General features: G+C 37.1%; 1 protein-coding gene and 1 long non-coding RNA gene across 2 annotated transcripts; one reads left to right on the top strand and one right to left on the bottom strand.

The window, feature by feature from the left end:
- Positions 1-29,426: 29,426 nt before the first annotated feature.
- LOC149185796 (vacuolar-processing enzyme-like) lies at positions 29,427-45,072 on the bottom strand. The gene is made up of 9 exons (XM_089410804.1): positions 44,747-45,072; positions 44,444-44,608; positions 44,002-44,158; positions 40,140-40,225; positions 39,699-39,898; positions 39,564-39,612; positions 31,208-31,429; positions 30,649-30,855; positions 29,427-29,932 (listed from the first exon to the last, which is right to left on the bottom strand). Exons 1-9 carry the CDS (start codon positions 44,981-44,983, stop codon positions 29,750-29,752), a joined length of 1,506 nt encoding a protein of 501 aa, XP_089266930.1. The 5' UTR covers positions 44,984-45,072; the 3' UTR covers positions 29,427-29,749.
- LOC149185797 (uncharacterized) lies at positions 31,436-37,029 on the top strand. The gene is made up of 2 exons (XR_016255660.1): positions 31,436-34,506; positions 34,617-37,029. It is a non-coding gene; the product is annotated as an uncharacterized LOC149185797 (long non-coding RNA).
- Positions 45,073-72,089: the final 27,017 nt, after the last annotated feature.

The following is a 72,089-nucleotide window of genomic DNA, read 5'->3' as shown; positions in this document are numbered from 1 at the left end:
ATACAGGGAACATAACAGCAGCGCTGATCAATTATCCAAGGAGGCCACGATACTACCCAGAGGCGAATGGATAATACTGGAACAGCAAGGATCTGAAGAATACAGATATTACCACAGGCCTTACATAGATCAGCGATACCAAAGGAACAATAGTCTTTGAACCGCTAAATGATTAGAAAAACTAATGTTTTTAGAGCTATTATTATTTCCATGATTTATAGAATGAATACTATGGACCCTGCGCGGTAATATCAGCTAGATGTTTAACTGACTATACATATGCTTCTAGTACAAAAACAGATCACCCTGCGTGGCGTATCTGATTTAAAGGCTCTGATAGTGCATATGCTTTTTGCGTCTACTACATGTAATTTTCTCTCTTAATGAAAATTACAGATTTTTCCAGTGGAAAAAAAAAAAAAAAAAAAAAAAAAAAAAAAAAAAAAAAAAAAAAAAAAAAAAAATCCTCACCATGTGATCCCAGAATAAACCTTTGCATGTCAGTATTTTCTTCCAACACATGAAAAATAGGGTATGGAATGTATGATTTCTTAATACATTCAACTAATGATGGAAGACTCCCTCCTCAATGTTACTGAAAAATGACTAAACATCTAATCAATATGGTCATGAGTGTACCCAAAAAGAAGGAAACCAATCTTTACCTTCTAAAAAAATCCCAATTCAACAAGCATGTTTAGATATCCAAAAATAATTTGATTTTGTTTTCACGACAAGTGTTTTCCAATTGCAGATACAAAACTTCATGAAGATTTCCATACCAATGAGAAAGCACGTCATGAATTATGGTTATGGTCAGATTTACATCATTATGAATATTTGGAGTTGTGAAGTAAACCTTCGGTGACATTTTCCCATTAAAGACCATACAACCGACCAAGTGAAACTGAATAAAATTTTCCTCCTATAAATTTTTTGGTGTGTGAACAAAATGTGGTAGAAGTGTTTTCTTCTAGTCCATACCATCAATTATCAAACCCAAATATTTATTTGGATTATCATAACACTTCTTTCAATGCTTATACAACTTTTTCCTTTCACTTGTTTTCTAATTGTGATGCTCTTGAAGTGCTTTGACAATGGAATATGCACATAACATAAAATAAACCTATTAATAAATACATTTTCATAGTTGATAACTATACAAATTTTTAAAATAATTTTATGAATGCATGCCTCTTTCTACCCCTCGACATTTATCCATTTTTTATTTAAGCGAAGCACATGCACTGCAAACCCCCATCCTTGTCTTCATAGGAATACGGACATTGTTTAATTCTTTCCTCCATATCTTCAAAAAATATTGATATGTAATAATATTACCATCTCCTTCAACACCTTCTGCATATTCTTTGTACAAGTTGTAGATTTCTCATCTTGAGAGATTATCTGGAATATGTATTGTGTATTTATTTGAAATACACTCTCCATGCTTTGAAGAAAAAAAATTGCATCCATGACATTGCAGTATTTTCTAATGGCCCAAACTCTCGTCTATGATGTATTTCTGAATAAAATGTGGGATCTTTTTCCCATTTTTCTTGGATTCTTGACCGACGAAAATTACCAATTGAATGAAACATTTTGAAATCCTTTCTATAGAGAAATAAAGTCCCAATATGATAATCATAACCTGCCAATGTAGATTGCATGCTCCCGACTAAATATGAATTTTGCATGTTTTTATTCATTAACTATCTCTTCCTTGTCTTTGATCCAAACTTGAAATCCATATGTTTCAAACAACCCTTTTGACAACATTCACTTGAAATCAGATCATTGATAGAACTTCTTCTCATGAGATATTTTTCCACCTACCCCTTGTATAACTGGAATATCTTGGATTGATATGAAAAGGTCTACTCCTACTCCTAGATACAATATTTGTTGGCAACATCTCCATCATTTCATCATCCTCTCTATAAGCATTTTCATCATCATTAGGAGGAATATTATCCTCACTATGATCATTATGAACATAGTTAGGAAGTTCATCACCGTCGTTGTTTGGAAAATATTCATTACCATCCTCACTTGCAGGAAAATCTTCACTACCATCATCTGTGCTTTTGAAATACTGACTCGGAGGATATTCTTCACCATCTTCATCTGTGCTTTTGAAATCCTTGCTTGGAGGAATCTCATCATCATTGTTTCTGCCTTTCAAATCATTGCTTGGAGGAAATTCTTCACCATCCTCATCTCTACTTTTGAAATCCTCGCTTGGAGGAAATTCATCATCAACATGAGCACCTTTGAAATCTTGACTCAGAGAAAATGCATTATTCACATCTATGCCTCTAAAATTATCATTTGGAAGAAATTCTTCATCCTCCCCTTCGTCAGTGATACTCTCATAATCCTTAGGATTAGGACTAAGTGGGATATTTGACTATATATTCATAGTAGAGTTATCATTTGCAGATAATTCTTGAACCTCCCCTTCGTCAGTGTTGCTTTCATAATCCTTAGGATTAGGACTAAGTGGAAAATGTGACTCTCTATTTACTGGAAATTCTCCATCCTCCCCTTCATCAGTGGTGCTCTCATAATCCTTAGGATTAGGACTAAGTGAAAAATTTGACTCTTTATTTACTAAAAATTCTTCATCCTGCTATTCATTAGTGTTGCTCTCATAGTCCTAAGTGTTATCGGGAAATCTAGTGTCTATGCAGAGCTGCTAGTCCCACTAAGGCTGGTAGCTACCTTAGAAACAAACAAACTAAAACCACTTTCGTTTTCCTTTATGAGAAGTAGATAAGATGGGAATAAAGGAGACCAACCTCTGTCTTGCGCTTGGTTCCTTTCTTGATTCCTCTCCCTTCTGATAGATCTTTGCCACTTGCTTCCTCATCTACCCAGCTTCAAAGAGCACCTGTAGAACCAAAGCAGCATAACACTATCCAATAATAGAGATCTACTATCATAAACAATATAGGACCAGATATATATTGACCACACAAATGCATAAATCATCAATTATACAAGAATGTGGAGGAAAACTTGAATAGATTTATTAATAATCAAGAATAGCAAAGAGGATTACAACCAATTGTTCTGACCCAGCGTCACCCTCTCAGCAAGAAAGCCCTTCTTCACCTCATGAAAAGCTTATATCACCCAACACTATGATGTTACACCAAAAACCAGCAGCACTTCCTTACAAGATACAAAATTCCAGCCTCTGGATCTCTGGGATGAGGGATCCATATATAGATGTTTGCAAGGGGGGTGAGTCAGATTTTGAGATTTGATTAGTGTCCTCTCTCTGATAGTTCTTGAATCCACTTGGAGATTGATGATCTCTTACTCATCCCTGGGCGAATGTAGAGAGGCAAGTGTCACAGGAGAAGTTTCTGGAAGATTCCATGATCCTCCACCTTGCAGATTGACCCTGCCATTTGTCCATTCTCGCCCATCGCACCCCATAGAATGGATTTTCAAGATGCATCGCACCTCCTGTGTGTATTTAGGTGGGATGCAGCGCACTTTGACCATGGAGCAGGTGAACGGTCCAGTTTTGACTAGTTTTGAGCAGTTTTTCATGGAGAACTTCTGGGAGAAGATGTAATCAGTTGACCTTACTCTTTTAGAGTTTGGAACAACACTTTTAGGGACTTAAGAGCCCTTGGTTTATGGACATTTATGATTGGGGTTGCAATGCCCAAAAATGTCTATAACAATTGCCCCCTAAAGCATGAGGTCGTTAATCTGTTGATGTCGAGTGAAATGCTTTATCATGAGGATCTGAAGTTCTTTCAAGCTGGAAGGCGACCTGTAATAAGATACAATACAATACATTATCTTCATAATATTTTCATGATCTAGCTGAGGCGGGCATTCCCATGCTCAGCTTTATAAATTCATTTTCATGTACATAAGACAGACAATCGTCTGAGTGTAGACTGATGATTCTGGTAGAGCCATCATCCCTTAGGTTGGATGATTATCTGTGCAGTAATGATGTACATTTGATGTCTTTATTTTCCTGAATATATATCGCAGCCCGGATGGATGAAACTAGATCTGGGGTCTTCAATCTCGTTCGATCTTCACTCAAAGTACAAGTCGATCCATGTGAGAGATGTTCTGGAGTCGAACATGGAAAGACATCGCCTGATTACCAGCCAATGATGTAAGTTGTTAACAGGCACGAGAGGAATCACCGATAATGATGATGACCCTCAAGGTACTACAGTACAATTCACGTGGTGTGAATAAGGGACTTGGCATCGAACACCACGCAAAATCTTTCAGTCGAAGGCCATTGATGTAAACCTGTCGCCGGAAGTGAGAAACTTGCCATTGAGGCATGCAAGCTTCAAAGTACTGAAAGGGTTGTTCCTAGATCGACTTCTTGGATAATGAGCTGATGTCGACAAGAAGCGATCTGTCATAGGAGGGCCTTAGTGAATCCCACATCAATGACATGGAACTGAGAAAATGATTTTAATGAAGGTGAAAACGATCTGGTGATATAAGGTTCAGGGTGGCGGTCATGAAAGAATGGAGCGTAAATTTATTGCAGTGGGTGAGACACAGGCGAATTCTCTGAGTGACTTCTCTTGAACATATCGGCAACACTAACATGATAGATTGGTAGCGTTAACCCCAAATATGGATGGTGTGATGGACCAATGGTGATACGACCAGTGAACGGAACAACCCAACCCGACTCGAATGCGGAGTGAAAGTGTCATGTTCAAGAGCGACTTGCTACCAACAAAGTTTCTTCAAGTTTTCTTCCCAATTTTTCCCCAATCATTGTTGACCAGTACCTATTTATTTTTGTCAAGCTTGAGGAGGACAACATATGCTTGTTCTATAATTTTCCCTTCAGGCAAACCTATCGCTATGTTTTAACGAGCCTAGCGATAGTGAAACTCGTTCTTGTCTATATGGACAAGTTTGTCGCTATTCGGTCTTAACGAGTTTAACGACAAAGATAACTCGGTCCTTTTCAATTTTAGAGAGTCTGAAAAGGGACGTAAAGAAGACTCCAACAATCATTTTTCGTCATATAATCCCTTAAGTCCGCAAAAAGTATAAAATAATACAAAAGGGATGAATTTTCGGTAATTTTAACGAGCCAAACAAAACAAGCGCTCGATCTTTTTGTGTAATAATCCCTCAAGTCCAATTAAAATCTAAAGGAGGGATAGCACTTCCAGTCACTTTAATGAGCTGGAGAGGCCAATTTCTCGGCAATCTTTTCATATTTTACGAGTCAGTTGAAAAGAGCTTAAAGGAGACTTGTTTTTTGAGGAACGAGTGATAAATTTGGGTAGCAGCTAATTCCAGGTAAGGTTTGGAATTTTCCAATCACGGCAGTGTCACAAGGATGGCTAACAGGATCACTCTTTGCAGTTGTTCCTAAAAAAGGGTAAACAATAAAATGGAGGTGAATGATCGGCCAATACAGAGTGGAGGTGATGATGAGAACACGACCAAGGCTTCAAAGGCTGATGATAATACATTCACGATGGTTATTTACCAGAAATTGGTTCATTTTTTAATGAGCTTAAACTCTGGAGGAACATTTTCTCATTGCTTATGTTTATTTTTTAACGAGCTTGAATTCCGCATTAAAACTGCTCGATCCAGTCGTATAAAAAGGATGTCTCATTTAAGATGGCATTTTTTCAAAGCTTTGCCCCGCATCCTTTCTTTATGCAAGTTAGGAAACGACCAATCCTACGAGTTTAAAGGGTTAGAGGTCCTACAAATTTAAAAAAAATAAATGGTCGCTCTTCACTTGCATGCCAAAAGGTTTGCATGCCCCCAGGTATAGCGAAGTAGAGTTTCCAGGTTACCCCTCAATTTGCAGACAAAACATTTGTTTTATCGGGAAAGGCCTACCTTCTAACAGAGGTATCTTATTCCGGTCTAACCCCATTTTCCTAAATGGACGGGTGTGTCAACCAGTCATATATCCTTCGCGGAAACCTACCCTATACCTGAAGTTTTCCTGCCGAAGCAGACCAGGGTGCATGCCCCCTAGGTTTCAGTCAAGTCCTCCGAATCACTCGCGCTCATCAGGTGGACCCACTAGGGATTGATGAGACATTCCTTGCATGAAAAGACCATTCAGGGATGGTATATGACTATTTCTATGTGTGAACCGGGGAATGAAAGCTGGTCTACGAGCTTGACCACTCTTTCTTCATGCGGAAAACACATTACTCTAAAGAGTGAGGAGACAATGGCTCCCATGCAATAAATATAGTCACGTCCAAGGATTAGATTATAATCCAGGGGTCCTTGGACTACCATTACGTCCATGTGAACGGTTTTCCTTCTCAATGTTATTGGCACATTGGGAAGGATCCCTAACGGTCGACTGGTTCCTTTGTCAAAGCCTATTAGATTTTTCATTTTAGGCAAAAGCGATGGCAAACCAAGCACTTTCCAAGCTGTTGAGGAAATGATACTCACAGAAGCCCCTTCATCTATGATGGTACCGGCCATTACCATTCTATATATTTGAGCAATGATTCAAAATGGTACACTAGCCGATAAACGGGGTCTGCCTAGTAGATTCCAGTCGAAGGAAACAACTAGGTTGCTTGGAGGTGGGACCGAATAGACGGCCGGATATGACTTTGAAGAAATTTCTTCCTGTGGTAAAGGAACGGGTAGACTGCCCCCATGTTCGTCAGAGTCTGTGCTTATGAAGAGAATTTGAACGGTGTCATTCTGGTTCTCTCCGGTGACTGTATCTTCTGAAGATGGACCTTCTGAAGGCAAGACTGGGTCAACTTCCGCCTCGACCTTTTGACTTTCGTCTGGTGTGGATTTAGATGGTTTATCCTCAATGATAGACGCTTCAGCTGACCACAACGGCGTGTCAGCCGTATTTTCAACTAGTGACGGACTTGGCAAGAGTTTCTTATATCTAGGAGGAAGTCGTAACGGTGAAACCGGACGGTCGTCCAAAACTCTTTTAGCTTCGTCTAAGAAGGGACAATGGTGGACGGTGTGATCGCCTTCACACAATTTACAAGGAAATTTATATTTTCCTTTTTGTCCAGGGGCTTCACTTTCACTAGTTGACGGTGTATGCTCAACATGATCGTCAGAGGTTGATGACACCGGATTGTGCAAACGAGGAGACCAGTCCCTTAAGATCCGGGGGATGCAAGGACAATCTCGATGATAGTGGTATCCTTTGCAAATGACACATGGAGATTTAGGCCTGGACGGTGCAGTGTTTGGATTTTTGCTAGATGATGCCTAGTCGCCCTTTTCGCCTTTGGCTCTTTCTTCTTCTTCTCTTTCTTCTTCCTCTCCTTCTTCTTCTCAGTTACTTGATTTTCGGCTTTACCAGCTTCATCAAGCGAAGAGGAAGGAGGAGAGGGAGAATTGGACGAAGTAGAAGGTTTGGGGGTGACTTTGGTAACATTTAGTTGCTGACTCGATTGTTCAGGAATCACGGTGTTCTGGACGACAGAGGTTGAGAAGAGCCATACAGGCAAGCCAATTTTCAATCCTGGAAGAGACAATGTGGCCATATGGGGTGCACCAACATCTCCCCAAGAGGAGAAGGGACTAGGATTTCCTCCAAGGGGCACTCCTTGGTTGGTGGACTCCATTTTTCTCACCCTAAGACCAACGTAGGAAAGGTGATGTTTATTCCGATTAAAATCAATTTTAGACGCTTTGACACAACTTGTTTTTTCAATTTTTAAGAGTCGAGAAAAAACAAAAGATGACTCTAGTCGCCTTCGATTTTTAATGAGCTTGAAGTGACAAGTGCTCAGATGGACCTTTTCCTTTAAGGAGTCTGAAAAGGAACGAAAGAGACTACTCTGGAAATCTAGACAGAGGGATTACCAAACCAATTGCAAAACTGCAGAATACTTTTTATGGTACGGCAGTCAATCTTCCTGAATGCTGTGTTCAGTGCATTGCGATCGATAGGGCGGCAGACATGGCTTCCTATGGATAAAGGATATAGCCTATTGTGGTCTCCCAAAATATACTCGACGGTACGTGGGAGCACAAGTTCGTACTGGCACTTGTCGTCTCAAAGTGAAGGAATCACCCAACCAACAGTGAAAACAACAGTTACCAGGCTTTACGACGCCGGAATACGTCTCTAGCCTAGACTTCTAGATGTTGTGCGTTAGGTTCCAAAGCATTTTTAGATTCATTAAATTTATTTTATAGTTGATCTTGCTTAAGAAATTTTCCTTTCAGGTTCACCGCGTGATGTAGATGTACAATTCCTAAAATGCAATCTAAGATGATAAACAATCGTTTAATCTTCTTTTGCAATGAAAATCCTAGCTACTAAGGAAAGAGAGACGATATTCTTTCAACATAGAGCAGAGAGCACACACTATATGCACTGTCCTAAATCAAACCAACAAACAGTCTAAATGCAAATGCACATGCATGTATTTGTTTTCAGCCTTCTTAATGTGTGAATGATAAAAAGAAAGCTAAGCGCAAATCTGAATTATTTTTCAAAGCGACAATTACTAACAAGCTTCTTTTCAAAACAAAAATGAAGACAATGATGACACTTTGTTATTTGGAATTGAAAACTTGCTTTCGACACTTGAAAAACTACCAATTCAAATCAAATACAAGAGTAGCAGTGTAATCGAATATCAAGAACGATTGGATTCTCTTCTATGACTAAAAACAACACTTGCGACACTTCCAAATCAAGAAACGACAGTTCAATTACGCTACTTCTTTGTAAAAGAGAACTGACAATGGCTCAAAATACATAAAAACATTTACAGTTCTTTGCACAATGGAGGTGGAATAATGGAAAGGAAGGGGGTTTCCAACAGAGGTATACAGACTACAGATAGCAAAACTCCTGAATAGAGCTTAAAGGAGTAAACACAGAAACCAAAATCTAAGAGCAGAAGAGGCCTTGTCTGATCAGCGCACCTACTACACTCGGGAAGTGCGATGCATTCAGGTTCCAATGAAGAGATAGTGCGATGGTCCAGGGACGAGACTTCAGCTGGGTTCTGGGTCACAGTTTTCAACTCAGTTCAGGGATTTAGGCCAAGCAAGTGGTAATCAGTAAATGAATCACAGGGGTAGATCTAAGGAGGTTACTAGAGCCACCACAAGGGCAATTAGAGAGCTTGTAAATCAATTGTTCAATTCATAAACAAAACCCGGAGATAGACTGAAGTAGCATTGATCTACTTTGCACTTGCATAGAAAATGCAGTTCGAAGGCTAGCTGGCTTGACTTCAGGCTCCGTTTGTAAGTTTATAAAGTAAACAAATATAGACAAACAAACAATCTATTCGCTCCCCAGTGGAGTCGCCATTTTTTTATCAGGAAATCTAGTGTCTATGCAGAGCTGCTAGTCCCACTAAGGCTGGTAGCTACCTTAGAAACATACAAACTAAAACCACTTTCGTTTTCCTTTATGAGAAGTAGATAAGAGGGGAATAAAGGAGACCAACCTCTGTCTTGCGCTTGGTTCCTTTCTTGATTCCTCTCCCTTCTGATAGATCTTTTCCACTCGCTTCCTCTTCTACCCAGCTTCAAAGAGCACCTATAGAATCAAAGCAGCATAACACTATCCAAGAATAGAGATCTACTATCATAAACAATATAGGACCAGATATATATTGACCACACAAATGATATCAATCATACAAGAATGTGGAGGAAAACTTGAATAGCTTTATTAATAATCAAGAATAGCAAAGATGATTACAACCAATTGTTCTGACCCAGCGTCATCCTCTCAGCAATAAATCCCTTCTTCACCTCATGAAAAGCTTAGATCACCCAACACTATGATGTTACACCAAAAACCAGTAGCACTTCCTTACAAGATACAAAATTCCAGCCTCTGGATCTCTGGGATGAGGGATCCATATATAGATGTTTGCAAGGGGGGTGAGTCAGCTTTTGAGATTTAATTAGTGTCCTCTCTATGATAGTTCTTGAATCCACTTGGAGATTGATGATCTCTTATTCATCCATGGGCGAATGCAAAGAGGCAAGTGTCACAGGAGAAGTTTCTAGAAGATTCCATGATCCTCCACCTTGCAGATTGACCCTGCCATTTGTCCATTCTCGCCCATCGCACCCCATATAATGGCTTTTCAAGATGCATCGCACCTCCTATGTGTATTTAGGTGGTATGCAGCGCACTTTGACCATGGAGCAGGTGAGATGGTCCAGTTTTGACCAGTTCTGAGCAGTTTTTCATGGAGAACTTCTGGGAGAAGATGTAATCAGTTGACCTTGTTCTTTTAGAGGTTGTAACAACACTTTTAGGGACTTAAGAGCCCTTGGTTTATGGACATTTATGATTGAGGTTGCAGTGCCCAAAAATGTCTATAACACTAAGGATTAGGACTAAGTGGAAATTTTGGCTTCTATTTATGGGAAATTCTTCATCCTACCCTTCATCAGTGTTGCAATCATATTCCTTAGGATTAGGACTAAGTGAAAAATATGACTCTCTATTTACTAGAAACTCTTCATCCTAGCCTTCTTCAGTGCTATCATAGTCCTCAGGATTAAAACTAAGTGGAAAATTTGAATCTCTATTTACTAGAAATTCTTCATCCTGCTCTTTGCTATTGTTGCTCTCATAGTCCTTAGGATTAGGACTAAGTGGAAAATTTGACTCTCTATTTACTGGAAATTATTTACCCTACCCTTCATCAGTGTTGCTCTCATAGTCCTTAGGATTAGGACTAAGTGGAAAAATTTACTCCCTATTTATAAGAAATTATTCATCCCGCCCTTCGTCAATGCTACTCTCATAGTCCTTAGGATTAGGACTAAGTAGAAAAATTGACTCTCTATTCATAGTGAAATAATTATTGTTATATTCATCAAAATGAATACATTTGTTACGTGACGAAGATGTTGATGCTCTAAAAAGAAAAACTTCATTATCAGGAGAACCTATGACTTTCAAACAGAAGATGTTGAATGATACAAATGCACTCTCTCCCAATGACAATTTATAACTTAGAGAATGAAAATTTCCCTCCAAAGTTTCCCAAAAAAAAAATTCACCAAAAAATTTTCCTCCAAAAATTTCATTTGAAATATTTCCCTCCAAAATTTCCTTCTAAAATTTATTTGAAAACATTCTACTAAAACTTTGTCTTAAAAATTTTGACCCTAATTTCTATTCAAATTTTTCACACAAATTTTATTTTAATACATTCCTTCGAAATTAAAATAAACCTTTTACTTAAATTATTTAACATTAACTAGATAATTAAGTTAATTTTTATAATTTGTATTTTATTTTTTATCCCACACTTAACAAAAGTTAGTGTAAACCTATAATATTTACTATATATTATTTTTCTTAATTTTAATTTTAATCCCACATTCAAGAAGCGATAAAGTAATACCATAATCTATGTTATATAATAACTTTCATTGTTACTATTCCTTACATCACATCAAGTCTTCTAGAGATTTCATTAAAAAACTTGGAGCGATTTTGCGAATGAGCTATATTGGCATTGACAAGACATTCAACGGGAGATTTTCGAATTTCAAAGGTTATTTTCTCTCATTTAAAGAGGAATTTGGGGAAAATAGCTTGTTTTATGCTGAAAAAACAATTTTTTTTTATTTTTTTTTTATTTGTCTTAGGGGACAGCTCAATTCATTAATTCGAAATTTAGGAAATTGTTGAAAATAGGCAGGCCTGAATTAAATCCCCTTGAGGTGACTGGTTTACGACAAGGAGGACAGGTCATAAACCCCCAGAGGTTTACTAGTAGTTACATGTTAGGCGGGCTGCTAGGTTCCTTCGGGATACCAAAAAACACCTATCCTTCAAAAAAAATACATTTATTAAAAGAAACAGATATTTTTTCAAAATAAAAAATTTTAAAAAAATTTCGCTTGGGCCAAGCTCACCCGCTTCCTGTCGGCCCCCCATTGGGCGAGGGGGCCGATTGTCAATTGTACTTTCCTGATTTTTTATTTCCTTTGCCCGTGGGCGTGCCCCCCACTTGTCAGGCAGCCACATTGGTAGGCGAGGGGGTCGATTTTGGGAATCGTCCCCACACATGTTAGGAGGTTGCAATGTCCCAAACACCCTGGCCGCGGGCGTGCCCGCAGCACTGCGCCCCTTGGCAGGTGGGGGGTTGATTCTAAGAATCAGCCCCTGCCTGCTAGGGAGCCATAAGGCCACGAGCACACGTGCCAGTCACAATTTTTTAAAACAAATTTGTTATTTTTTTTTTTACTTTTTTATTTTTTTATTTTGTAAATTTCCATTTTAAAAGTTTAAAATTAAATTTTAATATTTTTTATTATTAAAATTAAATTTAAATTGTTTTTAAATAAAATTGTTTCAAATGTTAGATTTGATTCTGTTGTTTTTTTGTACATTTGGAGTTTTTTTATTCTTTTTCTTAATTAAATTATAATTAATATATTTAGTTTTAATCTTTTTTATTTTATTTGTTTCTTAAGTGTGTGTGTGTGTGCGCGCGCGGAAAAATGGCATCAAAGAATGTCTTTCTGAATGTTTCTAGAACAAGGGCAATAATTACATCATCTAAACTTGTAGTTGGAACCTCAAAGAATATTGTTGAACGAAACCAAATTGAGACACGTACTAAAAGTAAAGCAACTACCTCCTTAGATGAATTGAAGATTATTTTAGAATGGAAGACGGCACGAGAAATAAATAAAACAAAATTGATGTGCCATGTTAAAGATAGAGAAAACGACAAAAGTGTGCACATATATCTATAAGTTGGTATGATTTACAAAGGTGGGAGTTATGAGGTGTTGGGAAGAGTACGAGACATATGTTTGGTGTTGAATACAGAAGTTGTTTATGTACTTACAAAACCACCCAAGTCACATGAGAATGTTAGATATTGTTTTGCATTGAGGAAGTAAGACATTGATGAATATTCTACAAAGATGTGTGAACAAATCGTAAACCACATTGCACGAAACACTGTCGCCGAGATATGGGAATCCCATGGACAGATCGAATCTTTTGTCCTTTCAAGTCATTCGCCCGTCCTTTAAGTATAGTATGAGATGTATGCTAAAGTCAACCATAAAGGAAATGGATCTAATTTGTTCTCCGTCTTTCTTTCGATCTGACTATTTTCATTAGGAAATTTTCTAAGTGAGATTAACATTTAAGAATGTTAGATATTGTTTTGCATTGAGGAAGTAAAACATTGATGAATATTCTACAAAGATGTGTGAACAAATCGTAAACCACATTGCACGAAACACTGTGATTTTGCTTATTTTTATTAATGTGTTTTCTATTATTGTAAGTATCATTATATTTTTTATCTTATTTATTTTTGACATATTATATTTTGTTTGATAGGATTTCACTGAGGGTCTTTCAATTATGTTGGACAAAATTTAATATATAGAGTGAGATATTATGAATGTGGTCATTATTTCTACAGAAAAGACAGAAGAAGATAGGAGAAAGAAGCAAAAAACAATACTTCATGAAGCTACAAGAGTACATATAGGGGATCAGCAAAGAATGTCTATAGTGGATCAATCTAGTAAAGCTAGACATGTTACTTTTGAAGATGTGGAAGTTGAAGCTGAAGAAAATGTTTCCATTACTGAGAATGAGATTACTACTATTGTTCTAAGGAGAAAAACCATAAAAGACCAAAAACCAAAATGCCCAAGAATGTCTCTCTTCTAGTTGATGATGAGGAGATTTCTTATCTAGAATAAAATATGATAACCCATAGGAGGAAGAAATCAAAAGTTGGTCATTCAGAAAAAATCATGGGCAGCAGTGAATATCATAGTGAAAGCTCAAAAGGTAGCAGGGAAATCATAACATCATGTGTTGATTTAGAGGATTAAATTATTTAAATAAAACAAAATGCCATTCAAAATCGGTTGATGAAGACAAACTTAATTGAGGGCGGTCGTACATTTCAACTTAATGTCAACCAATTCTATAATCCAAATGAATGAAAATCTAAATATCAAATTAGAAATCCACACCACATGCATGTTCATAACTTGGAAACATTGATCAGGTACAATCCATATGCACATGTGGTTGATTATGTGCTTCTTGTTGATCCAATTCAAGTTCCCAACAAAGAGGCATTTGATAATTCAATATGTTTTTAATACAAATATCATGTAATTGGGGGGAACCATCCTGTGGAGGCTAGAAGACAATTGATGGAGGAATATCCCAACAACTCGATTTTTGAAACAGTGAAATATATCATTTATACTCGTTTAACATATACAAAAGAAAATTTATTGGCATGGGATCATAATACAGATAATGAATATTGGATGTCTATAACTTTCATCCAAAGGGTCGGATTTATTCATAGTGAATTTGAAGAAAAATGTGGTGGGGATAAGACAAATGTTAGTCTAAGATTTCGGAAGGAATGTTGTATGGAAATTGGTTATCAAATTGACGAAAAAATCAACTCAAAAGGTGGAAAAGTAAATTCAGATATATTCAAAGGTATGGATAACATTTTCCAGCTGGCATTTAGAACTAGAGAGATATAGTTATTGATTAATGATATTTTCGACATGTGGGAGAACATTGCCATAAAAAAATAGAATGTTAAAGGTATAAACCATTGATATGTACCAGCAGTAAATCAGGTCCTAAAACCAAGCACCTTCCAGATGATATGACTATCACACCTTGGAGAACAATGCAAGGAGTGAAGGATGGCATGTTGAAATATGTAACTAGGTTCAGTCTTCATAATGACATGTGTAATCATGATTTTATGTAATTAATGTAAAGAAGAAAAATAAAATTATTTTATGCTTGAGACATGGGTTTCATGCTCAAGAGATTTTATTTTATAGATGAAGCTCCCATTGTGAGCTATTAGGTTTGGTCATTAAGACATAAAGTCAATTGAGTCAATGTCATGTATGAAAGACCCTTCTTGGGTATGTTACATATGTATTTGAGTCATTGCAAGATCCAAAAGACCCTCCAAGACCAAGACCAAGCTCAAGCTATTCTAGTAAGTCGGCTTTAAAATAGATGACATGTCAACCTAGGATCCAGTCAATTTGGCTTATTTACATGGGCAGATCACTATATAAAGGAGAACTCGACTTCATTCTAGACATACAGCACTATCACACAAGGAATTTGAGCACAAGGATAATAGAAGAGGTCTCACATCAATCGAAGAAGTAGAAGACAAAGAAGAAGGAAGAGTGAAGTAATTTTGAACTATTTTGGGCTAATTATGTTCACACATGCGAGGAGGCTAGGGTTTGTCCCACTGCAGCAAATCCAAGGAACAGTCATCTCAAGGAGGTTGAAACATAACAAGGAAATAATCTATCTTGTAGGTTGAAGTCACAAATAGTCTAGCACAAGCCAAGCGAAGAAGGAATAGGGCTAAATTTGCCCTAATTCTATCACACGTGTGGAATTATAGTCAACTTTAGGAGGCCAAGAATTGCAAGAAGAGAGGCTGAATATTTCAGGCAAGGGTTGCAGGATCGAGCGCTAAAGAACATGGAATAAATTGCAGTAGCATCAAGAAGAAATTGTTGTGATTGAAGCAAGTTTTGACTTGGTATTAGAGAGGTTGTTAGTTCAAGGGTCTTGGTCTTGGAGAGATTGTTAGGTCAAGGTTCTTGGTCTTGGAATTCATCAATCAGAAATTTTATAAGAAGAAGAATTTGTTTGGGTTTTCCTCTCAAGTTGGAGAGGTTTTGGCCTTGGCTAATTTCCTACATTTTTTGTCCTTTGTCTCAAGATATTTATGATTTGGTAGTTGTTTGATGATAGAAAACATTAATATAGTCAAGTGGAAGAGAGAAGTTAATCAAGTAAAGTAAAAATTACATCACAAACAGTTATTATTGCTAGATAAATCTCTTATATTACTGGCCCTAGATTTCTCAACATGGTATCAGAGCTAAGGTGACAAGTTGAGAAAGGGCAGCTCCATAAGGGACACGCAAGCACTCAAAGACCAAAGTTCTAGAATCAAGGACATGAAGGACATCAAATAATCAAGAAGATCCTCTCATCTCCAAGAAGACAGGGGCTACATCATCATCTTGAAGAAAAGTGTCAAAACCCTAGATCAATCAAAGAAAATGCCTACACTAGAAGCGTTCTTTGGATCTTCGCTCAAAACATCATCTCAAGGAAGGAGACCTCAAAAGGCCCTTTTATCTAATCAAATAGAATATCAAATCATATCGAAGTGTACTCATCCAAAGGAAGCAAGGAAGGAGTTGTTGGCATCATCAAAAGGATTCAAGGTGACATCCCTCTCTTTGGAGTCAAGGATCACTTATGAAGAAAACCATATACATCAAGAAGAATTTTTCTATTATCTATATCATCATCAAATTCAAGAAGGCAACAGGTTGAAGAAGCATCTTCACAAGTAAGTACATTTATGTCTACATTTAAATCTATCAAAATGTCTTTTTGCAAGGAAAGCAACAAGTTGGTTGGGGCTTCAAATTTTCTTGAATGGAAGATAATGACAGATCTAAACCTCATAGAAAATGAGTTCATGGAACATGTTAAGGGCTCAATCACCAAACCTCCAAAGGAAGATTCTCAATAAATTTCAAGGTATATGAAAGGGGAAGTATGAGCTCAAAGTATTCTCATAGGATCCCCTCATTCCCTATGTATCTAAACTTGAAACATCAAAAGAAATATATGACAAGCTTATAGAGTTGTTTTCAGTAAGCACTACAGGATAAGTAATATCATTAATACAATAACTCTACAAGATGAAGATATCAAAAGAAGAAGGAATAGCCTCATACTTTATGAGGACATCTGAAATAAGGAAACAACTACAAGATCTGGGAGAAATAATGCCTGAAAAAGAGATGACTACCATAGTACTAAATTCACTACCAGAGGAATGGGGTAACTTTACATCAAGCATTTATGGGAAGAAGGAAGCTACTCCATTCAAATATCTATGATCACTATGTAAATTTGAAGAAACCAGGTTGAAGGAAAAATCTGATGTAGAATCAAATGAGCAAACTCAAGCATATGTTGTTATGGCAAAGAGAAAAGAAAAGTTTGGGAAATTTGGTCCTCATAAATGAAAGAAGAATATGGCAATGGTTCAACGCTATGGATGTCAAGAATATAGGCACTACAAGAGAGATTGTCCTAAGCTCAAGAAGGACAACAACAAAAGAGGAAGGGAAGAATCCCATATCACTGAAGAAGTGGAAGACGCTGAAAAGAAGAAATCCGAGGAAGTAAAAGATCTCTACTATGATTGAGATAGTCTTCCTCGCCTAGTTTTTTTCAAGTTTTTGTTTGAAAAAATATGTTCTAAAGTATAACTATCATGGTAGGAATCATTAGAATCATGATAGGGTGCATCATGTTAGGAGATGGCCTCATAGAAGCATACAATTGAAAGCAAGAGCTCGTAACATCATCATAAAGAAGCATGAAATATAGTTGAAATAGAAGTTTGTGAATGTCACCTATAGAAGGACGTATCTCTTGGTAACCTCATTAGAAGCATAAGGAGTACTTATGGGAAAAATAAAGTCATCCAATATAGAGCTCATCATACATCATTCAAAAGGATAATTTGCGAGATGAGGATAATCAAGATCCTTCATTGGAATATTCATTGGAAGGTTCACCTACTGGAAGAAGAAAGTGTCTTGCAGTAAATGCCAACTTGGATGGGATTCATGGGATGATGGTATGAAGACAAAAGAAGTGAAGAAGTTCAAGGGATTGAAAGAGGTCAAGGGATTGAATTTCTTTCAATCAAGGAAGGTACCAAAGGAAGACTATATGAGCAAAATAAAGAGATGAGATATATATGTTTGTACTTGATAAAATAGAGTCATGTCATATGGTTGCAGATATCATGAGTGATCTACCTCAAGAGCATGATCAAAAGAAAGGATTTTCTCCTGTGAAAGGATGCATGAAGGCATGGTTCACATATTGATTAGATGAAACCAACATGATATGTCCTAATATGAAATATGAGGTGGTTGAGAAAGTTTAAGGAACTGTGATTGGAAGTTCTTAGGAGGAAATTTGTAAATCAAGAAAGGAAGAGATCATCAAAAATGAAACTATGGAGAAGGCAATCAACATCCAAGGACTGGAAGATTTGACTATGATATCTCCATGGGAAAGATATGAACATCCTGACAGACTCTGAAAAAGAAAGAGACCCTTGACGTTGTATATCTTTTTGGAGATATGTCAGTATATATAAAGGATGCTTATGCAAACAAGGTGATGTCACGATGAAATACCATCACGTAGGTATTTTTGATTTAATGTTCATTTTTTGGTTTTGAATAATATCTAGATGGGCTTATGCAGGGCTACCAAAGGAAGAGTTGTAAATGTCATCTACAACTGATGTTCATGTGAAAGGATAAATATCCTAAGAGAAACATGACATGAAGAAGGTAGCAAGGCATAAATAAAAGGGCAGATATTAATTAATGGATCACTTTCCGATGAAAAGAAATATGACATGACTAACATGATTCATGGATAAAAGTGATGGATGGTATGTTCCCTACGAAGAATTCCCAAAAGGATGTAGGTTCCATAACAAAGAGGGAGCTTGGGCACATTCCTTTTATAGGAATGGGTACATTCCTTTATTGGAATGGGAATATCCTCCCTAATTGAGAGGGAGAGATAGACAGATCACTCTTGTCTTCACCTAGGAAGATGGAATGGAGGATTGGGTAAGCATCTAGCATCTGATACTCTTTAAGGATCTGATAGGGCATCCAAGATGAGAGTATTCATTGAGGACCGATATTATTTGAGGACTGGGAATCCAAGATAAGAATAGTCATGGTGGAACATACTCTGAGAGAACACGGGCGCGGTATGTTCTAAGAGAGACAATGATGAGGGTGTCTATAAATCATTGGTCTCGCCAGCATTGTGCTTTGATCTTGTGGAGAGATTGAGTTGTTAGTCAAGGCCTTTCTATGTGATAATTTTGGATAATATGATGCTATACAGATGGGTTACCAATCTGACTCTTCTTATGAGAATTCTTCATATTGAGAATGTCCAAGTACCTTGTATGGATTATGAAAAATTTAACTAGGTTAGCTCTTCATAATGACATGTGTAATCATGATTTTATGTAATTAATGTAAAGAAGAAAAATAAAATTATTTTATGTTTGAGACATGGGTTTCACGCTCAAGAGATTCTAATTTATAGATGAAACTCCCATTATGAGTTATTAGGTTTGGTCATTAAGTCATAACTTCAATTGATTCAATGTCATGTATGAAAGACCCTTTTTGGGCATGTTACATATGTATTTAAGTCATTGTGAGAGTCAAAAGACCCTCCAAGACCAAGCTCAAGCTATTCTAGTAAGTCAGCCTTAAAATGGAGCAATGAGCCTATGCCAAGATGACATGTCAGCCTAGGATCCATTCAAGTCAGCTTATTTACAAGGGTAGATCACTATATAAAGGAGCACTCAACTTCATTCTAGACATACAACACTATCACACAAGGAATTCAAGCACAAGGACAATAAAGAGGTATCACATCAAGTGCAGAAGTAGAAGACAAAGAAGAAGGAAGAGCGAACTAATTTGAAATGTTTTGGGCTAAATTTGTTCACATGTACGAGGAGGCTAGGGCTTGTCCCATTGCAACGAATCCAAGGAACAGTCATCTCAAGAAGGCTAAAACATAACAAGGAAATAATATATCTTGTAGGTTGAAGTCACAAATAGTATAGCACAAGCCAAGCAAAGAAGGAATGGGGCTAAAGTTTCCCTAATTCTATCACACATGTGGAATTACAACCAACTTCAGGAGTACAAGGATTACAAAAAGACAGGCCGAAGATTTCTGGCAAGGGTTGTAGGACCAAGGGCTAAAGAAGAAGGAAGAAATTACAATAGCATCAAGAAAAAATTGTTGTGCCTTGAAGTAAGGTTTGACTTGGTCTTGGAGAGGTTGTTAGGTCAAGGGTCTTGGTCTTGGAATTCATCAATTGGAGATTCTATAAGAAGAAGAATTCATTTGGGTTTTCCTCTCAAATTGGAGAGGCTTTGGCCCTGGTTGATCGCCTACATTTTGTGTCCTTTGTATCATGATGATTTATGATTTGGTAGTTGTTTGATGATAGAAAACATTAATATATTTGAATTCAAGCTTTTGTGATCCATATCATAATGTATAAATAATTTTTTCGGAAGAAATCACATTGAAGATTTGGGTTGACGCATTTCGAACCAACAAGTGTGGTTCATCTTCATCTTTAGTCGAACATGCAGAGAAGACCAAACGTCATATATGCATTGAGGAGGCTAGAGTTATCGCTAAGATTCCCCATTTTCATCATCGGAAGTTTAGGGAAGCCATTGAAATTGAGAAGTCATCTAGTAATATTAATAGGGACGACAGTTGGAAAATTAGTAGCTGTTGGATTTCCGCCCTCTCTTTTTAATTTTCTCTGCCTCCTTTTTTATATAAATAATAATTGTTAACTCTCTGCTAGAATTTGTTCTTGCAGTATAAATAATTTTATGGTAATATTAATAAAAATATTAATAATTCTAATATTAATATTTATACATAGTGATTTATATAAATTGTTTATAAACAATTTAACATTATTTTTAATTTATTAATATGAATAGGTGCTTTCTATATATTTAATTGTTACTATTATTAAAAATATATATATATATAACCCTAATATACAATTTTATATTAATTTTTATTCATAGTGAACAATTTATATATTATTAATATATATATATATATTCACAATTTAACATTTATATTATTTTTTAAGAATCCTTTGTATCATATATATATATATATATATATATATATATATATATTATCAGATATAATCGTTATGATAAATATAAATAAATAAATAAATATGAATTGAATATTATCATATATAACCGTTATTATTAAAAATTACAAATTTGTTCCCTTTCCCTCCCATGGTCAAACATAGCCGTTTTCTTCTAGCTGTTAGGTTGCTCTGTCTTCCTATTTAACCCTCTTCCTGAATCTGTTTCTTTATCGTGTCCTGAAGATGAACCACACTTGCTAGTTCGAAATGCGTCGACCCAAATCTTCAATGTGATTTCTTCCGAAAAATTCTTTAAACATTAATATAATCAAGTGGAAAATACAAGTTAATCAAGTAAAGTAAAAATTACATCACAAATAATTATCATTGCTAGAGAAATCTCTTATATTACTACCCCTAGATTTCTCAACATGGAAAATTTATCAAAACAATATTATCTCGTGTGAAGTCAGGTGAATTATCATTGGACGAAATGTGTGAGGAATTTCAAAAATAAGTTTGTTGAATTATTTTTACTTAGTTTTTGATCATAATTTTCTTTTAAATATAACATATTGTTGTTGATAGCATTTGTTATACATATCACTATCTTAACATTTTTTACTTTCTTTATCCAGTCACAAGGTTTATATGAAAATACAAGAACACATGGTTAAATTAGTGAATGAAGATAGTTGGGATGATGTTGTAGGCAACTGACCAGATTCAAGTTTTACATCAACACTAAAATATTTTTATCTTGCATTTAAAAAGGTATATTGATTTATACATTCATTTTTATTCATATGTATACTATTTTTATTTTATTACTTATACATATATTTGTTTATTTCATTAAATATGTTGAAGAATGATGCAAATAGAGTACCAGGTAGTTTCAAAACCTTTATTGAAAAAAATAAGTTGGAAAGGTTGAGAAAGCAGCGCCTTAGATATGTTGAACTTTATCCTAGTCTTAGTCATTTCATTCGGAATGGGTTTCAGACTATCCAATATCAAATAATAAAAAGTAAGTGTGAAGACATTGCAAAACTCATACCTAAAGGGATTATTCCCTAATTATTGTAGATATTCCTCATCATTTCAATTTCCCAAACATTGAATGTGATAATGAGTCTTATAATTATCAAGCTTTTAATAAAGTCGTTATGAAATTTCAACAAGTCACAACATCACCATTTTGGAGATTTGTGACATTTCATTCAGACACACAATTTGGAATATTATTAACAAGCTTCAAGGGAAAAGCAAACTTAAGGATGCAGCTTACATGGTAATACATTGAAATTATATGTTTGATTAATGTTATAAAAAAAAAAAATTATGTACAAGTTAATTACACTTTTACTATTTCATGTTACAAGCAAAAGTCAAATCTTATTGGTTGTGGAGATCAGCGAATTATAAGTGATTGTGAGTTCATTCATGTTGAATGTTGGACAAAAGATGATAGTTATAAGCCTATGCTTCTGAATCGAGTAGATGGAAAAAGTCATAGCCAAGTACAGGTTCACGATGATTTTGTAAAAAAACTAATAGATGAAAATAAAGAAGCAAAATGAGAGAAAATTAACATTTATCAAAAACCACAGACATTGATTAAAAATCTTAGATTTATGTTCAAATGAAAGAGATTGGGTTTTGGATTTATTCTCAGGTTCAAGTAAGTTTTATTATATAAAATTGAATTTCAATATTTTTTTATTTTTATGTGTTTATACTAATTTACTTAATTATTTATTTTGTACTTGATGATTAGGTACAACACTAACATGTTATTTACAAAAAGAAAAAAGAAAAAAAGCATTGTCATTTAAAAAGACTCGCTACAATGCAATTTTATTCAGCAAAGAATTAATGTTATTCAATTTCTTCCAAATGCAATGCAAGAAGTTGGTTTGAGGAAAGGGGATTTTAATGAATCATGTGTGGCAAAAAAAGCAAAAGAACCTCAACCACCATTAGATGGAATGATTGGAAAGGGATACTTTGGGAGATTTGCAGACATCAAAGATCCATTAGAAGAGAAAAATGACCAAACTAAAGCACAAAATATTATGGAAGAAAACAATAATGAAACTCTAGAAGATGATGAGCATGGATTATATGATATTATTGATTAAATTTAAGTTATGTTTGCAAATCAAGCTCATTTTTTAGAACTATTCATTAGTTATAATGTTTTGACTTTGAGATTTATGAGAATAACAAGTATTCAATTATTGTTGTTATATGTTTAATATTTGTATTAATAGATGCTCACTTCAATTTTTATGTCAATCATTATTTTTTGAAGAAATAAAAATGTGATCACTATTATTTTTTAAAATAAAATTCATAGAAATTGTTATTTTAAAAATTTTGTTGTTAAAATTTTCTCATTAAAAATCGTTTATTTGGCATGTCATTTTTGCAAAAAAGTCACAAAATGTGTTTTTTTTGTTATATCTATATATTCAAAATGTGCATTTTTTTGTCAAATGTTAAAAATTATTGCTTTTTAAGTGATAATTATTTGATGTATATTGAAATATTAATTAACAATAGATAAATATATAGAAAATTGTAACTTTAAAATAAGGATATTTTTTTTAACTATGAAAAAAGACAAAGATTTCATTACAAAAAAAATGAAAAGAAAAAACAAAAAAACACAAACATGAAAAACACTTAAAAATAAATATCTCGGGGAAGAAGAAGAAGAAGAAGACGACTCTTTCAAAAATTGTTAAATTTAAAAAATAATTGTCCACACTTAATACATTATAATATTTAAAGTGTCAAAAATAAGTCTTCTAAAAAAAGGGGTTGATGTTGCATCAACATTTTTCATAATCAACATAAAAATCACTAACATTTTAAAAATAATGTTCATACATTATACATATGCTGGGTAAGGGGTGCTTGGGCTTCCTCCTTTGTGGCAATTTGCAGTGGTTGTTTGTTTCATTGAACAGGGAAGCGTTGTCCCTTTTTACAGTGTTTTCCAAAATGTGATCAAACAATGACATCTCATATGGGTATGTTGAATATATTAGATTTATAAATCAGTGAATTTGGGATCTAAAGTGGGTTTCATAAAAATGGAAATTAAAAAACCAATAAAATTTTAAAAAAATAGTCAACAATAAACGTTGAATTGGATTTATAATAGTCAAATATGATTGTGTCATATTTTTATTTGAGAATAGTTACCTACATATAAGCCTTACCTTAATTAAAAGCTTGGTAAGATCATATTAATATATGGTAAACATTGAAACACTAAATATGGATTATTTACATTATTACTACTAATTCAACAAAAAACAAAGCTAGCATTCATCTCTTTTTTGTTTGCTAGCATTGTCCATGACTTGCAGGACTAGCCCATGGTCTAAAAAAGCATAATCCAGGTGCATGTAAATAGTCAAAATCACTTGGAGATCACACTTGACCAACGCTGCACTAACTCTTAACATGGCTAGATTTTTTTGGTGTCTCCTCTTGAATACTGTGAGCTTTGAACCTTGGTCTCCTTTTTTTTTAACACTGAAACAATGAATTTATATTAACAAAAATGTGTCAAGGAACTTAACAAGTACATCCAATTTTTTTTATACTAATGATAGAAAAAGTTTGAGAATCTAATAGAGATTGTTTTTCATGCTTCTAATCCCTCTTAGATCTATAGTCCAAATATGTCTATAAGGATACAACTTGTAAAAACTATCTAATGCACACTGACATTTATGGCGCATATAACAAAATTTGAAACATAAAGTGTCTTGTAATCATCTATGACAATACAATTGCTTGTCGAAGCTACCTGGTTAAGGTCGAATTATCCATTATGAGCCATTTTCATTGAATTTTTTAAAAATGCTTGGGCTCCCAAGCCTTGATCTCTCTCCTTCATGGACTTGACAATGGATTGTAATTGTGCTTGTAGTTGGTGTAGTTTAGTGTTGAGGTAATGCAATTGTTGGCAATGAGAAGATAAAACGCTGGTCAAAGAGCCTATCTGCACGCTCAGTATGTCTTCATCTTGAGGTTTGGTTTCTTGGCCTGAGGCTATTCTGTAAAGACCTTTACTTCTAAGTAAATCCACAATGTAGGACCACCATTGAAAGTAGTTGGTGCTGTCAAAATAACTTGGCATGGATTTTCCATTTTAACAGAAACTGAAGCTATAGATGTTGAAATTAAGTGTTTCAATGGAAAGATCTCGAAAAATTAGGTTGATTAAAAAAAATGGCACTGAAAACAACTTCCAAATGAAGAAGTTATGGTTTTTTGAAGAAAAGTTGTTTAAGATGCCAACGAAGTGCGTGAATGTGCGGAAATGAATGATAGTATTATATTTTAAAAAAATCCCCACTTCCCCACCCTTTCCAAACTTAATTTAATTAGCTCACTTTAAAAAAATATATATATGTGGCTCACTTTTATAAATAAGTGAAAGTCACTTTTACAATGGTACTTTATGAGCTACCCACTAAATTGTAACTTAAATAAAAGATAAAGAGACTTTAAAATTATAAGTGACTCACTTTTTATAATAGGTGAGAACACTTTTACATAAAGTAACTTTAAAACATAAGTTACATGTGCTTTTTGAAAAAGTAACTCAACAAAAAGAAAGACTTGAACCCAAGACCTCTATTCTCATCAAGTAACTTTGATCAAGTGAACTAGTTTAAAAAGTTAATAATTTTTTGAAAAGATGACGGTTTTTTTTAGTCACTGAAGTTTTGGAGTACGTGCTTACTTGAAAAAACAGTGTTTGCCTACAAAACAAAATACCACACAACCCAAAACAGACATGCAAAAAAACCAAATCTTACAGCTTTAAGTTAGATTTTGTCGGAAACTAAAAAATTTCCTCAATGTTTCTGATTTTCCAAGATCACACTAAGACGCGGCGAAAAAGAGCATACGCATGAAAAAATATTTCATTTCTGTTCTGATTTGCCCAGATTGCACAGTCGCGGGGCAAAGAGCATACGCAAAAATGAAAAGTATAGATCTAGTAATAAAAAACAGAGATAAATAACTAAAACTGCAAATAAAGATTGTATACCACCAGAGCTTAAAAATGGCGTAGCTAGGGCTACTGGAAATCTTTTCGCGTGAAACAAAAAGGATTCTTCATTGGAACAGATGTTCCTAACACAATAGAGCAGTCATCTCGCCCTTAAAGCAGTGAGAAATAGTAGATCTAGGAAACGACATTCAGATGCAGTTGTACTGGCTTCAGATTTGGATCACCAACAGATGCGGCGCTCAAATAGCTCTGATACCATGTAGGAATTTACAGGGTAAGTTCTTCAGATAGAACACCAGAGAACACCGCTCACAAACAGATCACAATTCAATACACCAGTGTTTTTGACGTGGCTAAAACCCTCAAAGAGGGAAACAGTGCACGGTCTGAGCCAACGTGGCCACTTCAGGCAATTTATTAATGTAAAAGAAAGAAAAATTACATAAGCTTCTCTCATGAATGGTCACCTTACCAATGACCCTCTATGTTTTTTAAATAGAGATCATGGACCAATCGGGTGTTAAGCGACGGATCAAGTGTCGGTAATACCGAAGAGAGAATGAACCGTCGGATCACTTTATGTCTAGAACATATCGTGACCATCGGATTGTAATTTACAAAAGTACATAGTAAAAAAACACACTTTACCTAACTCTACACTAAACCAAGTTACACTTAATTATTTCTTATGTTTCTGAATATCCTAACAATTATTGACAAAAAGATGAATGGAAAAATAAAAATAAAAAAAGTGAAAATATGAAGCACTGAATAAACAAAAATTTAAAATAAAAATAAAAATAAAAAGTGAAAATATGAAGCACTGAATAGATGCAGGGTAAGAAAGAAGAAACAATGAATCCAAAGAAACATTTGTGAGAGACCGTGGGTTCCCCAGTGCAAGGGGCATCAAAGGCAGATCTTGGAACTCCCACATAAGTCAACTTGTGCCTCTGCACATCACAAAGAAAGCCTAGAAAGAAAAAAAAGATCACCACGCTGCCCAGAACAAAGCATTAGAATCCCAATCCTCACCTGCCACGTTTGGTTACTCCCTTTGAGGCCTTAATTGAAAACTGGGGATGCTCTACTGACGCATCTCATATGTAAAAGGTTTGTCGATATGACCAAAACACCCTTGTTTTTAAACCAAATAGTATTCCGCACTGTTAAATAAAAACTGAAGCTTTTTAATTACTAGAAATCATGCGTTACTACCATGAATCTGATTTGAAAAAATTAATAAGAGTAAATAAATTGAAAAAAATGGAAGAATTTTTTTCTACTTGTTTAATCATTTACTACCGTGATACCCCCTTGATGTGATCTAAAATAGATAATAAATGAGCACGACTCCAACAGAGTTGTACGGTACCTCATAATACGTTTTAATGGAAGGTAATTAATAATTACAAACAAGTGAATATAATTTCATAATCGAATAGTCAATGACTTGGGTGTCATAACGAATAGTTAGCTTGTGTGTATATATTGGTCATCCTAGGCTTCCTTAGACCTTACCTTAGGGCAATTTCAACCTTTATGTATTATGTTACGAACAAAACTAAACGTGAGTTATACAATGTCTTCTCAATATTGCAGACTTGGATTTCCTTGTAACTCAATGTCTTCTCAACATTGCAGACTTGGATTTGCTTATTATTAAGAGTGGCAGTATGATAGCGTTTTCATGTCCATGATGCACACGAGATACTAAGAACAGTTTAATATTATTGATGATTGAAAATCAGTAACAATTTCTGTTAAAACAGAGATGAGGTTATAGATGCTTAGAGGAGTCGATGCAACATCGTAAATGAAACTAATCGGGTGTTTGATCTACATTAAAACCACTAGGTCGAATTTGAACCATGCAGTTGGCATGGTTCCCCAAAAATGTCCAATGGAAAACCTGCAAAACAAGAATTTAAGGTATTTAAAAAGAACAATTCATTGTCCTCTTAAACATGCATAGTAATAATTTCAAGTTGGTTGGGCAGGTTGCATGGATGGAAAAGAGTCTGCACGTTACTTATGTATCATGGATTCAGACATAGTTATATCATAGTTATATCTATTAGGAAGAAGCAACCTAACTGTTGCACTGTCCTCCATGTTAGACTGAGTCCTTAGACAATCACAAAGTCCAAGAATACAATTGTAATTCTTATCTTGTCGAGGTGTCATAATGATCCACTGATGAGTTGTCAATGTGGTCTAGATCTAGAAGATCTAGAAGGTTCAATGATGTATTATAAATTCAGATTTTGAGATCAATACACAACAGACAGGCTTTAAGCATTTTCTGCCAATATGCTTACTTGTCTCACCAGTGTTAATTCTTAACATGCTATCAAAGCCATGGAGTGAGTTATGAGAACCTAGCATTATCCAAGTGCCTGTTTCCTTCCCTACTGAATCTTCTTTTAATGAGGGTTTGCAAAAAAAATTATCATCCTAGATCGAAGTCTGGTTGAGTGGTTTTGATCTGGTTCAAGCACTCAATTATTGTTTTGATCTGGTTCAAGCACTCAATTATTGTTGATCTCATTGTTAAATCAGTGGGCGTAACACTCGTAAAATGAGTTTTGGTGTAACGGCAATCATAATTCCAACACTCACAGGAGCAAAGCATAATACAACAGTCCATACAAGCAACAAGCAACATGGCTTGGGAGGGCTGTTGGTGAAATAAACCAACAACAAACTCAAGCCACAACTCTCATTCAACTCTAAAACTCCAATTTTTCATGTTCAAACACATCTTTTGAGTCAAAACTGTCATTTAACTCTGAAAAAATCCAATATTTCATGTTAGAACCAAGCGTATTAAAAATTTTATCACCATTGCATAAGAAGTAAATACAAAATAATAAAATTTAAATTGTTATATTACAGAAGATCTGCTAAAGTACAACCCCATCAAGGTGTTGACCAAGGACGAGTTTCGAACATTTATGAACGTTCAAGTAGATACTTGGCAATAAGGAAAACAAAACAAAAGGAGGAAGGGTGGGGGGAGGGTGGTTACAACAGTTAATGCCCATTTTATATAGGCAACCTATTTACCTAAAATAAATATGGGATTTAAATTTTTGAGTGTGAGAGCCAATGCTAGTGTAAATTACTTTGGGTTAAATCTGTTTTAGGACAGATAACTCTCTTTTCCGCAAATAATTTCTATTATATACGTGTCACTTTGGGAGATTTTTCTTTTTTGTGTGCCTTGTCTTCCATATGTGTACTCAGTTAAACCAACATTTCCGTTTACAATAAATCTTTTATTCAAGAGCCATAACAGTAAGCGGAGGAGGAAAGAAGGGACGAGAAAGCTCCACTTGACTAAAGTCTAGTGCATCGAAAAGGGTGAGGTTTGGCAATGTTTAAGTGCTCAGAAGAAAGGCAACGAATTAGAGGAAGAGTTCTTGGTCGAAGATGCTAAGGGATACTCAATTCAACCATTGCCATGGCCTCTTTTATGAAAGGAAAATTGAGAGAAGGTCCATGTTACACAATAGTTTGGAAAGATCCATTAACAGCGCAGCTTAATATAAATATATTATACAACTACTTGAAATATACACATTTACTGCAAGATATGCAATGGGATCATCACTAAAGAAATGCATAAGCCCCACCCTATGATATATTCCAATTTCTGCATGCAGTAGATAAAGAAAGAATTTTGGCTCAGATGCCGGTCCATGGGCATATGACTGCACATTTTCTCTTTCTTTTGAGCAAACAACAAAGCAACGAGGTGTCATAGCATATATGTTTTTTTTATGTACAGAACATTCATCCTTGGAAATTGTCTCTCGAGATTTTGATAAGCACTCACTCGAAGAAATTTGAAAGCCCTGAATTATCAAGCACTGAACCCTCTTTGAAGGGAACTCCAGGACCCAGCCGGAAATTGAGTGCATGCTTCGGCAGAAACTGTGGCCATAGTATCCATGCTGATACCTTCATTGCATATATTTGCTAGAGCACGCATGTGTTTCATGCCATACTGGGCCAGAGATCCACAGTGTCTTTCAAAAGTCCGTACCTGTCATAGAAGGAATGTATTGTTATTAATCATTACGACTGAATAGAAAAAGACTCGCAGCAATATGCCAAGAGTCATAAATGAAAAAAGACATTTCTCAGCATCGACCACATGTCAAGAGGCAGGACTCCATTTAACAGTTGGAATCATGAGGGTAAACCCCACTTAAAGACCACTTTACAACGCCCCCTTTGCAGGAGGGCACCTGACCCTGATAGGGCATGCCCACCACTTCTAAGTTTTTTGAACAATCAAACCCGGGTGGGGGGCTGTAAAAGTGCCCCATTCTTACCAACCCAGCTTCCCTCTCATGGTTACCCAACTTAATATATCAAAACATATACAAAGAAAATGCAGGATGTGACGACTTTCATCATTCAAATATCTGGATTTTCTACTATCCGAAAAAATAGGGCATTTCACATTTGCAGTTTAACTACAGAAAAAATGGGACAGATTTATTTCACTTGTGTAACCTGCTGTTTGCAAATCCCATATAAGGACAATGTCAAACTATTTTTACTAAAACTTCTGGAGTTTTGCAACTTGTTTAAGTAGCTTGCAATCTACTTTAAGAGATCTTGGTCTTTATTCAGTAAAATTTAAATTATTTTAATTTATTCTAGGATGCCATATAGAGTGCAAAATGACCCTTAAGCTGCTATGTAGACAGTAGAACAGAAGAAGCCAAGAAAAAAATGTAAATATAGCATTACCATTTTCTTAAGACAGTCCCAGTCATCTACCAAAGGTTCCCCTTGAGGTCTCACAGCTTTTAGAACAGCAGAGCCCTTTTCTGGTCCAAATAAAAGATTTCCAACAAGCTTTACACTCTTGTCTACATGCATACGATGAGCCATGAATTCCAACAATTGTGTCTGTGCAGTGAACCTTTCCGGAGAGTCCTCCTTTGATTTCTTATACTGAAAATTGTCAAATAATAACCCAATAGCATGTTAAGCTTATGTGTGTATCCTTTTATAAGATGTAACAAACTGAAACAGTCCAACAAGTTCATATTAACTTCTATTGTATTTCATAATGATAAAACAGTTTCCACAAAGCTAAGTTTCAAAAATATTGAAGCTCGCTAAAATAGCGAGTAGTTTCACAAAAGTTCATGTTTGGCAGCAATGCAAACTGCAGAAGATGAGAAAAACTATATTCATATTTTAACCCAAAATATAGTGAAAACATATCATATAAAATTAATCACAACGCCTAGATTACAATCATGAACAACTGTCAAAATATTAATGTTTTTGAGCTACAAACCTTTTGCCACATGTAAAGAAGATCTGCATCTCGTTGATTAATTGCCTTGGCTGCCGTCCTTTCTAAGAGTAGTGAGTTCTCAAGGACCAAACTAGCATTAGAATTGGCAGAGTCAAATCCCATATAAAGATACAATTCCTCTTGGCTGATAGTGAGGTTGCCATATTGCATAACATGAGAACCAGACATGTATGTATTATGGTTGGAGGTTCTGCGCTTCACCTGTAGAATATGTGTTCTATCAATAAATAATGTTGGAAAATTTTAAATAGCATGTTGATCCAGAATTCTGAAAGCCAACATGTAAAGATAACACACAATTGTTTCCAAAGACTTTTAACCAACTTCAATAATTAGTTTTGATAATTAATCAATCATGAATCTGAACATATAAAGCTCACTCTTGATGGCCCTTCACAGCAAAGATAATTAGATATGATTCATATGAACTAACCGCATAGAAAACATGAAAATCAATTATAAATATCTCAATACCTGAGTGGCAGTGCAAAGCTCAATTTGGGAAAAACCATAGAGCCCAAGCCATGGACAGATGACCTTGCTGTTTCTCAAGAAATGAGTTCAACTATCTAGCATATCAGAATCACATGATACAAACTACAAAAGTGACCACAAAAGAAATCTCACTGGCTCCTACACTCATGGGCATTGATCACTGAAGGAATACATTATTTGGTGCCAATAGGATGAGAAATCAACGTAAAATGTTTGTTTATATAGAATAACAACAGAAGAATTATAGATGATCAAAATTATCAAACAAAATGATGTCCTAACAACCTAGCCATGAAAATTTTCAGAATATCAAAAGGCCATTCTCAGGCCATACCCTCAGACTCTATTCTTTTCCCATTTTTGCAAGGGCTGTTCATATTAACAAAAGGTCAGTAAACATAATTTGACCTCTTCGGATCTGGTTTATCAATTTCTTGTTATGGGCTTCCTAGTTCATGAAGTATTTTCACATCAATTTTAAATAACCAGGTTGACTTGAAATTTTGTGCTGATTAGATTTTTTGAAGGGGTTAAAGTAAGCACTGGCTTAGAAATCAGTTTATTTCTGTAACTCTCATAAAAGGTTATCACATCACCAATGATAGAAGTGATGCATGCCTGTTCTGTTAGACTGTGAGTCCCTAGACAATCACAAAGTCCAAGACCACATCGCCATGAGTTGTTAATCCTTATCTTTGATGAGGTGTTGTCATGATCCACTGATGAGTTGTCAGTGAAATCTAGATCTAGAATGGTCAAATTCATGTACTATAAATTCACACCTTCAGATCAATACAATGAGTTGAATATGGCATAAGTCTTTTCCGCCAATTTCTTGTGGTGTCTCATTTGTGTTCAATTCTTAACATGGTATCAGAGCCATGGTTAGGAGAGGTTGATGGAAAGTTTGATCTCATAGCCGTATAGTTCCTAGGGCATGAACAAGCTATTGAAAAGCCTATGATGATAGCGATAATGAAGCTTCCTACAACAGCAAATTGCAGATTTATGATCTTTGGGATGCACAATGGCACTAAAGAGGCCATCATTCTTTTGGTCTAATTTTAATAAGTTTAATATGGTATTTGTACATCTTGCTCAGTATTCTCAAATTCTTGATTGTATATGGCATCAAATTGCTCTCACAATATGTAGATTGAGGGGTTACCTAGCAAATCCACTCATAGTAATTTGGTACGTGGTGTGATCTATAAGAGAACTGAAGTCTGCATTCTGTGATATGTAAGAAAATTGAGATCTACATTTTGTGATAGGTTTAAAACAAGCAGATCAAAGATCATCCCATAGAGATCTATTCAAAGCGATCGAACTCTCACATCAATTTTTAGTAGACAGTACTCCTTCACATGCCAAAATTCTCATGTTATGTTTTGTGTTGCAGAATTAGTGTGACTTACCTTCCTCCATGAGGGTTTCTTTTGGCTTCATCACTTTATTTGGCAACAGTGAAAATCTTTGTATTAGTCAATTAAACAACAATACTTACCCGGTGCAATCTAAAACTTGAAGCCAAATATTGAAGACCTGCTGTGTTCCAATCCAGTGATTTAGATTGACTCAAGAGGAGATCAAGAAGGCACAGTCCACGCACAGTAATTCATAACTATGAATCCAGATGTAGTTTTTTGAAGCCAAAAATCTGATGTACATCAACTTCTTGTGTCATATAAGTGGAATCCAGCCAATATCAAGCTTGAGTTTATGCTTTAGGCCAATGGTATCAGCTCATATCAGATCAAACTGTGGACAGAGATCGAGTAGTAGTTGACTGTCAATCTCGAAAAAATTTACAACAGATCTTGCCAACACAGCCAAGAATACAGGCAATCGTTAAATTTACCAAGAGAAATTCACTGAAAGAGATAAATTTACCAGCAACAAAAACACACATAAACTCAATGTTTATCCTGGAAAACCCCAATCCACGGAAAAACCAGCTAACAGAATTCTATTAGTCCCTTGGCCAAAACACGGCCAAGCTGGGCCAAGTGAACCTTCATCGCTCACATCCCTGGCACATTACAGTGAATTCTTCCCAAGCCTTTTAAAGGCTTTATTACATATCCATGGGCATGAAACAATGAGAAAGCAAAACCATATGCCTGAAACCACCAATGTTTGAGTGAGCAACTTTGACTCTTTCACCGGATCAAGTTTACCTAACTATCCCCCCTTAAGACTTGAGTTGGGGTTTCCCTTGACCAAATCCGGCCAAACCGACCAAGTGAGCCAACACCGCTCACCTCCAAGCCCTACCCCCCTCAAGGTTTATAACCAAGGTATTTGATAATCTAGCATACCCCCATATCACCGAGTTCTAACTCTAGACTTTACCGGTAACTTTAAGCCCACTAACTGGGGTTACTAACTTCAAACACGAATATCTCTCAAATCGTGAACAATTACGTGGTGTGTCATATATCAACAGAAACATCTCGACGAGTAGAATCCATCTAGAAGATCCTTGACTCAAGATGGAATGAGTTGTCAGGTCAAAATGCCCATGCGAGATCAGGGTAGCCCCTAGTGCTGCTTGGGTTGACATCAATGACAACCACTAATCAACACTAATGCCTTCCTTGGCACACAAATCCTTGAAGGCATTGGAGATGTAGTCCCCTCTGTTATCTAATCTCAACACTTTGACCTTCTTTCCTGTTTGGTTCTCCACCTATGCTTTGAACTCCTTGAACTTCGTGAACACTTCGTCTTTCTTCTTCATGACAAAGATCCACGTCTTCCTTGAATGGTCGTCAATGAAGGTGATGTAGTACATGTATCCCATGCTTTGAACTCCTTGAACTTCGTGAACACTTCGTCTTTCTTCTTCATGACAAAGATCCACGTCTTCCTTGAATGGTCGTCAATGAAGGTGATGTAGTACATGTATCCCATGAGGGATGGAGAAGAAAATGGACCACATATGTCCAAATGAACCAAGTCCAAGATGCCCTTGGCTTGGTTTTCATTGGTTGGAAAGGACATCTTGGCATTCTTTCCAAGTGTGCAACTATTGCACACATCATGAAGGTTTGTGTTGCACTGTGGCAACCCTGTGACTATCTCCCTAAGGATTTTCAACATTCCATGATGTAAACGGCCCATACAATTGTGCCATAGCTCCCCAAGGTCTCGGCCTTGCTCACGGCCCTCTTTGTTGTTGCTCAAGGCCGTGGTTGTCTCGAACTGAAGCCTGTAAAGGTTCTTCACCCCCACACCGATCTATTTCTTGGCTCTAGAATTTAAGGGCTTGAGGTCGGCCTTTCATGTGATGAAAATGACCTCATAACCCCTGTCTTCTAGGGTTGTAACCGAAACAAGATTCTTTTTAAGGCCTAGAACATAGAGGACATCCTTGAAATGAAGAGGGCTACCGAACTCCCTCTCAAATCTGACAATACCCACGCCGTTGGTCAAGTACCTGCCATCATCTCCTAGCTCAATATGAAACTACATGTCCTTCTCCGTCAATTGGCTAAAATATTCCTTGTTCCTAGTCATATGGATGGATGCTCCACTGTCAATGTACCATATGTTGTTGGCTACAAAGCTTTCCATGCAAGCTATGAGCGAGAACTCCTCAAACTTGGAACTAAACTCGTACACTTCTACCAAAGTTGCCACTTCGTCCTTCTTGGACCCCTTGTTCCTCTGAGGACACTTGGTGGCGTAGTGTCCAAACTGATGGCACTAGAAGCATTTTATCTTGGACAGATCCTCCTTCTAATTCTTCCCTTTGGAGCTAGACTCAGCCCTCCTACGCCCTTCTTGCCTTTAGCCTTGCCCCCTTTTCCAGCTAGGGAAAAGTTCTCATCCTCATGCTTGACATGAGCTCCAAATATGGCATACCTCCAAATCTCCTCCTAAACACAATAACCCGACACCCGCTCCTAGACTGGATTCTGGAAGCTTCTCTCTACCCCTCACTGCGTCTTGGAAGTTGTCCCATGATTTGTGAAGCCCTAGCAGCGCAAGGCTCACCAAATCTATTTTTGGTACCATGTCCCCCACACCAGCCAACTCGTCCTTCACCTCAATGACTCTAGTGAGATAGGAAACTATGGGGCTCAGACTCGCCCATCTGTATGTTTCTCAACTTGTCCTTGAACACGAGTTTTTTAGCTTCGCTTGTGCCCTAGTAAAGGTTCATAATAGTTGTCCACGTTTCCTTAGTAGCCTTCTTGCCGGAAAGATGTGGAACTATGTGTTCTTTGACTCCCTCGAGAATTAGCCTTCTCGCTCTGGCATCATTCTTGTTGTGTTGAGCCAACTGTTGAGGGTTAGTGGGTGTGGTTGGTCGGTTCCCCACAAACTCCTTCACACCCTGCTCCTCAAGCACCACAAGAATTCTCCCCTTCCATGAGCACAAATATGTTGCTCCCTCCAAATTGTGCTCTGGTCTCAAATCCCGGTACAAAATCTTGCTGGTTGAAATAGTCCAAAAACCTAGCACACTGGTTTACTAGTAAAAAATTGCACTTCGACCCTTCACTGGAACGATCTGCACCTGCACCTGTAATCGCACCGCCTTAGTGCAAGTTGTTCCTGTACATGAGGTTGAAACAACACGGTGCTAGTCTTCACTAAGAGAGATCACTCTAATACCATGTTGGTTTTCTAAAACCCAACTAACTAATCTGTGAATTTTAACCAAGCAAAGAACAAAAATCTGAACTTTAACTTTTAACCCACAAATATGTCGAGTTTTCTAACTTGCATGCAATGGAAAACAAAAGGAATAGATGAAGACAACCACGCCATAAAAACAATACACAATAAATTTACCCAAGAAACCCCAACTGGAGAAAACCTACAATCTTGGTGTTTTATTGTTCATATTAACAAAATATGCTCAAGGAAGATTACATTCAAGAGGGAAAACTTCCCTTTCTCTCTCTACAAACACTCTACTCATTTGTCTGCGCATTGCAAATACGCTCTGCCTCTTTTCTGCGCACTAGTATGAACTCGCACTACCTGTACAGCCTCCTCTTCACAATTATTTCGGCCCCTGGAGAGGTATGTGAATGACCAAAAGTAGATCTGGCTGAATCGACCTTCTTTCTCTGCCTCTTTCATGCCAAACTGAAACCCTAGCGCTGCTGAGTTGAACTCTTCTCTCTCGCTGAGCTGAACACCAAGATGTCTTGTGCATAATGACCAAGTTCTGCACCCTTTTTCCCTCTTAGAATTTGACTTGGGCCCACCACTGCCACGAATGGCTGAGATTAGATCTCCTTGGACGGCTGAGATCGATCTAATTTTTGACTATAGGAAAATTTAAATCTAAGTCAAAAACAAATAGAAAAAGGTAAATTGCACCTTGGCCCCACTTGTGGGTCCCTCCGCCAAATTTAGTGCACCTGCTAAATATGGCAGAACCCTTCCTCCTCTAACTTCATTTAACATCATGCGCAGTGAAGACATTAACCCAGGTTGATTTCCATGATTTTCAAAGTCTGTAGTATTTTAAATCTCTATTACTGGCTGTATACAGTTAGGTACTTTCATGAAACTACATCTCTCTTTTTAGTAGTTCTGGAGGGCTTTGGTACAGCTCTGTATGCTCCGAATAACTGGCAAATCCTCAGTTTTTTTCTCTCCGATGTAACTCAGCTGCATGCCCCAAATCCTCCAGTTAACATCGACGCCAACCATATTTAGTTATACCTAATGTTGTAGCTGTGGAGAGAATTTATAACTGCTTCTGTAATTTTTTGTGCACTATAGAAATCCAAATGAGAAACTAATAACAAGTCTATGCTTTTCACGGAAAGCTTAATGATCCATCACAAAAATAAGCAGTTTTAATAGGTTTAATAGAATTTATATATTTACGTAAACCTATATCACTTGGATCATATTGAAAACTTTTGGCCAATGCAGAGGGGTTTACTTTCACTCACAATGGATTCGTACAGAAAGGGAAATAGATGTGGAATAATTCTTTTGTATATAGCTCAGATTTCAAAGAAAGTTCATTTGATTTCCACAGCCAGGCTGTGAAAATAAGCATGTTCAAGACAACCTTAAGAGTCAGATAACCCTCCAATGGCATCACCTAGCTCTGGGTAGCAAAAACACAATTTTAAAGGCATCAATGTTTTCTAGAGTATGGACCCACAGAAAAAATTTGAGTTTTTCTTGATTGAAGGGGTCATCTCAGCGGAAACAAAATAAATAGACAAGTTTCTTTGGATGACACAGAAGGTACGGTGAAGACATAATCCAATTTTGCAACCTTGGAGCATGAATCCATACAAACTTAATTGTCATTGCTCTGCAGAAAACCAAAACAAATATCTTCTTTTTGACAAAGTTAAGGCAAATTTAATTGAATTGGAAACATTTCTCAAGTCTGAGTCCACGTTGGTGCTTAGCACTTGGTTTACATTGTTGATTCCACTGACCCTGGGAAAAGTACACAACTCTTAAGGCCCTAAAGGAACTAAAGCTCCTGATAGCAGTAACCATATGTGACTCCATAGAGGAGCTTAAGGCCATTTTACCATTTTTCACAGGTTATGCTAAATTTCAGTTTTTGAAGACTACCAAAGCTACTGAGATCATTTCCAATCCTCTGTTTCGTAAGATTCGTTGCTGCATCTTGCAGAGAATTTGAGAAAAGCACTCATGTTCGAAAAAACATTTGCCTTGAAAAACAAAAAATATACGTATGGTCTGTGAAATCGTAGGAGATTTATGAATATCTCTGTACAATGCACCAAAATTTAAAGCCTCTCTTTTGGGTCCGGAAAGTAAAAACTCTGGTGTATCATCAATGCACTATTGCAAGGTAAATTAGTAAAAGATATAAAAATTTCCATGTATGAGGACACCCATTTATGGTAACTGAAACACCTTATCAATCTTTCAGTTATCTAATGATTTCAGTTCTAATGTTGTGATTCATGAATGGTTTTGATTTTTAACTTTATGTTTTTTTAATTAAAAAAATATATTATTGTATTTCTGTACGTGGCATTTCCCCACCGTACCTGGATCCTGGTTTTTCAAAAATATGGTGGATCCTTATCCAGGTCCATATCCTTCTGTTTCCTGGTAATTTAGTCAAAAAGTGAATTTTTAGTTTAAATATCATTGTGTTTGTTAGTTTAATCAATATGAAATTCAGAGAGAAATGATTGAGGTCATATTCTCTCGCTCTCTCTCTCTCTCTCACACACACACGCATGCACACACATTTATTCATTATCTTTGCTCAGATGACTGCTGCAGCCATATTATCACGTAGATATATTAAGCTAAAGAAAACTAGACCACTGCAAAAGCAAGTCAAGATTGTACCATCACTAATTCATCCTTGTATCAGTCAGTCGTGCCAACTTTAATGGAATCTACAATGCTAAGCTTCCAGATTCCCTCAGCTAGATTATATGTTTCTTGCTTTAAGTTGTTTATTTAAATGTTTCTTCATCTTATTGTATGTAAAACATATCCTGCATTTTGCTTTACAAAAGCTTACGATTCAATGTTCATCAGAAAAGTTGGAACTATTGCAAAAGCCACATTAATGATTCAACTAGTGGGCTATTTTATAAAATCACCAATCCAGACCAATGTTGAAAAAATGGGGCTCATAAATATTGCAGCTGGGGTCAACAAATCAGAAAATCAGGAAAAATCAGAACAGCATAGTTAAAAATCAGTATGCAGGATGAACAGATTGGAAAAAATAGATTAAAAAAAATCCCCAGTGGGAATAAATCAAGAAAAATTGGAAAAATGCCAATTTCTTGGAGATTTTTTCCACTGTTTCACACCCACTAAAGACAAGACGGGAAGCCTTTATACTTACCAGGTCATATTGTTGCAACAAGGTTTCCTCTTTCAAGTTGTTCATTTCACTGTCAATGCAACGAAGAAAGGCCCATAAATGATTTGTTATAAATGGAATCAAACGTTCAAAGTGAACCTGGAGGTAAAGTCAAACCTGTCTTCCATCCATGCAACACTATAGAGATCTCCCAGACAGGTGTCATATTCTGGAGGAGGAGGGGGGTCCATTCCAGGACAGTAAGTTCCCCAGCTGTTCTCCTCAGCATTTGATGCCGTTGTAGCATATATGTTCATGTCTGTTGGCAGCAGACCTTCAAAAATACTTCCACTTTCACATGCTTCAATATATATTACCTGATCATTCAAACAACATTATTATTAACATCCCCAACAGCCTTTGTTAGAAATCTGACCGTCCCTACTTTGAACCACATATCAAGCTCATAATGCAGGATGGAATCAAAGTAATAACCTACAAGATTTAATTTCATTCATAAATATCAACCTCAAACTTTATATCCACCGAAAGATTTCATAGAGATGGTAATACATAAATGACAGAGACTAAAAAAACACTTTAGCTGCTTTCACTCACCATTTCTCTATAAGAACCAGCATCATGCTTCTGATTCAAGACTTGTATAAAATCATTTGCATAAAGATAAGGTGGAATAGGCATTCCTACAACCAAATTCATTAGCTTTATCAACAAAGTACCTGATTGTAATCCAAACAATAAAACAACAGAAGAATTTTGGGTGCAATCCAATGTCAAGTGACTTTTACAAAATTCCACAAAGGGGTAGACAAACATTGTAAAACAGTTAAGAATCCACCTGATTTTCAATGCCCTATTGATAAAGAAGAACCTATTTCAAGAACTTAAGTCTAAATTCATATCAAGAGAAGTTGGAACTTGAAAATGACAAAAGGTGAGAGATTGGTTAAGTGGAAACAACCTTTTGCAATAAATAATTCATTCACTACAAGGATAGAGTCAGTGGCTAATATATACCATCTAACTATACTTTTTCCTTAGAAGCATCCACAAATTTAGAAGAAAGATCATCTTCAATTTTACAAAATCTACTGAAATTTCATAATTAGCTATCGTATCCTCAACAAGATGTATAACATAACTCAATTTTTCATATTTTTTAATTATTATGAGAAAAGGGTATTTCAAAGATTTTCCCCCATAAATCCCAGAATATTATAGTGAGTGATTATAATTTGTGTGAGTGCCCACATGTGTATAGATAGTGTATCAAGTGTGTGGACACGTGTTACTGTGTTACTAAACTACTGAGGGGATCCTACCATTTGAACTTACTTCTATAAATTGTGTTACATGCAGCAACTCAATTCTAGTTGTAGGTTAAAAGGCCTGGAAAGGGTGGTTTGAAGAAGAAATTGTGTTACACACAGCAAGTCAATTCTAGTGACAGGTTTAAAGACCCAAAAAGGGTGGTTTGATGGCCTGCAAAGAGTGGTTTGAAGAAGAAATTGTGTGTCCTATTTACTCATGGCTAAGAAAGCATTGTAAATAGGCACTTCGTTAGCTTCATTGGTGGGTCATGTTTTGTGTCAATCTGTTATTGAAAACAATATTAGAAAGTTGTCATTAAGTGAGAAAGATAGAAGTAATGGCAACTCCCACTTTGAGATGTTAGGTTTCAGGTGTGTAGTTCCCAAATTATCATTAAGGGGGGATATTCAAACTATTAGAATGAGTAACAATAATTTGTGTGTGAGATAGATGTGGGATAATAGTGTGTCGAGTGTACGAACCTAAGTGACTTGAGGTGTGAGTGTGTGTTAAAGTGAATTCGATCCAAACCTTACCCTATGGTCTATTCAGATTAAATTCAACTCTAGATTCTGATTCTAATAAAGTAAACCTTGTAGACAAGAGACTTATATTATTCTTAATGGAAAACTTCATCAGGGAAATCCTCCAAGTGTTTCTTTACATTCCATCAATAGCATCAGGGTAGATGTTATCAGTTGACAACAAGTATGCCTAACCCCAAGGGACCTAGGTGGATTTGACCTCGTGATCTCTTTGGCCATTACAACTTTGGCATGGCAAGTCAAACAACTTAGCTAACCCTTAAGGCTACCAAGAAATTATATATATATATATATATATGAAAACTTCCTCAAGGAAGCCCTCCATGCACTTCTTCACATTCTATGAATAGCACCCTTTGTAAATGCCATCAGCTGACAACATGGAATGCACCCTATGTAAGTGCCATCAACTGACAACATGTTGGCATAACCCTGAGGGACCTAGGTGGATTTGACCTCCTCATGACCTCCTTGGTCGAGAAATGGATGGATTTGACCTCCTCGTGACCTAATTGGCCATTAATTGGTCATTACAACTATTGAAAATAGTAGCACGAAAGGTTCATTGATTTGTACCTTAATTCAAGGAGCCTCAACAAGTTTCTCCTTAGCATGCACGAGTTCCTATGAGTTAGAAGCTAATTCCTAAAAAGTAGGACGAGTTCCTAAAATTTAGGGCGGATTGTTAAAAGTAGGAGTGCAAGAAGCAATTGATTAGTGCTAATTAGTGGAAGGTCGAGTTTATTGTCTTCTAGTCTAAGTTGCAGGAAACGTGGCCCTAGGGGGCGTTTCGCCAGGGGAAACGAAACGAAACGCGTTTCCCCGTACCGTACGGCCTGGAAACGCGTTTCCGGCCGTACGGCCACGTTTCCCGAAACGGAAACGTGGCCGTACGGCCGGAAACGCGTTTCCAGGCCGTACGGGCCACGTTTCCCCCAAAAAAAACATTTGTTTTTTAATTTATTTTTTTCTAATGTAGATCTCTTACATTTGTTTGCCCTAGTGTTGATATGCAGTTCATGGTAATGTTAAATTCTTAAAGTAAAAGTGATATTCTCCTTTATTTTTCATTTTCATCCTTTTACTTAAATTTTTAACATTACCATGAAATGACTCAGGATGTTTGAGAGTGGTTTCGCCGTCATTGGATTTCATATGGAGAAAGTAGAATTTTTGATCTTACTCAAAATCCAGCAGACTTATCTGTTTTTCAGGATTTCAAGATTGGGGGGATTTCAATGTTTCCATTGGATTTTATCATGTACTAGGGTATGGAACTTGTATTTAATCGAGAGAACAAAGCCCTCTATGCAGGGGAGACTCCCAATAATCAAGAGAATGTAGGGTACTAGGGTATGAAACTTGTATTTAATCAAGAGCACTAAGGTCATTCGACTATGTAGGAGGAGACTCCCAATCAACCACGAGACAAAAAATTAGAAATTTCTCGTGGCTGATTTTGGATATTTCTATTTTCATTATGTGATTATTCATGAGTAAATGTGATGTAAATTTAGATACTTATAGTCTATGCATTGACAATTGACAATTTTATCATAATGTAATAAATTAGAATGTATCATATATGCTTTATGATTGCACATATTTCTTAAATTCCTAATATATATATTCGCGTTTCCCCGTTTCCAAAATTTGGGGAGGTCGCGTTTCGTTTCGCTTCCCGTTTCAGAAACTCGTTTCCGTTTCCCCGTTTCGTGCAACTTAGCTTCTAGTGCAAGTTATTTTCGGTAAAGGACGAGTTGATTGAGTCAGGCTCCTAAATTATAGGATTATAGGAAGAACGAGTTAACACAATCAGTGTGTTTTTGTTAATTAGTCGATCAACAGTTTGACTTCCCTCAAATAGAACTTGCCAGTAATAGCCACATCGAAGTGCTTAGAAGGAGGAACGAAGGCACAATTTGATCATTGTCTTGTGAGCACGAGTTGGTGAGACAAGGCAGTAGAGAGCACAGGTTGGTGCTTGTGTGTTGAGGCTTGTGCGAGTTGGTAGAAGGCAGATTTCCCTTGCTCTTGTGCTAGGAATTTGGGGCAGAGATCAAGCAAGGGAAGAGGGCAGTGTGATCAGCATTTCTTGCAAGAGTTTCAAGCTTAGATCAAGCAGGAAAGACAAGTGTGTCTTTCAGATTGAAACAGTTGTATTTGTAAGAGATCAATTGCTCAGTTTCTATCAATAAAATTCTCAAACAAGCAGAGGGTTTTCCCAGTTGGGTTCCCTAGAAAAAAAATTGTTTTGAATTGTGTGATTGTGTATATTTCTGTTCCTATTCCGCTCCAAAATAAGTAGAGAAATTCTGTGTCTATATGAATAGAAATTAGTTTCAGATTGTTCATATTAGCAGTTGCAGAATTTCGTGGATTTTCTACAACAACTTTGGCATGGCAAGTTGCTTGAGCCAACCCTTAAGGGCTAACAAGGACTAGATTCACTTTGCATTTACATTTTATGATTTATGAATAAAATATGACAAGATTAAATCTACTGTAGCTGTCTACAACAGCGGCTTCCGTATTATCAGACACAACACCACTAACTTGAAATACCAATCAATCTGCATACAGACATAAACAACAATACTCACCAAGCACTCCAGGGCCTCCATGATCAGAGTAGTAGATGAATATACGATCATTGGGGTCACTTTCAACAACTTTTCCACTTCCACCCGTTACTAAACTTTTATTTCCAAGAAGAACGGCAAAAAAATTATTCACAGTAACATTCTCGCCTGTGTAGTCCTACACAATAATAGAAAGCCCAAGTAGAAGGTGAAAAAACAAAAGACAGGTATTCCTGTTTCTAGAAATCCAGATGATTAAAGTGCATAGTGCTGATGCGAAATTGCATTGCCATTGTATGTGTAAAACTGAGGACTGTTTAGTTTTTAAATTTTGCACCCACGTAGCATTGCTAATGATATCGGTAAAGACGAATTTTCAGAAATGGTACTAGAATTGGGAAAGATTAATGGACTGAAACTTCCTAGATGGATCAATTATTTGAAATGGGATATTTTGCCTCACCTTAGGGACGCCTGCATAAACATCGCTACCCTGGGGGTGATTAATAATAGTACCAGGGTAAGGATTTTCTTCATCGTGAGCGATATCATCATACATAAAGACCACAATGTTTTCCTCTTTCAAACCGCCTTTCCTCAGAATTTGGTAGGCATGGCAGATATCAGCCTACGCACACACATGGCCCAATTACCGTTTAACCCAAATGCAATTCAGCAAAAATGTCACAAATTAACTCAACCCCAATTCAACAATCACGTTGAACATCATCAATAAGGACATAGGTAGTATGAAGAAGACGTGTACCTGATGCCTGTAGTTCCAATAACCGGAAGAACCAGCCAACAGAATAGCCCACTGAGTACCGATCGTATCACTATCATCATCGATATGATCGGTGGGCATTTTCAGTATTGAATCCCAACCCCTTCTGGCCCCATCTGCAACTTTACTCGAGTCCAACAAGAGCAGAAGAAAATAGCACAGCAGGCCTAATTGAAATCCCTTGGAGGAACCCATCGCAGATGTGCAGAGGCGCATCATACAGCAGACACTGTGATCAGCGAAAAGTTATATCGGTTAGGTTAGATTCCGGCCTATAATTAAGCCTTCTAGACCAATTGGGCAAGGAAAAGGTGAAAAAGTCTCCTCCTACGGCAATACGTGTATCACAGCATTTCAATGGCACCGTTTATTTTGGCACCTGGCGGGGGCACCTTTGTTTTTTAATTATGGCGTTTATTTCTTTATTATCTCTTTAACGCTGCCATTGGGGGACCTTTTCGTCTAAACAAACGTAGTGAATGACGTTTGTGTTTTTAATTATGGCAATCATTTCTTTATTATCTCTTAAACGCTGGCAGTGGGGCCTTTTCGTTTCAACAAACGTAGATAATCCTCGGGGTGACAACATTCGAGTTGGAAACATGTGATATAGAGAAAATAAGGAAAAGGCAAGATAGTGTAACAAACATAATTACTAAAGGGGCGAAAGACTATGGAAAATGAATGTATTTTTGATCTTGTAAGGGATTTCTTAAAAGACGTGAATATATTTTTGATCTTGCAAGAGATTTCTTAAAAGACAAGTTGTTCTAGCAAGGATAAATGTGTCAAGCATGGAGGGTGGGTAAGATTAATGGTGAGAGAGTCATGCCCATAAAAGTCAACATGCCTAGTTTGCATGATAAATATATCATTCTAAGCAAGAGGCAACTCTTGAGGGGTTCTCGTTTTTTTCTAGAATAAGCTTTAACTATAAGACAACAAGCCAAAAGTAGGGAGGGAAAGGAGAGAGGAAATGTCAAAGGTTAGGGTAGCAAGGGACGAGGGCAAGAGAGCACAGATTTATAAAGGTAAAGTTGTGATAGCACGTTTTGGACCTCCTCCCAAAGTAGAGCAGCAAGATGGTAACAAAGAAGAGGCAATAAACTCTTTAGCAGGAAACCGGGCAGTAAAGTCAATATGGGCAAGCAAGGACAAAGACTCAACTCATACACGAGTTCCCTTAAGATTAGTTTGTTGGAACCGCAAAGGTTACCCATGGAGACGAGGACCTGGGTTAGGGCCTATTGCGGAAGATAAAGACATAATTTCCCTGATAGAAACACATGAGCATGAAGAGTTCAAGACACCTTTGTTTGAAGGTATTGGAAGATCACAGTGTGGAACAAGCAGCAGGAAATGGCAAAGGACACGGGGGTATCACGGTATTAGTGAGGGGAAAAGAAGGTCATTTCATTCAGTTAGAAGAAGAAGACTCAAATAAACAATTCATTTGGTTTAAAATATCAAAAAATGGAAATCACATCATAATTGCAGTATGTTATTTTGTGCCACAAGTTTCAAAAACTTACAAAAGTAGAGGGTTTGACCACAAAGATCCCTTTGCAGCCTTAAAAGCAAATATTGCAACATATTCTCAACTAGGTGAAGTTCTTATAGTGGGTGATTTAAATGCTAAGACTGCAAGTGAGCAAGCTAGTATTCTTTGTTGTAAAGAAGATTGTGACCCTATATGGCTTACAGAAGAGAGTAATCATCAATGGGAAAGAATTTCAGAGGACGAGGGTTGCAATCTCTTTGGTGAACAATTGCTTACTCCGTGTGGGGCTTTTGATTTAGTCATTTGTAATGGTTTGACTAGATGGGCAAAGTCTGGTAATTTCACTTGCACTAATTACAATGGAGCAAGTGTAGTAGATTATGTAATTTGCTTGCACGGTTTATGTGAGAAAATGGAGGAAGTTTTGATTGGAGATCAACTTTGGGACTTAAAATCGGATCACAAGTCAAATTATTTATGTTTCTCTTGGATTGGAAAGAAGCAGTTAAGGTCAAAAAGTCAGTGTGTTCAACAAAATCTCCCAAAGGGCATAATTATTTTGACTCCGGGAAATTGTAATACGTTTAAAATAACGCTAGAGAGGCTCTTCGCGAAGGAGAAAATTCCAGTCCATGGCATTCACAGTCACGAATTAACAAATTTAATTCAAAGTGCATTTGTAGAGTGCAAAAGAGAAAAAATTAAGAAGTCTGAAACAAATTGCTTTCTGGTTAATGCTTGGTTTGACGAGGAATGCAAAAATGCAAGGACAATGTGGAAAGAGTTGAAATAAGGATAAAATAAAGATCAAAGCTTACAAGCAGATATTAAGAAAGAAAAAGACTAATTTCATTGTTTCAAGGAGGGAAGAACTAACCTTCCTTGGGAAAAATAACCCCAAATTATTTTGGAAGGAGTTCCAACTGAGAAAGATGCAAACTGAAAATAATATTATTGCTTCTAAATGGTTTGACTATGCAAGACAACTTTATGAGCAAGATCCCAAGGTTGACCCTCCTCCCTTGGTCAACACAGATACTGAACTTTTCACGATGCAAGAGGTAGAGATGGGTATCAAGAAGTTGGGTGTTAGAAAAGCAAAAGACTTAGCTAAACTCCAAGCAGAGTATCTAAAGTGAGGCTTAAAAATTCTTGCACCTCACATTACAAAAAAATTCAACAACATCATACAACAAGGGTTCCCCACAGATTAGATAACTAGTTTGGCAATACCTCTTTTCAAGAGTGGTGACATCAATAATCCCTCTAATTATAAGACCATAATAACAAACCTCTTGTTTGCAAAGTTATTTGCAAGCGTGCTGGAAAATAAAATCAACAAGTGGGCGAAAGAAAGAGATAAACATGCTAAAGGGAAAGCAAGTTTTAGACCTAAACATTCCACAATTGATTATGATATAACTTTAAGGCACATCATTGAAAAAGTTTGGGAGAAAAAGGAAGAAGCCTTTTGTTGATTTCATAAAATCCTTTGACATGGTTCCCACGGATAAGTTTTGGCACAAAATGGAGGAACTTGGGGTTCCTAGGCATTTGAGAGCAGTTGTGCATAGGCTGTATGAAGAGGTGAAAATCAAAATTAGAACTTTAGCAGGCATTTCTGAAAGTTTTAGAAGTGATATCGGCGTCAAGCAAGGTTAGTAAAAACTTGATCTAAATTGGAGCAGATTAGAAATGTTGTGTTAATTCCCCATTCAGAATATAAAAATGTGCTTGAGGCTTGTACTCCAAAATAGCAAGTAAAAACATGAATTTAATGTGTGTTTACTTAAGTTAGTTTCTTGAAGAAAACTTAAAACATGAAACCAAAACACTGAATGGAAGCATGCATCAAATAGTAATACACCAACCATTGATAAAGGAGTTCACCCCTCTTGGGCTACATTTCCTTGGATCAACTCTAAAGGCATGACCCCTTATCATTATGCTCAATATCTAGAAAAGAAGAGTACATAAGCCGCTGAAATGGAATGGCTAGTTTCTCCTTCAAAGAAACAACTTCCTACAAAATTTCTCACTCTATACACATGTTAACCTACAGTTAAACATGTAAATCTTCAGCAAACACAGACATCTTACACCAAGACCCCATAATCCAACTTCCAAGAACATAAACAATACTACAATCCACTTGAAGTACTTAAACAATTCTCTTTCTCCATACACATATAAAGCAAAGAAGAAATAAAGCTACAACATTGCTGTAATGGTTGCTGCAGAAAGCACATGGAGGCTGGAAGACCCCTGCAAGGTCATCTCCACCTTCATACTCCTCCATAAACTAAATCAACACTCTGGTTGACCAGAGCACCCATAGGCTTCACTTTTCAAAAAGCCTATCCAAAAGTGCTCATTTGATCCTGAAACCTGTTCCAATCAGTTCAGAATGCCCAAAAATGGAAATCTAGCCTCTTTTTGCAACCCATTTGGTCAAAAATTGCCTTAGTTATGACTTTTGTCAGTCTCTCAACAATTTTCTCCTCCAAATCTGGCTTACTGCCAGTTAAATTCAATATTTGCAATTAAAACTGATAGTTCCACTGAAATCAATGGTTTTTCCATCATTCCCGCCTATCTCGTGGTTAAGGGTCAAGTGGTCACATGCGGAGTGGTGGTTTGGACGTTAAGGCTACGATTATGCAGCCCTGTCGGATATCGCAATCACAATTGGCTATTGGCGAAGAGGCGGACGTCAACACTCCTTCAGAAACTGCGATCGTCAATCTAACAGACCCGACAAGTTATAAATTACAACTCTGAAAACATATTGCGTTCAGGACTTATCGCAATCGGAACTTATCGCATTTCACTATTGGCGATCACTGTCGAAACCATATCGCAAATCACAATCATTTTTTGTGATTGCGATATGCGATAAATCGCATCGCAACCGGGCTTCGCCGGGGGCTGATTCTAATCATTATGCGATTGTGATCGCATCACAACCTGCTCTGTGTCGGGGGTCGATTCTTCAATGCTTGTCCACCTCTGATATGCAATTGTGATCACATCGCAACCTGCTCTGCGCCAGGGGCCGATTCTTCAGTACTTGTCCACCTCTGATATGCGATTTGTGGGGGCCAATGGCAACCTGCCACTTGGCGCCTCCTGATTCGCTGGGACCTTTGCCATGTCATCCAGTCAACCCTGAACTTTGACTTGCTCTAACTTCTGCATACGAGCTCGGATTTGAGTGTCGTTCACACCGTTGGATTCAAAATGACGAGCTCTTCAATCTGAAGCTAAGCTTATCAGGATTCTGACACTTTGATTTTTTGGCAAATTTTGAGCTCCTGATCACTCTTCCCCACTGAAAAACTTTTGGTCTCCAAAAGTTTAAATAATCTGCAACTGCTCTATACTTTATCTGCACCGCAAGTGTCCTACAGGTCATCCTTCCTTCTCCTTCACCTTTGTTCTTCGGAGCCATAAGCGATGAGCCGACACTTGTCCATGTCACTATGGCCATCCACAACAACATCCTTCCCAAGAAGAATTCCAAGAAGATGAGCACCTTGGAATTGCTTATCTGCAAAATCCTTATCAAGGATAAGATCCTAAAATACTTTGCCAAATGAACCCAAACAAGCTTCACATAGTGAATACTTGTATAACTTGAGTGCTACACACATTTGGAACATACTAAATGTGTTGCAACTACTCATACAACAGTTTTAAAATGTTTTTTTTTTTTTTTACAAAATGGAATAAACTTGACTCCCAAATTTTCCATTCAAATTGACTATCAACAAGCCAAACTAGCATTGTAATTGCTTAAAGAAAACACTGTTGCATATAAGTGATTTATTTATGAACATCACTTTTACAAATTACCCAACTATGGGGATATGAAACTAGTGCAAAACAGAAATTTACAAACTTCAGTTGGACAAATAGTCCGCCCATTTCTTACCCAACCAGGTAAATGAACCCTCTATTTGAACTTTCTCTTCTTCTGAAGTTGCTTCAGGGATGGTCGCATCTTGTGCCACTTTTTCTTTTGTCGCTTCCTCTTCTGGTGCTTGCATGATTTGCTTGCCCTTACTAGGATGAAGTTGTGGAAACAATTTCCAACACTTCTCAACCCAATGTCCACTGATATTGCAGTGAGTACAGAAGTTCTTTTGAGCTCCTCTCGGCTCACTTTCCTTTAACCTTGGCTGAGATTTTCTCTTTTCGGTCTCAATTCTGGTAGACATAAACATCTTCTTGATGATTGCTTTCCTTTTATCGCACTTATCTACACAATGGTTAGATGAAAGGCAAAAGGTGCATGGAAACATTTTCCTCAACATGTTATTCAAATCTGCATTTTGTTTTCCATCATGAACAACATTCGAATTAACAGAACGATTATACCTCTATTTGTTGTCCTTTGGCTTACGCTGCTTGCGTGGCAAGAAGAATTTAACCTCCCTTTTTCTTCAACGTTTTGATCTCTCTTTGGGGACGTTTTGTACTTCGATTCCTTCTTACACTTGAGGAATCATGTGGGAACCAATTCTGGATGTAAACTCCAACATCTTGCCTCCTCGTGTCCTCCCTTACGACAAAAGGAACATGATATCCATGAACTGTCACTAGAAGACCATTCTTATTTTGCGACATAGCCTAAGATTTTGTATTTAGGCGTCTCCTTGGCTGCAATTGGATTTGTAATGCCTTGATGATTTATTCCAAGGCCTCCCCCCTTGTAACCCATCTTGGTCAAGAGCTTGGATTCAATGCCTTTACTGTGTTTTTCAAAGGTTGCAAATGAATTTACGTCAACACTTTCGCATAAGGAAGAAGCATGTAAATTCTTACCATTTGCTGCATCTTTTGATTGACATACGAAGATGCTTTCGAACTCCCTTTTGATTCTGGATGTGTCCTCTTGGACTCTTTGGCTCTCTTCTTTCAGCTCCTCGAATTTGGGTGTTTATAGAACCTCATCTTCCACATCATGTGGACAAAAGGTACAAACTTGTCCATCTACCTTCTCGGAGGGACTTTCTACACTAGCATCTTGTATAATAGTTGTAGAAAAACTTGAAGATTGTGGAGAAGATGGTGGTTTATCACCATTCTTGTTACCTTCTTCCCTAGGAGAACATTCTCCTCTTGGAGATCTAGAGCTTTCACCTTGGAATTTGGTATTCCTCTCTTCATAGAGGACTTTCGTATTTAGGCCTCTCCTTGGCTGCAATTGGATTTTTAATGCCTTGCTGGTTTATTCCAAGGCCTCCTCCCTTGTAACCCATCTTGGTCAAGAGCTTGGATCCAATGCCTTTACTGTGTTTTTCAAAGGTTGCAAATGAATTTACGTCAACACTTTCGCATAAGGAAGAAGCATGTAAATTCTTACCATTTGCTGCATCTTTTGATTGACATACGAAGATGTTTTCGAACTCCCTTTTGATTCTGGATGTGTCCTCTTGGACTCTTTGGCTCTCTTCTTTCAGCTCCTCGAATTTGGGTGTTGATAGAACCTCATCTTCCACATCATGTGGACAAAAGGTACAAACTTGTCCATCTACCTTCTCGGAGGGACTTTCTACACTAGCATCTTGCATAATAGTTGTAGAAAAACATGAAGATTGTGGAGAAGATGGTGGTTTATCACCATTCTTGTTACCTTCTTCCCTTGGAGAACATTCTCCTCTTGGAGGTCTAGAGCTTTCACCTTGCAATTTGGTATTCCTCTCTTCATAGAGGACTTTCACCATTTCTGCCATGTCTAAGAAATCCTTTCTAAAATCCTTCACATCCTCTGACATTCTTGCAGGCTCTCCTCCTTGGGACATGCTTTGCTTGAAGCTTCTACTGCAATTTGAGGTAGAACTTGGTGGTAGAGATTGTAACAATATTGCTCTCCTTTCCAAAACCTTCTCCTCAATGAGCTTCAAAACACATTCACTTGCAAACAACAGTCAATTCCTCCTTGCACAAAGCAAACCATACTGTTGATACCAACTTGATCTTAATTAGAGCATATTAGTAATGGTGTGCTAATTCCCCATTCAGAATATAAAAATGTGTTTGAGGTTTGTACTCCAAATTAACAAGTAAAAACATGAATTTTATGTGTGTTTACTTAAGTTAGTTTCATGAAGAAAACTTAAAACATGAAACCAAAACATTGAATGGAAGCATGCATCAAATAGTAATACACCAGCCATTGATAAAGGAGTTCACCCCTCTTGGGCTACATCTCCTTGGATCAGCTCTAAAGGCATGACCCCTTCTCATTATGCTCAATATCAAGAAAAGAAGAGTACATAAGCTGCTGAAATGGAATGGCTAGTTTCTCCTTCAAAGAAACAACTTCCTACAAAAGTTCTCACTCCATACACATGTTAACCTACAGTTAAACATGTAAATATTTAGCAAACACATGCATCTTACACCAAGACCCCATACTCCAACTTCCAAGAACATAAACAGTACTACAATCCACTTGAAGTACTTAAACAATTCTCTTTCTCCATACACATATAGAGCAAAGAAGAAATAAAGCTACAACATTGCTGTAATGGCTGCTGCAGAAAGCACATGGAGGTTGGAAGACCCCTGCAAGGTCATCTCCACCTTCATACTCCTCCATAAACTGAATCAACACTTTGGTTTACCAGAGCACCCATAGGCTTCACTTTTCAAGTAGCCTATCCAGACGTGCTCCTTTGATCCTGAAATCTGTTCCAATCAGTTCAGAATGCCCAAAAATGGAATCTAGCCTCTTTTTGCAACCCATTTGGTCAAAAATTGCCTTAGTTATGACTTTTGCTAGTCTCTTAACAATTTTCTCCTCCAAATCTGGCTTACTGCCAACTAAATTCAATATTCGCAGTTAAAGCTGGCAGTTCCGCCGAAATCAGCGATTTCGCCATCATTCCCGCCTATCTTGCAGTTAAGGGCTGAGTGGTCACATGCGGAGTGGTGGTCTGATGGTTAAGGCTACGGTTCCACAACCCTGTCGAATATCACAATTGCAATCGACTATCGGCGGAGAGACAGACGTCAACACTCCTTCAGAAACTGTGATTGTCGATTTAGTAGATCGGGCGAGTTATAAATTACAACTCTGAAAACATATCGCGTTCGGGACTTATCGCAATCAGAACTCATCGCATTTCTCTATCGATGATCACTGCCGGAACCATATCGCAAATCGCAATCATTTTCTGCGATTGTGATATGTGATAAATCGCATCGCAACCGAGCTTCGTCGGGGGCCAATTCTAATCATTATGCGATATGTGATATGCGATCGCATCACATCGCAACCTACTCTGCGCCGGGGGCTGATCCTTCAGTACTTGTCCACCTCCGATATGCGATTTGCGGGGGCCAATGGCAACCGACCACTTGGCGCCTCCTAATTCGCTGGGACCTTTGCCATGTCATCTAGTCAACCTTGAACTTTGACTTGCTCTAACTTCAGCATACAAGCTCGAATTTGAGTGTCGTTCACACCGTTGGATTCAAAATGACGAGATCTTTGATCTGAAACTAATTTTATCAAGATTTTGACGCTTTGATTTTTTGGAAAATTTTGAGCTCCTAATCACCCATTGTCTCCTACCCTTTTTGGTTTATATATCGACAAGCTTGAAGAGTGGCTAAATTCGCAAGGGGGTGACGGTATCCATTTGGGAAAGTTTGTTATAAGGCTTATTTTGTATGTAGATGACCTTATTCTGATTGCTAAATCTGCTCTTGGTTTGCAAGAGCATTTACTCTCCCTTTAACATTTTTGTAGAAGGTGGGGATGCAAGTCAATATTAGCAAAACGAAAGTAGTGGTTTTCTCTAACAAAAGAAAACATAACCAACATAAGTTCTACTTTGAAGGCAACACCCTGGAAGAAGTTGTGGATTACAAATACCACAGAATTAACTTCAACAAAAATCTAAGCTGGGAAGCATGTAAAAAGAAAAGAACCTTGGGGGGTTGGAAAGCATTTTATGCTTTTCAAAATTGACATAGAGAGGCAGAGTTATGGGACTCAAAAACCACTCAACCCCTTTTTGGGCTTTTAATGATTTTGGTGATTCTATATGGTTGTGAACTATGGGCCAACAGTACATTCGACATGCAGTGGAAACAAATTGAGAAAATTCAGAAGCACTTGATTACAAACAAATTAAAAATTAAAAGTGCAATTCCTTATGCTATATTGTTAACTAAAACAGGGATTGCTCCTATTAAAACAATTGATATGGTGTGAGTCATAAGGTATTTAAAAAAATTGAGCAAATGGAAGATGGAAGATGACCTAAGGTTGTCTTTAATGACATATTGTGGAAAAAAAAAAACTTGGATGCGGCAAAATAACAAATGGTTTAGTAAATGAGGTATTTGCTTGAACATGTGTCCCACAAACAATAAAGAGATAAAAGATTCTTTTATGGATAAGTTCCACAAGCGTGCTTGGGATAAGGAGCTAGGGACAAAGAAAAGGCACTATATTGAAGAGTTTAATCCCACTCATAATCATCAACAAAAAGCGTACATAAAGGCTTAATATTTATTGGAGAGCCAAAATTCTTATTGCTCAGTCAAGGACTAATTCTCATCAACTTCATTGTGAAACAGGGCACTGGAAAAGGCAAAAATAAGTGTGGGAAGAAAGATTATGTATTTTTTTCTCTTCCAGAAAAGTGGAAACATAAAAGCATTTCATTTTAGAATGTGAGGTCTTCAAATACAACAAGGAAAGTTATGCAGATATTATGGTAGCTAGCTCTTGGGATATTTTATTCAGCGAGGGGTGCATCGAGAAGCTGGGAGCGTTTATTGTGAGACTTCACAAGAAAAGGGTTGAATACAAGAATCAGATGGTGAAGCGATTTGTCCCATAGGCTATCTTTAGCCTTGTGGACGTTAAAATAATTTATTTCTTTCTTTCTTGCAGGGAGAAGAGACGTTAGGTTAGATGAATATTCAGAGGTTATATAAAATATATATATTTAAAAAGTTCTTAAATGCTAAGAAAAATAAATAATTGATAAATAATGTACATAAATAAATAAATGATAAATAAAATAAATAATAATTAATTAAGACGAAATCTCTTAAGTGTGGCGACCTTGGCGATTTAATCTCGTGCTCTCTTGGAGAGGCAATTTGCTCTAAGTGCTTTATGTTGGCGTCGCTAGTTTTAATGAAGACTCTTGGCGTAAGAGTGTGATGATTCTTACCTTAGTTTCCTGACCTTCTGATGGTGTTACTGCATGTAAAATGATGTATCTCTCTAGTTTCTAGTTCAATAGATCAACATGCTTAGTTTACTCATCTGGTTGAAGACTTGAGCTCCCAGATCAATCATTGTGAGATCCTACAAACTCTTTGTTATCACTGTAAATTTTATCTTTATCAACATAAGATTTTGTACTGACAATTTAAATCAAAATAATCAAATAATTTAAAATCAAAATTAAAGTTGAACAGAAACAAGAAGAAAAAAACAACATGATATAAAACGGGAAAGAAAGCTATAATTCATATATATATATATATATATATATATATATATAAAGTTAATATATTTGTTTATCATGAAAAATAAGATAATGACATTATTAAATAAATAAAATATAAATAAGTAATAAGAAATAAAAGTGAATATAATAAGTATTAATAAAAGGGAAAAAAGACAAAACATTTTTATGAGAACCAATCAAATGTAGTATATGAAAAATTAACATATATGAATATAAATTATAGATCTATACCAATATAATACTATATGTGTATATATAACAACCTTAAATATAGAGATAAAATTATTCTAAAAATTATATATGATGATGATAATGATGATGGTTAATGTCCAGAAAGACCAATATGGTCTATCGGATCTTAATAAAGTAAGTGAGTAACTTGTTGTAGCTCTTTTATTCTTGATAAGTTAGCCATTAGTTGAAAAAATAAAAAATGCCATAAAAAATGATAAGTTAGGATATGGACCAAAAAACAAAATTGAAAATAAAAATGTTAGGATTTATTATCATTTTAGGTCCATATCATTAAAATGATAGGGTAGTTGCTCTAAAAAAGGAAGGCAAATAAAAAATGTTAGATAAGCAATAAAAAGAAGAATATTTTCTTTAGAAAATAAAAATTAAGGCTGCTAGCTCAAACGCGCCTTTGAAATTGTTGTTTAGTTTAAAATAATGTTTAAATTCCTTAATCGGGGTTTAATTATTGTTTAAACTTGATCGCTTTGCAAAAAGGTCATAACATATGATGGGAGAAAGCGACAAAATGTCAAATCAATATCAAATAACCACCAGACACCTTTCAATGGATATCATTCACTTCGCCCGGATCAACGGCGAAGGAAGCTTTTCGGCCCCCCTTCGGTCGTTTCCCGTTAATGCGAGGGGGTGGGGGGGGGGGGTCCGAAAAGCAGTTTTAATGGCTGCCCTATTTTGCTACGTGGCACTCCCGCAACGTTTCGGGCCCCTAAAGCACAAAACCATAAACCACCGCACCCCACCCCGAAATTTGCTGACGGTTTTCCTTCCTTCCAACCGTTGACCTTCTTCTTGCACCATGTCATAGACCCGTTATCCCCTCCTCCATACGAAATCTGCCATGTCACTAGTCCGTTATATCTCACCCATTCACCACCCACCACGTCGCAAAGTCGTTGCGCCCTACGCTCCAAAGCCGTTGCCAGCCTCAGTTAACCATTTAATCTCCCGTTAGACATTAATTCTCGCTCCTCTGCAAATTAATTGCCTACGGCTAGATTTAAACAGTAAATTAAGCCTGATTTCACCTATAAATATCCCATGGCTCTACTCTTTACCACTTTTCCGCTTCCATCCATACACCAAAATCTTTATTCGCCACTCTGTGTATATTTTCCCCTGTCACCCGTCTTTTAGATAAAATAGTTTCCGAATTCCCCCTTGCAGCAAGATGGCTCCTAAAGCTAAAACACAGAAGATTGTCGAAGAAGGGAATCCGTCCACAACATTGCTTGATTTAGATCACCTTCCCCTTGTAGACTCCCTGTTCAAAGTCACTAACTGTGAATGTGAATTCGATTTCCACAAATTACATTTATGGTTAAAGCAGAAGTATTTAGACAAAGAAGATCCCATTCATTTATGGGAAACACTTTTTCCCCTTTACTCTTTTCCCAAGACTCATCACTTCCTTGATTTGATCAGTTGGTGTCAATCCAGGTATGATCTTGTACAAAGAACAGTGATGGCTCAGGATGGAAAAATATTTATCACCATTACTGCTCAGAGTATAAACCAAATGTTAATGATACCTTCATCTGACTCCCACAGCCATTTTTCACCAACAACTCTCATGGACCTTTACAATAAACTTACCTTCCTACAGAGAGCCCTTATATTTGAACTTTTTCTGCCAGAAGATGTTGAGTTACCCAAGAGAAATCCACCTTATTCATCTTCTATGTTCCCTGAAGCCACTAGACATATCATCTCCCTACTATCATACCTCCTAGGTTATGAAAATGATCAACTTGTTAATGAATCCATCCTTGGATTCTTTTCCATTTTCAGCAAAGAATATCAACTAGATTTCATGTATAATTATAGCAAGTTCTTGGCTGATAATATACATGAACAGTTTATGAATTTTACCACACAAGGAGTTTTCAGATATAGCGCAGTCATAATCCAATTGATTTTGTTTCAGCAGGGAGATTCATTGCACATTCAATTTAACAGGGAAGATGAGCAGGGAGTGAATCAATCAATGATTTACTGGATAGAGTTAGTGAAAGCAACATCAACAAAGTTTACATTCTCTCAGTTCATATATTCTTTTGTACATCCATTTCTTCAATTACTCAATAGCCAGGCAGAGCCCAGGATTGGGGAAGAGATTAGGAAGACATTTCACTTATCAGAACAAACCAAGACTGGTGACTGGTACCTGTACCAGAACTACACATAAATTAGGATATATGGCAGCGAATTAGCTCCATACAAAATGCCTAAGTATGTGCCAATGAGGATATTCTCACTGGAATACATCAGGAAGATGATAAATATGGATGAATTCCATTTTGTCTCAAGTAAGAAAAAGTCACAGTTCAAACTCAAGGCCAAGGTAGGAACATTTATCTGTAATACTAGGTCTGTAGGTACAGAGGCAGACAAATTATTAAAAAGAATGAATCTCCAGCCAAGCTTCACCTGGTCCTATGATCCTTTTGGGATCATTTCAGCCCTTAGAGTTCAGTTGAAGGCAACACCTTACAACCATACTCCCAATCCAAAATTGGAGAAGTTTATGAACCAGGAGCAGTGGTCTGAAGGGACTCTTTTAGAAGCAGATGAACAGGTTATAACCACTCCACAGGTAAATACTCCAGTCACTCAGAGTACTCAACACAAAAGAGGCAGAGAGGAAACTTAGTCAGCTACAAAATCAGTTAAAGAGTACTATATACTGCAAAAGAAATTGAACACCAAATTGTCACTGTCATGAGGGAACAAGCCACCAGAAATCATTGATCTTGTAGATTTAGAAGATGTTTCATCAACAGGGACCACTGATCCCAAACCTCCTTCTACTTCTTCAACTGAACCAATGGAGATTATTCAGTCAACTGAGACCAGCTCAGCAGAAGATACTAATATCTTCTCAACATTTTTGGAAATCAAACAAAAAAATGAAAGTCTTAAATCACAAGTATACAGTCAGTTTTGGAAGCAGACATCCACTTCTCAGCATAGACTTCTCTCTGCCTTTGACAGTGAAAGAGGAAGGATGCAAATGGAATTTTTGCAAGCTCAAATTCCATTTCCCAAATCTACAACAGATTACAAGAAGACCATATTTTCATTTGATGTAAACCAGATACATCCTATTGACCAAATGGATTTGCATAGGCAATCAAGGGAAATGTTATTTTCAATGACTATAACTGCCATGTCTCTTTCAAAGCTCAGGACTGCCTTGCGAAATGTGCAGTCACAGCTTAAGATTGAAAAACTGTCATCTTTAGCTAAAGATAACAAATTAAAGTATTTAGAAGATATTATTATCAAAATTGGATATGATCCCCAAGACTGTAAAGAAATTGGAGAAATACTCCAGATGAAGAATATAGAGATAACAACTTCAACTGAGGATCCCCAAATCAAAGAGATGGCAGAAAATGAATAGCATAGGGAGGAGATGTTGAAGCTCATTATTGAGCAAAACATACAGATCAAGAAAATGGAAGAGCAAATAGAACAATTGCTCAAAGAAAAAGAGGCATCACAACTTGCTGTGACCGCAGTGACAACAATTCCCATAGCGAGTACAGAGCCAAGTTCATCTCCTACTAACATTTCTTCATCTTATTAGATATAGTTGTCACTGACATCCCTCCCAAATTTGGAATGCTCCTTTCAAGGTCTTGTTGTGCCAAATTAGGGGGAACTCTTCAGATGGACATGTCTTATGCCACTATTCTGGTTTATGGGGGAGAACAACTTAGGTTGTATAGAGAAGTTAGATTTGTGCACACTGTATGCAAAACAGATCAACCAAGGAACCACCCCATCTATGCAATTGATCAAGATTTTAGCTGCTTCCAACTCTCTTCAGATCAAATACATGAATCTCAAGTAAAAATTGAAGATGTAGTTGAAAACCCTATATCAAATCAAACTAATGTATGGAAGCTATTATTTGATGGTTCTTGTACAAAGGATGGAGCAGGGGCTGGGGTAGTATTAATCTCACCAGAAAAAGAAAACATTACACAATCATGTAAACTTGATTTTGAAGTTACCAACAATGTAGTAGAATATGAGGCTTTCCTTCTAGGACTATAGTTAGCCAAGAGTTTAAAGGTACACAATCTGAGTGTTTTCACTGACTCCAAACTCATTGTGAGACAAGTTAGGAATCTTTGCCAAACAAAGCATCCTAGGCTTAGGTCTTATCGAAATGAGATTTGGGATTCCATTGAAAATTCCTTTAATGCCTTCAACATAACTTATGTCCCTAGAAATGAAAACATACATGCAGATTCTTTGGTTGTCTCTGCAAGCTCATTCAAGATTCCTGATCAAACACAAGTGTTATACCAAATCCAAGTCAAATACAGGCCATCTATACTAGATAACCAAAACCATTGGCAAGTGTTTGAGGACGATGAACAACTAAAATCTTTCCTTCAAGTTGTAGGTGAATTTTCTCTTCTGCAAATTGATGAAGACAATATTGACATGATTAATCCTCAAGCTAATGATGATCCAGAACTAAACTCCAAGATTGCCTACCATGACATCATATAATTATCAAACAACTTCATTCCTAAAGGGTTAATTCCTTTAGAGAAATTATTCGATTATAATGATGTCCCTTGAAACCCTCCATCCATCTCTCCTGAAGATGACATCGAAGAAATCAATATTGGAACCCAAGAACAAGTGCAAAATATAAAAATCTCTACATCTTTAACCCCAGAAGTTAAAAATGAATATCTTAAGTTACTTAAAAAATACAAAGATGTTTTTGCTTGGTCTTATGCTAACTTAAAGCCTATGACACATCCATCATTGAACATAAGATCCCATTAAAAACTGAAGTTAAACCATACTAGCAAAAACTCAGAAGAATTAACCCAGTTCTTCTACCAACTACTAAGAAAGAGCTTAAGAAAATGTTAGATGCACAAATTATTCTTCCACTAAGATATTCTAATTGGATTGCCAACCTAGTACCTGTCAGGAAAAAGAATGGTGAAATTAGACTCTGTGTTGATTTTAGAAACTTAAATAAAGCATCACTAAAAGATAACTATCCCTTACCTAAAATGGATCAGTTACTTCAACAAGTTTCTGGAGCTAACAGACTTTCTATGTTAGATGGTTTTTCTGGTTATAATCAGATTATGGTCGACAAGGAGGATAGGGAAAAGACTGCCTTCACAACACCTTGGGGTACTTTCATGTATGCTAGGATGCCTTTCGATTTGACAAATGCAGGAGCTACATTCCAAAGAGCTATGGATATAGCTTTTGTAGGCCAGGTAAATAAATTTCTTGTTATTTATCTTGATGATCTTACAGTATTTTCTAATTCTGATAAAAAACATTTAAAGCACTTGATGAAGGTTTTTGAAAGATGTAGCAAATTCGGAATATTGTTGAATCCAAAGAAGTCTCTATTTGCTATTATAGAAGGGAAATTGCTTGGCCATCTAATTTCTAAAATTGGAGTAGTCATTGATCCAAACAAAGTATCAACCATTCAAACATCATCATTACCAAGAAATAAAAATGAAGTTCATGCTTTTCTTGGTAAAATCAACTTTTTAAGAAGATTCATACCCAATTATGTTGAAATTGTCAAAGATATAACATATATGCTTAAGAAGGGTCATGAAGTTAAATGGATTGTCTCTTCTAGACATGCATTTGATCAAATCAAGAAAGCTATTTCTGAAGCTCCAACCTTGGCCAATCCTGATTATACCAAACCATTCAATATCTTTTCCTTTGCCTATGAAACAACCCTTGCTGTTGTTTTCCTGCAAAAGAATGAAGATTCCCATGACCAACCTATAACCTTTTTTAGCAAAGTCATGAGAGATGCTGAGCTCAAATATGACATAATTGAGAAGAAGATCTTTTAGAATGTATGTTCTACATTCAACCATCATAGCCTATGTTCCCAACAGTGTTGTTAAAACTGTTCTCACTCAACCAGATACTGATGGGAGGAGAGGTAGATGGATCACTCAAATTTTGGAGTATGATCTAACTATCAAAACCACAAAGCTAGTAAAGGGTCAAGGATTAGCTAAGCTTCTAGCTGAATCCAATTGTAAAGTGCTAGGCATCAACTCTGTTTTGGAAATACCAGGGGAGAATCCACAAGAACCTTCCCAAAATTCAAATGAGAAGAATCCACAAGAACCTTCTGTCTATGTAGAAGGGGAGAATCCACAAGAACCTTCCCAACATCCTGAAGAAAAGAATCCACAAGAACCTTTACCTTCAGATCAGACCATTTTTGTACATATTGATGAGAAATTTCTTTTATCAAATTGGTATCAAGATATTGTAAATTTCTTGATTCATTTTGAATGTCCTGCATCATTTTCCAAAAGTCAATGTAAAACTCTCAAATTGAAAGCAGTCAAATACTGTATCATAAATGCAAATCTGTACTAGAAAGACCCACTCAATATCTTGTTATTATGTTTAACAGAATCAGAGACTGAAGGGATCATTGATCAGTTTCATGCAGGATTTTGTGGAGGACATTATGCTTGGAGAGAAACAACATATAAGATATTAAGGGCAGGATTTTATTGGCCAACATTGTTCTTACAAGTAGGAGCAAAGGTCAAAAGTTGTGTCCCTTGTCAGATGTTTGCTGGTAAGCAAAAACTGCCAGCTCTTCCACTAATCCCAACATTGGTCTCAGCACCTTTTCTCCAATGGGGATTAGATTTTACAAGAGGGATTCATCCTACTTCAAGCAATCAGCATAGATGGATCCTCACTATAATAGACTACTTTACTAAATGGGTGGAAGCAATTCCAGTAAGAAATGATACTGATGCAGTAGTGATCAAATTCATTGAAGAAAACATTTTATCCAGGTTTGGTTGCCCAAGCTAGATTGTTACTGACAATGCCACAACATTTTCTAGTGTTAAAATGATTGAATTTTGCTAGAAATATCAGATTTTGTTACACCATTCAACTCCATATTATCCTTAAGGTAATGGTCTTGCGGAATCATCTAATAAAATTTTGGTAATGGTTATAAGAAAGAATTTAGCAGATCATAAAAAGAGCTGGGACACTCATCTAATTTATGCAGTCTGGGAAAATAGGATTACTCCAAAGATATCTACTGGAAAATCTCCTTTTCAGTTAGTTTATGGGAAAGATGCAATTTTCCCTGCCAACTTGGCTTTCCGTGTTTTAAAGTTTCTGAGGAATCAACCGATGAACTTGATGATTTTTCAAGGAGGATAAATCAAATCATTGAATTTAATGAGAACAAAGATGAAGTCCAATACAAATTGAAAAAATATCAGAATAAAATGAAGAGCCTGTTTGATAGAAGAGCTAGGGAAAGGGACTTCAAGGAGGGAGATTTAGTTCTAAGATGGGATTCCAGAAGAGAAGACAAAGGAAAACATGGAAAGTTTGACAACCTATGGTTTGGACCTCTAGCTATTGCTGAAGTAAAAGGGAACAACACTTTTGTGTTACAAAATCTAGAGGGACAATATTCCACATTTCCTGTTAATGGAAGATTTCTGAAGCATTATATTCAGTATTGAGAAGTTGAAGTAGATTTTACTATCATCATTGTAATAAGTCCGGTTTTTATCTTCCTTTCCAACTGTCAGTATGATTTTTTACAACAAAGACTCCAGAGCCCGAGGAGAAGGCACATGGATTTGCAAGTTCTCTGCATTCTACAGGAGAAAGCAGTCTCCAGTTGGAGCCGATGTTGTAGCTCTTTTATTTTTGATAAGTTAGCCATTAGTTGAAAAAATAAAAATTGCCATAAAAAATGATAAGTTAGGATATGGACCAAAAAACAAAATTGGGAATAAAAATGTTAGGATTTATTATCATTTTAGGTCCATATCATTAAAATGATAGGGTAGTTGCTCTACAAAAGGAAGGAAAATAAAAAATGTTAGATAAGCAATAAAAAAAAGAATATTTGCTTTATAAAATAAAAATTAAGGCTGCTAGCTCAAACGCGCCTTCAAAATTGTTGTTTAATTTAAAATAATGTTTAAATTCCTTAATCGGGGTTTAATTATTGTTTAAACTTGATCGCTTTGCAAAAAGGTCATAACGTATGATGGGCGGAAGCGACAAAATGTCAAATCAATATCAAATAACCACCAGACATCTTTCAACGAATATCATTCACTCTGCCCGGATCAACGACGGAGGAAGCATGTTGGCCCCCCTTTGGTCGTTTCTCGTTAACGCGAGGGTGGGGGGGGGGGGGGGTTCGAAAAGCAACTATGTGGCACTCCCGCAGCGTTTTGGGCCCTCCTAGCACAAAACCATAATCCACTGCACCCCCCCCCCCCCGAAATCCCGCCGACGGTTTTCCTTTCTTCCAACTTGTTAGCGCTTGGAATTTCACCTCAGGCTGAAAAAGGTAAACTCCAAGGCAACATCAAACCACTTAGCCTCGTAGCTAGCCCTACGGGGTGGGAGAGGGCTCTCTCTGGTCTATCTCAGTAAAGATCTTCAATGGGAGAGATGACCAATAGGGAAACATTGATTTTAGTCTACTAAACTGATCAAGAGGTTTAAATTTGGGATTTTTAAAGTTTTGGTGGAAAATTGGGGAATGGCAATTTGGGTGCGGGGATTGGACACAGTTTTCGCAGGGGGTTCTTTGGGGCGAGGTAGGAAACAATATTGATGCCTTTGATAGAGATGGATGGATGAGAATGACTGGTGAGGAGTTAAGGAGAGCAAGCAATAACCTTGAATTCCCCTTAAACAGTTGAAAACATTGATATTAAGCAAACTTAAAAGCAGAGCATGACAGTCATGAATTCTACTTTAACACTTCATTTGCCTAATTTGCAGAAGGAAAAGTAAGGAAATGATTCACATAACACACTTACAAGTACAAAGAGAAACACACCATCAATACATGTGACCACAAGAATCCCAAAAAGGACTGCAAAACCCTGGTCTTCCTTTGCCAAAAATTGCAGAGATACAGTGAGTAATACAATAAGAGCTTCTCCCTCAAGAGTCCAACCATGAAAATGAGCAAGAAAGTACATAATATAGGCCATCTAACATCTTTCCCTGCCTCTAGGGGTCGAGCTCATCCTTCTAGGAGCTGTTTCAACCAATTCTAAACTAAGCACTGAAAACTAGGCAATCAAAACAACTTGCCTCTATAAGCTAGGAAACCAATTCATTCATTAAATGCATGCTATTTCATGAATGAATCTTCTAGAGAAGGTAAATAAGTGTCATATCAACATGAAAATACATAAATTACATCAAAGAGGGTGAAAAATCCCATCAAAAGTCAAAACTAGTAAAAGCTGGGCGAATCCATGAGCTGTAAGTGAAAAATTGTGAAAATTGCCTGATGGGTCGCGCGCATTTCCTGGACGGGTCGCGCGCCTTTGGAGGCACTTTTGAGGCACTTGCAGGTGTCCAAATGAGGCAAAAGTGGGCTTGTTGGAAAGGTCTGGATGTCTACTTTCCAACCCAAGTGGAATTTCTGAATTTGGTTGTCATTTGCCCCTCCAAAATTGCAATCTCCCAAGACTGCTCCCTGTGTGTCAAAAATGTGGCAGAAAGTCATTTTTTGCTTGTTTTTTGACTTTCTGGAGGCCCAAAACTTGGTGAAATTTCTTAGTAATGGCTGAGCAAGTGTAACTTTTCATGAAAAATCCAGAAATGCTGAGTTTTTCCAAAATGGAGTTGCCAATCGAAAGGGTCGCGCGCGGCGCGCGACCCGTCAGGGAGGAAAACCTGTTTTTTGCCAAAAAAAAAATAAAAAATGACCCAAAATACTCAAATTTTTTTGGAATTTGTGCTGGAGTTGAGTTATCTAGTATCATGCTCCTTCAAAGAAGCCTCAGCCAAGATGTGGAGGGGGTCGGGCCTTTTCCTTCGTTTTTGTGCTTTGGCCAACTTCCTTTGGAGCACTTTCATTTTCGCCTTGCATACATGCATCCGCGCCCAATAATGATTTTTCATATTCCTGAGCAAGTCCTTATCTTGGTTGGCCTTGGCCAGCAACCTCTCCAAATGAGCATTGACCTGGAGAAGCATAGCCTCTCGCTCAACAGGTACCAAATCGCCGGGTCTCTTTCGAGCCAAGTTGCGGTCCTCATGAATCCTCCGCAACTCATCAAGATTGTGCTCATCCTCCAACTGCTTGTTGCGCTGCTCCAAGTAGGTGATGGTCCAATTTTTCATGTCCAATCTTTGCTGCAATGAATCATTTTCAGCTCTTAGGTGTTGAATGATCTCCTTTGACTCTAGGCTAGGAGAACTAATATCAAGGTCTACCACCTCTATGTCTGGAACACCTGATGGCCCCTCATCAATCCTGGGCTGTTTGCCCCTCTCTGATACCTGTGCTGCTGTCGGAGACGAGGCCCCTTCCACCTGATGTGGAGATAACACTCGTGGTGCTGATGAAGAAGGCGAGACCCCTTCCACCTGGTGTGGAGAAAATACTCGCCGAGCTGCTGCAAATAAGGCCCTGTGGCCTCTCTGATAAGTGACCAATGGAGGAGAGCTGACATGTCTAGTCTCATGGATATCATGCTGCTGTGATGGTCCTCCCTCCTCATGAACAATCTCAGGATGTGGTAGTGGTGCTGTGAAAAACTCATGAGAGATAAACTCTTCCCATGGGATGCCATGCTGTGCCAACTGATGTATGACCACAAGCTGAATCAAACCATAATGATAGAGGCTCCTATATTGTTGTGCTGGGCTCTTCCTCTGCATCAAAGGCACCATCCTCTCAATATTCTGGCACAAGAAAACCGGGATGTTCATCATCTGTACCCGTGTGAAATGCATCAATAAGCGAATATGATATGAATACACAAGTGAAAATCTGCCCTCACAGGTGAAATAGCGCATGATAAGTCTCATCAATGGAGCATACTCATTCCTCAAAAATCTGAAAGGAAATACACCCATCACTTGTCTCATGAATGCAGGTTTAATGTAAGGCTCAAACTGAACATTGTCCAATATTTTGCGCTTGTTCCACACTTCTCCAACATTTGGTATCCCTGTTGCTTGAGCAATCATCTCAGGTGTCAATGTAAAATCCACCCCTGCAAGGTTCACATGCCCATCATGCAAATGCAAAACAAACAAGCGAGCCAACTCCCTGTGATGCTGAATCTGAGAGATCCTCTCGCAAAACTCATAACAAGACATATAACGGAAACATGAGACTGCAATTGGACAAGCCTGCAAATCAGTCAAAGAGGTGGGCTCCTCTCTCCTATGATGACCGCTCTTTCCACCTTTGTGAGGTCTCCTCTGTACCTCAAACTCTGAAGCTGACTCATGGTCATCACTTTGCTCATAATTGGTTTCGGTTTCTGACATTGTTTTAGGAGCAAAGTGGCTGAAATGTACTGCTGTTTCTGCTTTGAAAACTGTTGATTAAAATGTTGTTTTAAGGGGACAAGAAGCACAAGGGAAATGTTAGGGAAGGGATACTTTAAAGGGAAATTGGGAATAATAATGAAACAGGGAGTTTTAGGGGAAAAATCATTGCATATACATCATTATACAATTTTACTTACAAGGATGTTATGGGAGGTAGGGTTAGGATTTTAATTTTTTGATTTCTTGGGGAGAGGGATAGGGTTTTAGGCTCTTAGCAAATTTGGAAGGGAAGTTTAAATAAAATGATAAGGAATATGTAATGGGAGGTGGACAATAGGAAAGAAAAGGGATACCTCAAAACAACATAATAAACCCTAGCAATTTTGACAACTTCAAGCCCAAAAGCACAATGGAGACTTTTACTTGCAAATGAAGACCTTTAAAAATACAATCATGATCTTCTTGAACTGTAGCAAGCAATAATTTTTCATGATTGAGGGCCTACCTTGCAAAATTTAGTAACTTGTGGTTCCTTGGCAGCTTGCTGGCGGTTTTGTGTAGAGGGAACGCTGATAGGTCGCGCGCCTCACCCAACAGGTCGCGCGCGCTTGACGGGTCGCGCCCGTTGAGAATTAACACTGGCGGAGGTGGCCTGACGGGTCGCGCGCCTCCCAAACTCACCGAATTCACTCAAACGCTCTTGCAACTGATTTCTCTATCACTTGGATGCACAATGGAGCTTGATGGAGGGAAATAGAGCCTTTATAGCCTTGCTTTGAATAAATTTCATGTCACAACCCACTTTCTAATGTTTTTCCATGACACTTTTTAAACTTTGAATGCTGTTGTCTTTTTGGTTTCCTTTTGTCCTGAAATTGATTGATTTGATGTTTTCCTTGATAATTTTTTGCAGGGATAGCTTCTGAGGGGTCTTGGCAAGGGAGCCAGGGTTGTATGCTGTCCTTTGAATCATTTTGAATTTTTACAAGTTTTACAAAATTTTGTGAAATGACCTTGGCTTTAAAAACAAGGTTTTTAAATCCAAGGTGAAAATTAGCTGCACAAGATAGAATCTTTCGAAGAAATACTTTGAAAATCATCCCTCTGGCTTGCTGGGCACTTATTGACCTTCAGAGACGTGACCTTGAAGATAAATTTGACCTAAACCCTAGACCTAGAAATTTTGACCTCAAGACAAGACAAATAACCTTGAAAAAGTTTAATGACTGAAACAACTTGATCCAGCAGTGCCAAGAGGGGAATAAAGACACCAGCTCCTCCATCAGGGTTATGGCATGCCTAATGGAATGCAATAAGATGACACTGATGAGACACCTACTTATGCAAATGCAAAGAGCTTTGATCGCTGATGGAGGGCTACTAGACCGACTCTAACACAACTATTGACCTTGTTCCCGCACCGTGTCATAGACCCGTTATCCCCTCCTCCATACGAAATCTGTCACGTCACTAGTCTATTATATCTCAACCATTCACCACCCGCCACGTCGGAAAGCCATTGCGCCCTACGCTCCAAAGCCGTTGCCAACCTCAGGTAACCGTTTAATCTCTCGTTAGACATTAATTCTCACTCCTCTACAAATTAATTACCTACGACTAGATTTAAACAATAAATTAAGCCCAATTTCACCTATAAATATTCCATGGCTCTACTCTTTACCACTTTTCTGCTTCCATCCATACACCAAAAGCTTTATTCGCCACTCTGTGTATATTTTCCCCTGTCACCCGTCTTTTAGATAAAACAATTTCCGAATTTCCCCCTGCAGCAAGATGGCTCCTAAAGCTAAAACACATAAGACTATCAAAGAAGGGAATCCATCCACAACATTACTTGATTTAGATCACCTTCCCCTTTTAGACTCCCTGTTCAAAGTCACTGACTGTGAATGCGAATTCGATTTCCACAAATTGCATTTATGGTTAAAGCAGAAGTATTTAGACAAAGAAGATCCCATTTGTTTCTGGGAAACACTTTTGCCCTTGTACTCTTTTCCCAAGACTCATCACTTCCCTGATTTGATCAGTTGGTGTCAAGCCAAGTATGATCTTGTACAAAGGACATTGATGAATCAGGATGGAAAAATCTTGATCACCATTACTGCTCAGAGTATAAACCAAATGTTAATAATACCTTCATCTGACTCCCTCAGCCATTTTTCACCAGCAGCTCTCATGGACCTTTATAATAAACTTACCTTCCCACAAAGGGCCCTTATCTTTGAACTTTTTTTGCCAGAGGATGTTGAATTACCCAAGAGAAATCCACCTTATTCATCGTCTATGTTCCCCGAAGCCACTAGACATATCATCTCCCTACTATCATACCTCCTAGGTTATGAAAATGATCAACTTGTTGATGAATCCATCCTTGGATTCTTTTCCATTTTCAGCAAAGAATATCAACCAACTTTCATGTATAATTATAGCCAGTTCTTGGCTGATAATATACATGAATAGTTTATGAATTTTACCACACAAGGAGTTTTCAGATATAGCGCAGTCATAATCCATTTGATTTTGTTTCAGCAGGGAGATTCATTGCACATTCAACTTAACAGGCAAGATGAGTAGGGAGTGAATCAATCAGTGATTCACTGGACAAAGTTAGTGAAAGCAGCATCAACAAAGTTTACATTCTCTCAATTCATAGATTCTTTTGTACATCCAGTTCTTCAATTACTCAATAGCCGGGCATAGCCCAGGATTTGGGAAGAGATTAGGAAGACATTGCACTTATCAGAACATACCAAAATTGGTGACTGGTACCTATACCAGAACTACACTGAAATTAGGATATATGGCAGTGAGTTAGCTCCATACAAACTGCCTAAGTATGTGCCAATGAGGATATTCTCACTGGAATACATCAGGCAGATGATAAATATGGATGAAGTCCATTTTGTCTCAAGTAAGAAAAAGTCACAGTTCAAACTCAAGGCCAAGGTAGGAACATTTATCTGTAATACTAGGTATGCAGGTACAAAGGCAGACAAATTATTAAAAAGCATGAATCTCCAGCCAAGCTTCACCTGGTCCTATGATCCTTTTGGGATCATTTCAGCCCTTAGAGTTCAGTTGAAGGCAACACCTTACAACCATACTCCTAGGCCAGAATTGGAGAAGTTTATGAACTAGGAGCAGTGGTATGAAGGGACTCTTTTAGAAGCAAATGAATAGGTTATAACCACTCCATAGGTAAATACTCCAGTCACTCAGAGTACTCAACACAAAAGAGGCAGAGAGGAAACTCAGTCAGCTACAGAATCAGTTAAAGAGTACTATATACTGCAAAAGAAATTGAACACCGGATTGTCACTGTCATCAGGGAGCAAGCCACCAGAAATCATTGATCTTGGAGATTTAGAAGATGTTTCATCAGCAGGGACCACTGATCCCAAACCTCCTTCTACTTCTTCAACTCCTTCTTCAACTGAACCAATGGAGATTATTCAGTCAACTGAGACCAGCTCAACAAAAGATACTAATATCTTCTCAACATTTTTGGAAATCAAACAGAAAAATGAAAGTCTTAAATCACAAGTATACAGTCAGTTTTGGAAGTAGACATCCACTTCTCAGCATAGACTTCTCTCTGCCTTTGACAGTGAAAGAGGAAGGATGCAAATGGAATTTTTGCAAGCTCAAATTCCATTTCCCAAATCTACAGTAGATTACAAGAAGACCATATTTTTGTTTGATGTAAACCAGATACATCCTATTGACCAAATGGATTTGCATAGGCAATCAGGGGAAATGTTATTTTCAACAATGACTACAACTGCCATGTCTCTTTCAAAGCTCAGAACTGCCTTGTCAAATGTGCAGTCACAACTTAAGATTGAAAAACTATCATCTTTAGCTAAAGATAACAAATTAAAGTCTTTAGAAGATATTATTATCAAAATTGGATATGATCCCCAAGACTGTAAAGCAATTGAAGAAATACTCCAAAAGAAGAATATAGAGATAACAGCTTTGAAGAAACAGTTGAAACTGCCTTCAACTGAGGATCCCCAAACCAAAGAGATGGCAGAAAATGAACAACATAGGGAGGAGATGTTGAAGCTCATTATTGAGCAAAACATACAGATCAAGAAAATGGAAGAGCAAATAGAACAATTGCTCAAGGAAAAAGAGGCATCACAACTTGCTGTGACCTCAGTGACAACAATTCCCATAGCAAGTACAGAGCCAAGCTCATCTCCTACTAACATTGCTTCATCTTCAGCAACAGTTGAAACAACAAGGATATCACAAGAGTTACAAGCACAAAAACAACAGAATGAAAAGTTACTCCAGAAGTTCCAAGCCTTGGAGTCACAGAAGGTAAAGAATGATACCTTGTATGTAGAGGAAATGCAAAAATCACACAGGTTAGAACAAAGGGTCAAACAATTAGAGAGTAAGACTCTAATGGCAGACACTTTGGCCTAGGCCAAAGAGGACATATGGTTAGATATCAACCACTCCATAACATAAATATGGCCATCTATTAAAATTATTTTTGAGCAACAAGAATTGATTGCTAGATGCAGGACATAGATAGATAATCAGAGGGTAACATTGGGCACAAAACCCAAAGAAGCAACAGGGATGATCAAAGTACTAAACTCTAAGACAATGCAACAATTACAAGAGATAAATATTCCAGATAGGACAACTACTATTTTGGAGATTAAGAAAGTCCTAATGA

This window comes from Pinus tabuliformis, chromosome 3_1, assembly GCF_031772625.1.
Source record: "Pinus tabuliformis cultivar Carrire ecotype Pingquan chromosome 3_1, CPIR1, whole genome shotgun sequence".
NCBI classification, from domain to species: Eukaryota; Viridiplantae; Streptophyta; class Pinopsida; order Pinales; family Pinaceae; genus Pinus; species Pinus tabuliformis.
This window is presented reverse-complemented; position numbering and strand designations above follow the sequence as displayed.

Excerpts from the sequence above, each read along its gene's own strand:
- LOC149185796 (XM_089410804.1), bottom strand. The coding sequence starts at position 44,983 with ATGATGCGCCTCTGCACATCTGCGATGGGTTCCTCCAAGGGATTTCAA. Across the intron at positions 40,226-44,001 it reads TGGAGGCCCTGGAGTGCTTG|GAATGCCTATTCCACCTTAT; the intron begins GTGAGTATTGTT and ends ATTTGGTTGTAG. Across the intron at positions 39,899-40,139 it reads CTGGTTCTTATAGAGAAATG|GTAATATATATTGAAGCATG; the intron begins GTGAGTGAAAGC and ends TTGAATGATCAG.